Source organism: Oreochromis niloticus, linkage group LG3, assembly GCF_001858045.2.
Source record: "Oreochromis niloticus isolate F11D_XX linkage group LG3, O_niloticus_UMD_NMBU, whole genome shotgun sequence".
Lineage (NCBI taxonomy): Eukaryota > Metazoa > Chordata > Actinopteri > Cichliformes > Cichlidae > Oreochromis > Oreochromis niloticus.
In genome coordinates this window covers 1,440,197-1,512,285 of record NC_031967.2, presented here as the reverse complement: position 1 = coordinate 1,512,285, position 72,089 = coordinate 1,440,197, and the positions used below count along the sequence as shown (strand labels likewise).

General features: G+C 40.9%; 1 protein-coding gene and 1 long non-coding RNA gene across 2 annotated transcripts; both read right to left on the bottom strand.

Moving 5' to 3' along the window:
- Nucleotides 1-34,967: 34,967 nt before the first annotated feature.
- Nucleotides 34,968-42,434, bottom strand: LOC109195259 (ribonuclease inhibitor-like). The gene is made up of 4 exons (XM_019347206.1): nt 42,421-42,434; nt 40,097-40,135; nt 35,389-35,562; nt 34,968-35,205 (listed from the first exon to the last, which is right to left on the bottom strand). Exons 1-4 carry the CDS (start codon nt 42,432-42,434, stop codon nt 34,986-34,988), a joined length of 447 nt encoding a protein of 148 aa, XP_019202751.1. The 3' UTR covers nt 34,968-34,985.
- A 7,255-nt stretch (nt 42,435-49,689) lies between these two features.
- Nucleotides 49,690-60,157, bottom strand: LOC109196383 (uncharacterized). Its single transcript, XR_002057869.2, has 4 exons — nt 60,123-60,157; nt 55,446-55,646; nt 50,517-50,690; nt 49,690-49,841 (listed from the first exon to the last, which is right to left on the bottom strand). It is a non-coding gene; the product is annotated as an uncharacterized LOC109196383 (long non-coding RNA).
- Nucleotides 60,158-72,089: the final 11,932 nt, after the last annotated feature.

Sequence of the window (72,089 nt, the reverse complement as noted above, 5' to 3'; positions counted from 1 at the left end):
CACAAACACCGCCATCACTCCTAAAACTTCCCCTTTCCTGAACAACTAAATGCCATGTTGCCATATCATTTTTTGATTGGTCGACATGGTACATTTTTCCACCAATAGGAAAGGCTGGGGGGGGGGTGTTTGGTTTTATTTTTGCTCACACGCTTTCGAGGTTTTCCTTATAAAACACAGTTCTTACAGTTCCTTTCTAAATATAAACAAAGATAGTATTCAGGAAGAAAATCAAACATTGCAGATATTTTTATCATAACTCTGGTTTTACGTGGCCTATCAACACAATTTAAAAACTCTCTCTCTCTCTCTCCCACACACACACACACACACACACACGCATACACCCGCTTAAGTCCCATTTGGGGTCACATATCTTAACTCCCACCCTTTGGGGACACCACTTTCTGTATGGTTTAGAAGCAAGCCGGCAACTGAGTTTTACTCCTCCAAGACCACAGAAATAAAGAGATTTTCATTTTAAGCAACATTTGTCCAGACAGTATTTTTACCATCCCATTGGGGACTGGGAATGTTTAATGTCCCCTTTGGGGTCTTCAGCGATACACACACACAAGTTATTTTATGTCAGTTTTGGGGACCTTACTGTCATGTGTAGACTGTGTGCAGGCAGGAATGGTAGTAGGAGGACCCAAAGTGCAGACACTTGGAGGCAAAACGTGAACTCAAATACAGCTTTAATGCTAAACTCAAAAAGTAACAAATCAAGGAATACAAAATAAACTTACACTGGCAAACGGACAGAACACACAGCAAGAAGGTGTTATGAGTTCGAAATTGAGGATGAGAGTAAAACAATGATAGTCCAGAAGAGGTCGGTCAAACAATTGATTTTAATGAATGCACGCCGCGTGGAGAGGTGTAAACTGCAAAACATCAGTTGTACATCTCTACCCAAAATACACTCTAGATTGCTTTTATAACATCAGGGTATTGTAACGCCCCTTCTTGCGTTTACAAGTGCATAATTTGCATGTACAGAACATTCATGTATTTTAAGAATTAAATGCAAACACAGAGGTTCCTCCTTGTGGCATACTCTTCCGAATATGGTGATGATCTAAGGCCTTTGAGGTCACCATGGACTGGACCTCTCCTTCTGTCACCTGTAACTAGGCAAACTCAAATGCAACAAGAAGCTGAATACATTCAGGCCTTTGCACAGCTACTATTTTACTGTAACAATATACTCAGCATATGAGTTTTGATATATATATTTAACTCAATCATTTTAAAGTGGTTATAACTGCACCTGTAACAAACATGTTAATATTTGATTATGATAACCCCTGTAATACAAATTATAACATAATGCCAACAGCATTCTCTAGTAGAAATCTTCTCCTGTAAGGGATAGAAAACAAACAGCCTCTCTCTGCTACACCTCACTAACCTACTGTGTTCATCTACGGTTCCTGTCATTATTCAAAGTTGGTTCACAATATCATATCAGGCAAAATGACAAACCCTACTGCCACGTCTGCTTTGTTAAGCTCTTCAGTTAGACTCTGTGCCTGTGTGCCAATGTGTGTGTACATGCGTCTACACGTTTAATGTCTAAATGCACATGTGGATGTATGTGCACTTGTATGTCTATCTGCATCTATCAGTCAGTGGTTTTTCAGATACAAGGCGTTAAGGTTAGAAATGTTTCCTGACTATTAACTCCTGATACAGGAGGGACTTTCCGGGTTGCCCAACCTCTTAGGTTTGGCCTTTTACACTTTTACTAAAGATTTTTAACAGAGCCCAAAGAGATTTTATTTTGCTCCTGCGCTTGACAGGATAAGGGAAGTTGTTTTTTTGTTTTGTTTTGAAATTTCCCCTTCTGTGTGTGTGTGTGTGTGTGTGTGTACATAAGTAAGCATATGAGAATCAAGATAAGAGCCCTGATTTGCAAATGATTTTCTGCCCCCGCTGCAGGGCAACATCCTGCATCATGTGGCGGTGAGTCTATGTTGGCTAGTTTAATGCAGATATGTAACAGTTGCTTGATTGCATGGACCACGGAGAGCTGCGCAGCCTCAATGCATGTGGAGAGCCGAATACACAGTGCTTGGCTAATGAGCGTCCAAAAAATTATGTATTTCTCTAGATTTGGAAACCACTGAGGTGCCATTCAAAATACCCATGAAAACTCCCCATATGCACATATATATATGTATATCAAGCGCATATGTACACTAAGACACACACTCAACCATTTCTCCTTCACTTGTTTAAAATACTCGTCCAGTCTCAGCACACACCAACAGCACATCTCTTAATGAGACCATCTTCAGGTGCATTTTCTAAGTTGGTCCTCCTGACATGAGTTCTTGTTTTTTCTACAGTTTTTCTATGGAAATTAACCCATGTGTTTTCACAGTTTAAACATAGGTTACTCACATTTCTAGCCTGATTATTTCCCAATAAAAGTGAAATCAAACATTGCATTTGATTTCACTTATATATTATCATGTTCTGGGCTCTATCCATTATATTAACTTTATTTAATCTCAATACTCTTTATGTGTGTGAGCAACGCTTTTAGTTTTATTAAACACAACCCGAGTAAAATACACACCATCCCCCTGTCAGCCTAAATCTCCGCTAGAAAGCACACTTCAAAGTTTTCTATCAGGATTTACGCCTCTTTTGGCTTCAAGCATATACATAACATGCAAAAGTTACTGTTAATGCCAGTTAGACAAGTTTCCATTATCTACAACATTTTGTTTCACCCGGCTCACCCTCACACATTTCCTGTTCACTTATTGCATATTTATCTTTAACACCTTTTACCTCAGTAGTTGCTAAGCAGAAACAAAGCAACATGTGGTCCACCTTTACCCTGTAAAATAACTCTATATCATGTTTGTGTCTGTAAGCATATTTTGCATTCATTCATTACACTCCACGCCATTCCTGCAAGTTAGGAGCTGTAAAGTTGAAAGCTACATCAAGTCCAGGCCTTCGGCCTGGCCTATATTTAAATCATGTATGTTTGTAAGCGTGCATGCAATTAACCTGCTATGTTCTCATCCTCCCGCAACATGTATCACCTGGACACTCTCACCAGTGAAGCTTAAAACCCTTTTGGACGGAACATCAACTCTAAACAAGCACAGTTACGCATTGTGTATAAAATGAACTCAACCTGTAAATAGAGACGTCACTGTTATGACAAACATATTCAATACTATTAAAATAATACTATACAACATGTTATTAATGCAGTCATCATAAGGCAGATTATATGATAGCAATAAAAGAATCTCTAAATCCCAACAGGTCCTGCTTTTAAATCTTCCCTGACTTTCCCTTCAAGTTCTGCTTTCTTAGTACAATCATGAGGTTCTCCTAATCCCATTAAATCTGCCATATTGATTCCTTCATGTGTAAATGTCAGATTTGGAGCTTTTTATTTATTTATATCTTGTGACCCCCTACTGAGCAAGCACCTTGGCAACAGTGGGAAGGAAAAACTCCCTTTTAACAGAAATAAACCTCTGACAGAACCACGCTCAGGTACGGACAGCCATCTGCTGCGACCGCTTGGCGTGAGCTAACAGACACTATTTCAAGAGAGACACCTAATATTTAATAATCCACATTTCACTATTTTATTCTTCGGTTCAGATTTGGATTCTGTATTGTTCTTTATTTGTTATTATTTATGTTTAGATTGTTTATTGCTAGTCTTGGTTTGTTGTTGTCTGTTTGGGAGCTGACATAATCTCTATGGATAAGCTTCTTTTGGTGGGGTAGCATCAGGAGAGAAGCTCCAGAGAGGCATTTTCCATGTTAAACGCTAAAATATAACAAAAGAGATCATGCTAAACAAACTAAACCTTTCGATTGGCCAACCCTATCTGTCTCCTCAACGTGTTGTATATTTTCAATGTTTCCTTATTATTTTGTCATAAAATAAATCAAACAAATAACTTAAGCTGTGTGACAGCACCTTGCGTTTACGCCGGGCTGTGAGCTGCCCTGAATCTACTTGCTACACCCCCCTTTCACCCAATTTAATTTCTCAATCTTAATCTAAACTATTCCTGACCTTCCCCTTCTCTCATCTGATCATCTCAAGCACGTCCTGTACCCAATTTGCTTCCTCTTTTCGAGCCCACATTTAATTACAAGCTCTAACACATTTGCCCTATATGGCGGTCTCGACATGTTTCCTGTCAACTTAACAGAGTTATTCTCAGAACTCAGAGCTGAGGTTCCCCTTTCCTAAGTCTGTATGTTCTACAAGAGAGCAAGTCGGTAAACAAGTTTATCATCACAAAAGTTGTTAGGTAAAGGTCACGTAGACATTTGCTTAGTAACCCTAAAAGAGCACATTTCATGTAGCTAATCACATATATACAATTTTCCTTTGACATATCTGTATGTGCACGCCTAAATTATAACCTCTTATTCTAGAAATCAAAAATAAGCTGAAAATAAAACTTTCTGCCTCAGTTTTACCATACCTAAATTATCAAAAAACCCCAAATGTCATCAATTAATCCTAAAACCCCTTTCAAATTAAACCTTAAATCCTGTAACTCCCCCGTTTTTGTGACACATCTCATGTGTTACAAACTCAAAATCCTTCACTCAGGTTAGGGAATTAAACGAAAAGGTTAGTCATATCATATAAGGAATAAAATAAAATTAATCATCATGTCAAATCTTTTCTTGGCTCCATCCACAGCCTGCATCCTTGAAATGTCCTAGAAACAAAAACCTGTGTGTTAACCAGAACTTCACATTTCATACTCACTTTCCCCACTTGATCCAACCTGTGTTATAAAAGAAAAGTTAAAACAGAACAATTATCAGTCATGTGTCCAACCTTAGTCCAGTCTTTTGTCCGTGTCCAGTCGGTCCAACCTATGGCCTGCCTGGACCGTCCATTCGCCTGTCCATTCCCACACATTCACTCACACGCATTAACATCGGGTATTGGTAGACTTCCGCACAAATAATCAGATTTTCCACTTTCAGCAAACTCAGTTTATTTATATAATCATTCATTTTCTTTTTACTTGTTTCTAGGAAAATATTTCTCTGTACTTTTGGACTGGATTGGCTCTCTGCAATCCTTTTAGACAGGGACTCACAATCTGATCAGATCCCCCACGTGGCCTCTTTCCTTCGCCCATTGTAATCTGGAAAAGGTCACCTTATTTTTTGTTTTCCTGAGACTTTTGTCAGCGCCGTTATTCATTCTTTTGCAGGCCTGCTTAGAACAAAAATGAGAAAAAAGAGAGCTGAGTATTAGCTATTAAAACTCCCTCTATTAAAAATAAAACAACAACCTCAAAAATCTTCAACAATCTGAAATTTCACCCGTTCAACACACTGAAAACCTCGTAAAAAGCTGCACCGTTTTGTACACAATATCCCCCTTTAAGCACTTTACCATACTCAGATTCAGCCTAAGATATAAACACGTTATACCAATGTGTCAACACTAATTTATAAACCTCTTAATCAAATTTGCACCTCTGAACAGTCTACTTCTCCTCTAAGGCCTCAATCACCCACACAGCAAGCTCCTCTGTCCTCATTCACACGAGTTCTCGAACTTTTTTGCATACTCAGTCATATCTCAACAATTTAACTTGGCAAGGGAAATACTTTTTTAACCCTCATGCCATTATTCAATTATTTTCATTTTTTTTCTATACTAATCACTTGTTTTGATCACTCAGTGCAAGAGCGCTCCTAAGTCACCCTTTTTAAACTACTTTAATCACTTATCTTTTTTTTTTTTTTTGCATAACTGATTTCCTTGTCATCTAACTTCTTTTGAGTTTTTCCTCAACGTTACTTTATCCAATTGTATTTTATTCAACGTCCACACCATTTTAACACTCCTGAAATTAGCAACCTTATTTAATTACATATGTTTGTATTCTTAGCCAGGTTTTAATCGCATTAATCCTCATGAGCTTATCTTTATAAGGTTAGTGCATTTGCTGTTTGTATGTGTAATTTTATCAATGTTTCTTTGTGATCCTTGTGATCTTGTAAATGTTTCTTTTACAGTGTTTCAGACTCCTCTTGACAGGGTGTGTTTTCTGTCTTTGGCTCATCACTGGTCATTGTTAATGACATTTCCCCTCCGCCTGTGCGCAGCGGCTTTACCTTTTAGTCCCATCTCCTCCAGTGAGTCCAAGCTCACTTAGGGACTTAGGGAGCAGTCGTGACTGTGCCTGCCTTAGGTTGTCCCAGGGTTTCGAGGTGGGATCTTACCCGTCATGGGCTATCCAGCCTTCCATGCTCACCTGATACGGGGGCCAACTGGGCAAGGGTGTTACCAGATCTAGGGGACACACGGGTTCTGTAAATTAAAGGAGTGTAAACTGCTTTCTTTATTTCATGTGTGTATTAACTTTCCAACAATAATTTCACATGTAACAGTTTGTGTACGTGCGTTTTCAATTCATTAATGTAATTATTAGTTCATGTATTTATTTCTCTCGGTATGTCCCTTTTCTAAAACCTGTAATTAATGTCATTTTATTACTTTTACTTAAACATGCATTCGCTTCATCTTCTCAGAATTTAACTCGTCTGTCTATTTAGTTTTACTAAGTCTTGGTCTAAAACAATACACCCTCTTCTCACACACACTTTTAAGTATACTAATTTTTGCATTTGTCAGTTTTTGTTTTTTTTTTTTTACTTCATTCACACAATCCTTTCATAATCGTCTCACACACACTGCCTTTTCTCTCAGACTTCCATTTTTTCACTCATTCTACTATAAATCTCCCTAGTGTTATTATTATTTATTTACTATTTGGTACAAATCACACCTAATCACTCAAATCAAATACTGACAGCGTTCCCCCAGTACAGATCAGTCAAAATACGCTTTCCTAAGAGCATTCTACAGGCATGCTTTAATGAATGAGCAAAATGAGCAAATTTAATAACAACAATTCAACCCTCTAATCATTCTCACAGCACACACATAACTGGAAAACTAAAACCCCACAGCCTTTATTGCTAAAACTCTCTCCTCTCATTGCTGTTCTGTCTCACAAAGTGGTCTAAAGTTCCGACTAGGTACAAACAATCATCCAGGAAGTTGGTAAACTCTAATTCCGTTAGAGTCACTATTCTATCCGACTCAAACTCTGCGTCTTCTGTCTCACAACAAATAAACACCTCCACTTGGACCTGTACTGGCTCGCTGGCAGTTACTTGCGTCAGCATAATAATGAAGGTGAAGCCAGTTACGTCCCTCAAATCCAAACCACAAAATATATCATACACCTCCATTCAATATGCACATTCCTTCAAACCCAGGACAACCCTTAAATCAGTCCAAACTGATATACCCTACCAGCATTATTGGTGAAACCAACCGTCGTTTAACCCGTTCACAGCTTGCTAATTTGCATTTTATTGCTTTCTAATACATTCTAGTCTCTAATTCCTCTGTTTTCATGTGACAGCATCTGTCACCAGCTCACTAGCTGTATTCAAACCTCCCGTTTGACAACTATATACATCACTCACAGTCAACCACAATACCTGAGAAACCCCAAATGTAACTGTATGTATTATCTCATACTGAAACAAAACCCATCTAAAAATCCTAAAACATCTTACTTCGACACCCCAAAACACACATCGCTTACAGACATATTTATTAATTAAATTATCTCAAATTCAATTTCAGTTCTCAGAACCCAGATAACGGTCCTAAGTATCAACAGTTTATGTATCCTATCTCAAAACCCAGCAAAAGTCATACAGTCATGGCAAGAAATAAAACTTTACTTACAATATTGTAATAAACAAAACCAGCGTCTTAAATACAGGCATCAGCAATGTGTAGCAGTCTCTATAAACTTCCTCAAACTCTATGCACCTCTCAGCTGCCTTATTTGCATTTTCACACACACACACAGTCTAAAAATAATACCAGCCTCACTTACAGACTCCTCTCAGACAAGCCTCTTAATATATTACACAGACGTCCTATGATTACAACTGCACAGATTTTAGGCCTCTGTAACAAATCCTACCTAATTTTTAGAAATTTAAGTTAACGGCCCGACCGATAAAGTCCAACTTTTTTGTAATCAATTAAGCAGTATCTGTCCAACAGTTTCTGCCCCGATTTCTAAAATCCCTACATCAATTTAAAAGCGTCCAACGCCCAAGGTCCAACCTTTGCTACCCAAAAAAGTGCAAATACCGTTCCAAACGGTAAACTGATCCAATCAGTAGCTATTTTGGAGCGTCGTTGTTCTCCACACTTGCCAAGTGAACTATCCCTCCCAGAGGAAAATGCCGAGCGTCCCCGACAAGTTGGAAGCGTCACCTTCCGACAATGCACTTCTTAGAACTCCCAGAGTTCCGTTCTACAAAATTTAATTACTTTGAAGACACCCCACAAAACCACAAAACCAACTATATTGGTGTCCAAGCCCGGCTTTATATTCAATTGAGACTTTAATGTCACAAACACTTCACCAATTACCTATCACTAAATTCACGTAACAGTCCAACTGTTTTTAAATTCTCTTAGCAGTCCAACTGCTTTTCTCTTTACTTAGCAGTCCAACTGCTTTTCTTTAATCAGTACTGTCACTTAACGTTTCATTATCATTACTTCAACTTTGATTCTCATGAGATTTTCACCAAAATCAAAACAGACCTTTACCAGTAATTTCAGTGAGTAGACTTTTAATTTTGTCATAACCAATCCAGCACTGTTTGGAAATAATTCAACAGGTAGTGCCTTACCTTTGAATAAGCCGGCTTATGTCAACTCACTTCGACCACTGACTCGTGTCTGCCCGTTTGAGCACCTCGGACCCTCTCGGTCTCAATCTCCAACTTTCTCCCCCTCAACCCCGGCCAATGCACCAAATGTTATGAGTTCGAAATTGAGGATGAGAGTAAAACAATGATAGTCCAGAAGAGGTCGGTCAAACAATTGATTTTAATGAATGCACGCCGCGTGGAGAGGTGTAAACTGCAAAACATCAGTTGTACATCTCTACCCAAAATACACTCTAGATTGCTTTTATAACATCAGGGTATTGTAACGCCCCTTCTTGCGTTTACAAGCGCATAATTTGCATGTACAGAACATTCATGTATTTTAAGAATTAAATGCAAACACAGAGGTTCCTCCTTGTGGCATACTCTTCCGAATATGGTGATGACCTAAGGCCTTTGAGGTCACCATGGACTGGACATCCTTCTGTCACCTGTAACTAGGCAAACTCAAATGCCACAAGAAGCTGAATACATTCAGGCCTTTGCACAGCTACTATTTTACTGTAACAATATACTCAGCATATGAGTTTTGATATATATATTTAACTCAATCATTTTAAAGTGGTTATAACTGCACCTGTAACAAACATGTTAATATTTGATTATGATAACCCCTGTAATACAAATTATAACATAATGCCAACAGCTTCAATAAATGCTTTGATGAAATGATAATTAATGCAATGATAAGGATGATGGTTATATACAGTTCAGCAGTAAACTAATTTCTTTAAATCTTACTCAAGTCCTTCAAAGTACAATGTAAGGTTAACTACCCAATCTAACAATAATCTAAACAATAATTAAGGTCTCTATTTATCTTGAAGAAATCAACACTATGTCCATTGTCTCGGCCATAGAACAATTTAAATTTTTGACTGCATTTATTACTACTGTGTTGTTTTGGCAGTATACATGCACATCATTAATGCAGAGAAACTTGGGGAAAAAATCATCTGTACTAATGAGTGTTTGTTACCAGCAAATTGTAAGGCAAGAACTTTGCTTCCAAATATGTTCACTGGGAAGAAGTCCCTGGTCCCCTGTCTTCACCTTGATCTGTTTTCTTATTCTATTGTGTTTTTGTTGCCTCCATACCTGAAAGAAGACACTCAATCTCATTCCTTGAGGAATCCGGATTTTGCAGATCTTTTTTTTTTTTTTACGGTTCAGGCATTTCTCATGATGCTGTTTCAGCTTGGTTAGCCCCGAGTAGATAAACATAAGTTAAATAGGCAAACATTAGACAGTTAACCTAGCTTTTATATTCTACTTAAATGAAAAAAGAAATTTCTAATTTCAACTATGAATTGTTAACACAGATAATTTGTACACAATTACTAAGGGTTCATTTCATTTGCAGAAACTATCCAAACTTTGAAGCAAACCTATCATAAAAGATTTATTTCTATTATCATTATATTATTAATAAACACACTGCTTTAACCTACATTAGAACCAAAATATCCTTTACCTCAGGAAACAAAAAGTACAGTATTAAAGATCTGTGAGTGATAAGACAAGCTGTACGATTTTAGAATGGATTTCTTAATTTTAGTTTTCACTGATGTTATGAGTAGATTTAACATGAATAACAAATAGACATGAGACAATTGAAAACTGCCAAAAAAGATGACTCTTATGACTTCCGGGGACATTTCTAACAAAAATGCACTGCGTTAACCTGAATGAGGACAATCAAAAGGGTATACATAAATGAAATTGAATTGATATAGTACCAGAGTACAGTGATCATTAACTGATGGTCATTAACGATCAGTGACCATTAACGGTTTTGTCACTGATCTCAAAGGTAGATTAATACTAAATACAGAAATATACCTCCATTTAAATATTGCAAAAACATATCCAACTATAGTTATTGGCACACCTGACTCTTATGACTTTTGGGGACGTTTCTAACACAAATACACTCCGCTTTAATCTAAATGGGGACATTCAATGGGAAACTTTCCTTAGGGAACTGGTAAATACAACAAACTCTGATTATGAAACATATGCATATGTTAAGGTATGTGTAATGATTTGGGGCATGGATTTCTTTCTCTTAGTCCTCCTTCTGATTGGTGTTTGTTCCATATTTCCAAATCTTAGACATAATGAAGGATTTTACAACAATGACCCTTACTTGAGTGGGGTGATCATTGATAAATTGTTTGTTGACTTTATAGGTAGATTTATACTGAAAAAAGGGACATAATACCATTTTTTTAAAAAAATACAAAGCATATCCAACTATAGTCATTAGAATGCCATATACTTATGACTTTTGGGGACGTTTGTAACACAAATACATTCCGCTTTAACCTAAATGGGGACATTCAATGGGAAACTTTCCTTAGGGAACTGGTAAATACAACGAACTCTGATTATGAAACATGCATATGTTAAGGTATGTGTAATGATTTGGGGCATGGATTTCTTTCTCTTAGTCCTCCTTCTGATTGGTATTTGTTCCATATTTCCAAATCTTAGACATAATGAAGGATTTTAAAACAATAACTCTTACTTGAGTGTGGTGATCACTGATAAATTGTTCTCGAACTTCATGTATGGAGTTATACTGAAAAAAGGGACATGACACTATTTTTAAAAACCAATACAAAAACATATCCAACTATAGTCATTATTATGCCATATACTTATGACTTTTTTGGACGTTTCTAACACAAATACACTCCGCTTTAACCTAAATGGGGACATTCAATGGGAAACTTTCCTTAGGGAACTGGTAAATACAATGAACTCGGATTACTTTTCGGATGGATTGCTTTATCTTAGTCCTCATTCTGATTGGTATTTGTTCCGTATTTTTAAGTCTTAGACATAATGAAGGGACAGCAGTGGGGAGGAAAGACCTGCGAAATCTCTCCGTCCCACACCATGGGTGCTGTAGCCACTGAAGGAGCTGCTCAGTGCTGTCAGAGTCTCCTGCATGGGGTGGGAGATGTTGTCCAACAGGGATGACAGCTTAGCCACCATTCTCCTGTCACTCACCACCTCCACTGGGTCCAGAGGGCATCCTAGAACAGAGCTGGCCCTTCGGATCAGCCTGTTCAGTCTCTTCCTGTCCCCAGCAGAGATGCTACCACCCCAGCAGACCACACCATAAAAGATGGCTGAGGCCACCACAGAGTCATAGAAGGTCTTCAGGAGTGGGCCCTCCACTCCAAACGACCTGAGTCTCCGCAGCAGGTACAGCCTGCTCTGCCCTTTCCTGTAGAGGGCATCTGAGTTATGAGTCCAGTCCAGTTTGTTGTTCAGATGAACACCAAGGTACCTGTAGCTGTCCACAACATCAATGTCCATACCTTGGATGTTCAGTGGTTGCAGTGGAGGATGTTTGTGCCTGTGGAAGTCTACCACCAGCTCCTTGGTTTTACTGGCATTGATCTGGAGGTAGTTCAGCTGGCACCAGTCCACAAAGTCCTGAGTCAGTCTTCTGTACTCCTTGTCGTCCCCATCAGTGATGAGGCCGACTATTGCAGAGTCATCAGAGAACTTCTGCAGGAAGCACTGGGTGGAGTTGTGGGAGAAGTCTGCAGTGTAGATGGTGAAGAGGAACAGAGCCAGAACCGTTCCCTGTGGGGCCCCCGTACTGCAGACGACCCTGTCCGACACACAGCCCTGAGTCCTCACATACTGTGGTCGGTCGGTGAGGTAGTCCAAAATCCAGGTAGTGAGGTGATGGTCCACTCCTGAGTTCTCCAGCTTGTCCTTCAGAACCGAGGGAAGAATGGTGTTGAAGGCACTGGAGAAATCAAAGAACATGATTCTCACAGTGCTCCTAGCGGTCTCCAGGTGAGCGAGGGAACGATGTAGGAGGTGAATGACGGCATCATCCGCTCCAATGCCAGGCTGGTAGGCAAACTGAAGTGGGTCCAGTGATGAGCTCACAAGGCGCCGAAGCTGAGCCAGGACCAGCAGCTCCAGGGTCTTCATCAGGTGGGATGTCAGAGCCACCGGCCTGTAGCTGTTGAGGTCCTTGGGGCGTGAAGTCTTTGGCACTGGTACAACACAGGATGTTTTCCAGAGCTGTGGGACTCTTCCCAGCCTCAGGCTCAGGTTGAGGAGGTGCTCTATAAACGATAAACTAGAAAAAGATTTCTGTAACATTCCTGTTAAATCAGAAATAAGATATTTGGAAATTCATCTCACAAAGGACCAAAAAGTAAATCGGTCGCTGAACGTGGAGAAGAAACTAAAAGAATTCAAGACCAAACTGAACTCTGGGCTTTTGTCACGGTTCTGGGTCATTTTGACCCAGCATTTTCAGTTCTTCTATTACTTTGTATTATGGTTTGTATCCCGGTGCTTTTGTTATGTTTTGTTTATTGGTATTCTATGTTTCTGTTATTCTTAGTGAGGGATTAGTTGTTAGGTTGTGTCTCGTGTTTAGTATATGTTCAGTGTCAAGTCTGCGTCTGTTTCTTGTTTCCTGTTTCCTGTTTTATTGTCAAGGGTTGTCTCATGTGTCTACCTTTGCTCCCCTTGTCTCGTTAGCTCAAACCCTCCCAGCTGTGTCTCCCTCCTGTTTCTCTTTCCCTGATTACTTCCCTGTGTATATAGGCCCTGTGTTTTCCTGTGCTCTCTGTCGCGTCGTACCCTCAACTTACTGTGTGTTTGTTATGTCCGGTCCTCAGCGCCTTGTTTTTACGTTGCTTTTTGTGAGTTTTATTTTATGAGGAGTTTGTCCAGCAATAAAGCTGCGTTTTCAGTTTAAATCCCGTCTCCAAGAGTCCTGCATTTTGGATCCACCACTTCTGCCTGCCTGCACACAGCACAACATGACAGCTTTAGAGCAATTTATCAATTTAGGCAGAATTTATCTAACAAAAATGGAAAGTTTACCAAAATGTATCAATCCAACGCACACTAATGTCATTCCAGATAAATTAACAAAAGCTATTAAACTTTAATTTTATCTGGAGAAATAAACCTCACTCCAATACACTAATAATGGACTGAAAGCTGTTGACTTTGACCTCTTTAAAAATAAACTGTGTTATGTACTTAGTAAAATCAGTTTATATTTTTGTGGTACTACTTTCTGTGTAAAGTAGAGAACACCAAGTGTGGTGTTTGTGCACATTGATATGTCTGTGCCTTTCCACAACATGGTTAACAAAGTAAGTTACTAACAACCAAACAGGTGTTACTACGGTGGCCCTGAAGTGCAAACCACAAAAACAAATCACAAAACGCACAACAAATTGAAAAGCGCAAAAACAAATTGAAAAGCGCAAAAACAAATCTCATAACGCAAAAACAAATTGAAAAGCGCAACAACAAATCTCTTAACGCACAAACAAATTGAAAAGCGCAAAAACAAATTCACTTAACGCAAAAACAAATTGAAAAGCACAAAAACAAATTGAAAAGCGCAACAACAAATCACAAAACGCAAAAACAAATTGAAAAGCGCAACAGCAAATCACAAAACGCAAAAACAAATTGAAAAGCGCAAAAACAAATCTCTTAACGCAAAAACAAATTGAAAAGCGCAACAACAAATCACTTAACGCAAAAACAAATTGAAAAGTGCAAAAACAAATTCACTTAACGCAAAAACAAATTGAAAAGCGCAAAAACAAATCACAAAACGCACAACAAATTGAAAAGCGCAACAACAAATCACAAAACGCAAAAACAAAAACCAAACCGGAAGAGGTAGGTACCAATGCTGCAACAACAGGCATCACTGATTGGATGATGGATCCGGTAGCCTTTTGAACCGGAAGTTGTTCTGCCGAACGTGGTTATGAGAAAGAGCAGTCAACGGCTGTATCCCAATTCAGGGTCTGCAGCCTTAAAGTACGCAGCCTCAACGATCCTCAAGGGCCGCGTACTTAAAAACGCTAAGGCCGGAAGTGCGAGGCTTGTGAAATGAGACGGTCCGCGCTCTGCCCAGGTTGCCTAGCAACCATAACACCAACCGCTGGAAACGTTTCATACAGCTTTGACGGAAATGAAGGAGAACATATTTTGTTCGTGTGTTTGTTTCTACACGAGCTTTGTGTGATTTAATACGTATCTGAGGCTGAGACCACAGGACTGTAAAATATGATTGCTGGCCTTCATATCTGTACTGAACAGTCATTTAAGATTAGCTAGTAAATAACAATTAGCTAATGTTGTTCATGAGACTAAAGTCAGTGTAAATATGATATGGCCAATATCATAGTTATTATATTAATCACAAGTTATTACAGCAGTGAGTTTGAACTCTCAAATCAAATCACTTCTATTGTCACATCACATGTGCAGGTACACTGGTACAGCACATGTGAGTGAACTCTGTGTCTAATACTGAGCTTCAGTAAAGATTCAAGTTGCAGTTATTTATGTCCTATCACCTTAAATCTTCACTCAAAGACAAGTATCTCTGACAGTGTATATACAGATGTATTATATATAAGAGACAAATATTGTCCGTGTAATATGTTGGCATTACTAAATTTGGCTCAATGCTTACATATATGTGTAAAAAGAAAATGTACGAGCTGTGATAACTGTCTGATAGAATGAAGAGTAGACTGATATATTAAATATCCCTTTATTGGGTGAGAAAATCAGACCATGTCATAACTGCTTTAAGTCATACAGAATAGATATCAGAGCCTTAAACAGGCTGACTTCTACTAAATGGGTCAAACTGGGCAGAAAGTATACAAACACATAACATCCTTATAGAATATGATGTAACACTATAGATCAACTTACCTCAGAATATATAAAGCATATAAACAATTACAGCAATATGATGCAACAAACACAGCAGTACTACTAATCCAAAATACTCAAAGCTTCATAGAACTGAAACAAACATTTATTTTTAGCTCCATTCTGCTGCTGATACATACTTTAGGTTTCTGAATATTAAACTTGTTGCTGCCTTTCATAGTGTGTAACTTGAAGGCCCTGAGTACTTTCTCCCACACTGAAAACACTGGAATGATCAAATTATCTGAACATTACCTAATAAGACTGATTCAGGACAGACAATTAGTTATTTTAAATGTTTCTAGCAGTCCTTGACAAACAGGGAACAGTCTGTCTATTCTCTCCATCTGTCAGCTGCTGCTGGCTCTTCCTCATCCTCTTCCTCACACACTGCTGAGTTTGTCCTGGTGGATCATCAGGGGTGCAAAGCCTCACAGATGATGTGCAGCAGTGGGTCCCTCAGTCTGTCCTCACTCTGGACACTTTCAGTTGTCACACATGGAAATCAAATGTGTGATAAGCTGCAGGATTCAAACACAAGTGTAACTTATAAATACATGTTCATACTTTTATTCCACAATCAGAGAGAAAGAAACAGAGAGAGAGTGCAGGACAGACAGACAGGTGACAGTCTCAGGTGTATACACTGCTACAAAACAGCACAAGAGAAGGAGGATTCAGTGTTTGTGTTATTACGAGTGCTAAACAAGAAGAGTTCCCAGATGGTACAGTGGACACATGTGTGACTCCTGTGATTAAAGCATCTTTCTTTCAGCTTAACGAGTGAACCGTCAGCTCGTTCAAACACACGTTAAAGTCCGTTTGGCTCGACACCACCGAACAGAGGCAGCAATATAACATAGCTAACATTAACAGTGCAGTGAATCCTGCTTGTGCCGTCATATTCAGGACTGCAAACCGAGCAGCATCACTGACTTTCAGCTTGTTGTGTTTGTGGATATATGACTGACTTTAATTATCCATAAAATCATCACATTCTCTGTAAGATTAAGGTCAACTATTGTATTATTATATTTTAAATGCTTTAAAACAAAGTAAACGCTGAAAGTACAAACATCGCTAATGGCAAATAACTTTGCCGACATGTGGCCAACAGTAGTGTTTTAATGTTCCTCATTATTAAACATTTGCACATAAAAAAGTGACATCATATTCAGTACTTACGTTTAACAGTTTACTCTTCGGCCGCTACGCTTCTGCCGTCTGCGGCAAAATTATCCACAGTGACTGCTGCGCTATAAATTGTGGGATATGTTGGGCCACGAAGTCTACACCGCCACAGCCTTAAAATTCAGGGAAATGAAGGCCGAATTTGAGGGCCGCGTTTCGAGCAGCCTTTGAATTGGGACAGCCTTCGGCGCGCCGCTGTGACGTAATCGGCCTTAAAATGCAGCCTTTAAGGCTGCAGACCCTGAATTGGGATACAGCCAACATGTTTTGTCCAAGTTGTGGAAAAAAGTTGGTAGAGCAGTCACCAAACTTCCGAACAGAACAACTTCCGGTTCAAAAGGCTACCGGATCCATCATCCAATCAGTGATGCCTGTTGTTGCAGCATTGGTACCTACCTCTTCCGGTTTGGTTTTTGTTTTTGTGCTTTTCAATTTGTTTTTGCGTTAAGTGAATTTGTTTTTGCGCTTTTCAATATGTTTTTGCGTTAAGTGATTTGTTGTTGCGCTTTTCAATTTGTTTTTGCGTTAAGAGATTTGTTGTTGCGCTTTTCAATTTGTTTTTGCGTTAAGAGATTTGTTTTTGCGCTTTTCAATTTGTTTTTGCGCTTTTCAATTTGTTGTGCGTTTTGTGATTTGTTTTTGCGCTTTTCAATTTGTTTTTGCGCTTTTCAATTTGTTTTTGCGCTTTTCAATTTGTTGTGCGTTTTGTGATTTGTTTTTGCGCTTTTCAATTTGTTTTTGCGCTTTTCAATTTGTTTTTGCGTTAAGAGATTTGTTTTTGCGCTTTTCAATTTGTTTTTGCGCTTTTCAATTTGTTGTGCGTTTTGTGATTTGTTTTTGCGCTTTTCAATTTGTTTTTGCGCTTTTCAATTTGTTTTTGCGTTAAGAGATTTGTTTTTGCGCTTTTCAATTTGTTTTTGCGCTTTTCAATTTGTTGTGCGTTTTGTGATTTGTTTTTGCGCTTTTCAATTTGTTTTTGCGTTAAGTGAATTTGTTTTTGCGTTAAGTGAATTTGTTTTTGCGCTTTTCAATTTGTTGTGCGTTTTGTGATTTGTTTTTGTGGTTTGCACTTCAGGGCCACCGTATGTTACAGTTAAGTTACAAGAGAGAACATAACAGACTGGTGACGAGGATTAAAACGGATCCCCGATGTGCACTGGACGACAGGAGGGGGAAATCCTTGTGAAAGTGGCCAAAAGACATGAAAAAGGTTACGGCAAAAACAACTAATCATCCGTGTGGATGCTAACTCACTCGCCTGGCTGGTGAGGCAAGAAAATGTACTGAGAAAATGTCAGGAGGTGTTGGACAAATGGACATTTTTGATAATGGCACAGAGGATTGGACAACATATGTGGAGAGAGATGAACAATATTCTCTGGCTAACAAAATAGAGGATTAGAGGAAAGTTGCTGTGTTACTGAGTGTGATGGGAGCGAAAACATACTTGTTGCGGAGCCTCATCACACCGACCAAACCAGCTGACAAAAGTTTCAAGGAGATCACAGAAGTGCTCCAAAAACATTTCTGACCGAAGCCAGTGGTTATAGCGAATGGTTCTGATTTCATAAACAAAATCAACTAAAGAATGAGTCCACATCGGAGTACATCGCGGAACTCCGGCGGCTGTCAGAACACTGTCAGTTCAGGGAGGGGCTGTCAGATGCCCTGAGAGACCATTTTGTCTGAGGTATCCTCAATGAAAGCACACAGAAACGACTCCTCACAGAGGATAACCTCACTTTGCACCGTGTATTAGAGATAGCTATATCAATGGAGACAGCAGCAAAAGATCAGCGCAATAATAAATTGCAGATGTGCTTCAGATGCGGCAAAAAGTCACTTGAAGCTGCTAATTGCTGGTTTAAAGAGAAAGAATGCCTGCAATGTAACAAAAAGGAGCATATACAGAAAATGTGCAAATCAAAGCAGTATGATAAAAAGAAAAACAAAATCTGGAAAAGAGACAGAAAGCTGCATGAAGTACATGAGACAGACTCAAATGATTCTCAGGAGGATTTGGCATGCCTGGAGCTGTACACAATGCAAGAGAAAGATAATGATGCAACATGGCTCACACCAAAAATACAAGAGGTTGAGTTACAGATGGAACTGGACACTGGGTCTGCCCTCTCACTGATCTCATATGAAGATTACAGAGACAAATTCCCCAATCTGAAACTGAAACACACCTCAGTGAAACTGAAAACGTACACATGTGAAAGAATAACTCCTCCGGGAAAACTAAAAGTGAAAGTGGAATATGAGAAAAAGAAATGCAACCTGGAACTTTATGTTCTGAAAGATGGAGGTGTGCCATTATTTGGGTGTGACTGGTTGAAACACATCCACCTCAACTGGAAAAAAATAAAGTCAATATGACTGGAACGAGGCCTGAGTGCACAGTCTGTGGATGAAAGACTGAAACAGATACTTAATAACCATGCCCAGGTGTTCAAAGATGGAATCAGCACCCTGAAAAATATTAAAGCACAGATCATACTGGAGGACAATGCAAAACCAAGATTTCACAAGGAACGTCCTGTACCTTATACTTTACGCCCCAAAGTCGAAGCAGAGCTCCAGCGCTTGGAAGAGCAAGGAATACTCACCAAGGTGGAATGGTCAGATTGGACTACACCAATAGTGTCAGTAAGCAAGAAAGCAAGTGACAGTGTGCAGATCTGTGGTGATTTTAAGGTTTCAGTGAACCCAGTTCTCCGCGTAGATCAGTACCCACTACCACTAACACTTTTCAAAAATTGACCTTGCCCAGGCTTATCTCCAGATGGAAGTAGAAGAGACATCCAGGAAATATCTGGTGATAAACACTCACAAAGGCCTATATCAGTACAACAGACTGGTATTTGGTATCGCCAGTATCCCAGCAGTATGGCAACGTGCCATGGATCAGGTCCTACAAGGCATTCCAGGAACACAGTGTTTTCTGAAAGATATAATCGTCACTGGTGTTGATGAGGAGACTCATCTGGCTAACCTAACAGCAGTCCTGGAAAGGCTAGAAAAATATGGATTAAGAACAAACAAAAACGAGCACTCAAGAGTGCTTTGAGTGTTTTGTTGTATCCAACTTGGATACAACTTGTATCCAAGATGGCCGACTTCTAAATGGCCACCATGGTCACCACCCATCTTGAGGTGTTTGCCCCCTCACATACACTAATGTGCCACAAACAGGACTTTAATATCACCAACCATTCCCATTTTATTGCAGTGTATCCATATAAATGGCCCACCCTGTATATGATCTTACTGTGAATGGTTGGCTGTCCTGTAGTGATACTCAGTTCTCTGCGTACTCCACCCGCAAAGAACGACTATCCGTTTGCCAAGGATGTGTCCTGTGGGGAACTCGTGTTATCCTGCCACCCAAACTACGTACAAAGGTACTGGACTCACTGCACGATGGACATTTGGGTGTTGTTAAGATGAAAAGTCTTGCTAGAAGCTATGTTTTGTGGCCAGGCACTGATTGTGAAATAGAGAATATGGCTAAATCCTGCATTGGTTGCCAGCAGACGCTGCGCAAGCCTCAAACAGCACCTGTACACGCGTGGGAGTGGCCATCCACTCCATGGCAACGCATTCATATAGACTATGCTGGCCCATTTATGGACCAAATGTTCCTGGTTGTGGTTGATGCCCACTCAAAGTGGCCAGAAATCTTCCCCGTAAAGCAAGCAACAGCTGCCAGCACGATCAATAGTCTTTGGTCACAGTTTGCACGCACAGGTCCACTACAACAGCTCGTAAGTGACAATGGTCGTCAGTTTACTGGAGAGGAGTTCCAGTGTTTCCTTGGGAGTAACGGCATACGACATATCACTTCAGCTCCCCATCTTCCTGCAACAAAGCTGAACGGTTCATCCAGTCCTTTAAGCGGTCAATGAAAGCCAGTCGCACAGAGGGGAAGCCGCTACAACAGAAAATTGACAATTTCTTACTGGCTTACAGGAACACCACTCATGCAGAATCAGAATCAGAATACTTTATTGATCCCTAGGGGAAATTATGCAACAACTGGACACACACCTGCAGTGCTCTTCATGGGATGGAATCTGAGATCACGTCTAGATTTGCTGAAACCAGACATTCGCAAGGATGTCCAAGATAAACAGTCTTCCATGGTGGAAGCAACAGGAAACAAAACCAGATTCTTCAATGTTGGACAAAAAGTTCTCGCCAGAGACTACAGAGACCCAAGTCGGAAATGGCAGTCTGGCACGATTCGTTCACAGACCGGACTGATATACACCATAAATGTTGGAGCCAACTTAGTCTGGCGTAGACATAGTGATCAGATTCTAGATGGAGAATGTCACCTCGTTCCAGAGCAACCTGAGAGCACATCTACGCCTCAAGATTCAGAAGAGCTTGCCCTCGCTTCACCACCTGAGGTTGAGGGTTTTCATGAGCTGCATGCCAAAATCATCAATATTAAAACAATGAAAGGCTTGAACTACTTCAGTTGTGTGTAATGAATCTAAAATATAGGAAAGTCTAATGTTTATCAGTATATTACAGGAAATAATGAACTTTATCACAATATGCTAATTTTTTGAGACATATGTGTTTATTTCTCTTCTCTTTTAAGAGGACAGACGCAGTTATTGGGTGCAGTCTACTTCCTCTTTCTGATTCTAAACAGCATGTTTGATAAAAAATACTCTTAGGAAAGCGTATTTTGAGTGATTCTAAGTGTGTGAATGTTGTGAGTACTGGATTTGAGCGATTCTGTGATTTGTACAAAATAATAAATAAGTAATAATAACACTACGCAGGTTCATAGCAGAGTGTGGGAAAAAGAGGAAGTCTGAGAGAAGAGAGTGTGTGCGTGTGAGACGACGAAGTTCAGGGAAGTGTGTAAAATGCTGAGGAAAGTATTGTGTGGATGATGCTACAGAAACTGAGCTGAAAGAATGGTGATATGTGTGGAAAAAACACAAACTGGTAATTGTCTTGATGTCTGAAAGACCTCTGCTAAGCACGCTGAAGATTTTGATGTGAATGCTTGCAAAGGCAAAGAGCTTAGTATATTTAAGTGTGTGGGCGTGTAATAAGGGTGCATTCTTTTTATATCAACATTTAGCAGAATTACAGAGGTTTTATAGACTGCAAATACAAAAAAAGAGTTTGATTAGGCTGTAGAAACAGGAAAGGGAGAAATAGATCAAAATATGAGTGTGTGTGGCTGTATTTAAGCAGGAAGTGGAGCAGGAGACGGTGAGCTTGTTACGTTGCAACATGAAAACAGAGGAATTAGAGACTTGAATGTATTAAGACATAGTAATGAAAATGATATTAAATAAGTGTTTTAGTGTGTTAATACAGGTGACCATGGACTTACTCAACCTCAAAAAATCAGTACAGTGGCAAAATGATAGACTAACAGAATTGGGATGACAGCCTTTGGCGTAAAAATTTGACAGCTTGACCTCTCATTTTGTCTCTATCCTGAGAAGAAGCTTGAAGGACAGTTAATCTCCTGATAACGACAGAAGACAGATAGAACACAGTGGACTTGAAGAGTTAACAGCAGGCAAAAGACAGTGCAACTGACCTAAAACACTGAAGGGTCCAGCAGCATGTAAGAATACGACTGATGGAAAATGAGCTTTGAATGACAAGCTGGAAACTTGACAAGTGACATGACTGTTTGAAGGCACTGGATGTGATATTTGCCATGCTGGGAGTTAACCTACAAGAAAAGACTGAAAAGATCAACAGAGAAGAAACAGAGAAGAAGAAACAGCTGAGTTGGGACTGTGTTTGCTGGAGATTTGAAGGTCACACAGGACACTGTGAGAAGAGGGACAGGGACCAGTGAGAGGTCAAGCCCGGGCGAGTTTGAGTGAGAGAGTACAGGATATAATTGGATTGAAAATGGAGGCTGAACTTGTGGAGGTTTAGAAATGCCCAGAGCATCATAACAAAGAGGTAAAAAAAAGAAAGAAAAAAAGACAGAGATAAATAAATAGATGAACTAACAATTACATGAATGAATAGAAAACACACATACACATATTACATGTGAAATTATCTTTGGAAAGAATCAGAAGTGAGACAGTTTGAATCCACAGCTCAGTGCAAAGAGGCATGAATTACACCTGATTATAAAAATACACATGCAATGAAGAAGCAGCTTACACTCAATTAATATGACCACATAACATAAACGCAATGAAGAACATGCTTACATTCATGAATGAGAATACATGACAGAAATTGGTGTTTCTGGCCGGAGAGAGAGAAGTGTGTTGTTTAAGCAGTGATGATAATAATGAAAATGTGCTAGTGTTGTCACTTTTAGGTGCAAAGCAGACCTGGATCAATTTTCCACATGCAGCAGTCGAAAGAAAGTTATAGGTTAACATCACTGGAAACGTTCAGGCGAAGTTTCTGGGTGAATTGTTTACAGCGCCATGCGTCACTAATCCTGACAAGTGAGCTCTCACTCCTGGCTGAAGACAAGGAATGCTGTTATTTAAGGTGGGAAATCAAAATTTGGGTTAGCAAACCTGGGAAAAAGAAAAATGAATGTTTAAGTGGGAAAATTGTGGAAGAGTCTGAAAGACTGTAAAAAGAAAGATATACAAAATCACACACACAAACAGAAAATGCATTAACCTTACAAATACAAGAGAGCTCATGAAGATTAGACAGCATGTTGAGCGTGTGAGTCTGTGTATCATCTTGTCCAAGTCGCTTAGTGTGTAGTAGTTTTTAGAATAGTGAATTAGAAGTGCTCTTGTACAGATTGATCAAAACAAGTGATTACTGTAGAAATAAATAAAATAATTGAATAAGGTGGTAATGTTTAAACATGTATTTCTCTTGTCACGGCAACTTCTTGAGAGATGACTCAGTATGCAAATTAGTCGGATGACTGGGGAAAGAAAAAGAAAAAAGAGGAATTTAGGTTTTGTCGGATCAGATGAACTGCCCCTGTCATTATATAATTGGCAACTTCCAAAAGAGCATGCTGATCATTGCAATTTGCAGCGGTTAGACTGTAAGTGACATGAGCAAACATATTGGAAGTCTGGGGAAAACCCCTACGTAATGAAAATGATTTTAATCTTTTATACACGATTGCATTTGTGCTTATTAAAGGAGCTGTGGCTCCTGGTCAAGTGAGGGTCAGAAACTCTTATTAGTAAAATATTATGCTGCTATTATTTGCTGCTATTTTTTATGATTATTATTACTATTCAATTAATTATTAATATTGATATTGCATTTAGGTGTTTAAACATATTGGCACCCAATTAAGCTTTATTACAGGTCCAAGAAGAACCACTTTAAACTGTTGAGGTGAATCTATAATTTTAAAGGCTTTTGAATGTTTTTATATTCTTACACTGAAGACTTCAGTGGGTGAGAGACTGAGTTGCAGGCTGACAGGAAACGCCATGCTTTGCAAAAGTGAAACTGAAAGCCGAGTTAGATTGTAAGGTGTTTTGAGCAGGCTGTTTTATTATGCATTAATATCTCTGATTAAGCTGTGATTAAGCTTTAAGTAGTTGTAGTAGATTGAAACATTTGTTTTATATATTTTACATATAAGTCAAGATCAGTACACACAGGATGGCCTTAGCCTGGGTGCCTAAGCTGAGGTCAATTAAAGTGCAGCGTGAGGATCATACATGCACAGACATACACACACATACAGACACATATATAGTTAGAGAGGTCAAATAAGGTGCAGAGCGAGGGCAACACATGCACACACACACACACACAGTAGTAGACTCATTTTAGTAGGTAAGAAGTTAAGATGTGTTTTGCTGTAATTGCAAATTGTGCCGAGACTGTCAGTTTGTTCCAGGAAGACACCAGATGTCATAGAGATAAGAGCGAGCTTGTGGGACGACACCTGGATGGAGACGAGACGCGATGTTCTTTTAAACTGTGTCAAAGTTAACTGAACGTTTGTGGTTTTGGATTGACGTATGCTGTACTGGATCTGCCTGGCAACAGAAGGGGGGCTGTACTATTTCACCCCTATAAAGTCTTTGTTCTGACTATTGTAAGACAGTTCAATACTGAATCTGCACAGTGTTGAACTCCATGCATGTAACCAATAAATCTTCGCTTTGATCATACCTCGTGGACCAGAGTTCTTATTTGCTTGAGAGCCCTCCGTACTCCTTTTCTCCAATTTTTGAATCTTAACAGTTTCCTGTCTGACTGTAGGCGTGAAGCTTGCACTGGAAGAGACACTGTGGCGGTGTGGCTTTTAACAAGACTTTCTGTGTATTTAGCAGGTGAAATTATGTCAGTTGACCTCGGACTCTAAGGATGCTGTGGAATCTGAGGCCAACCACTGAGATATGATGTGGGGAAAATGAACAGAGGGAGTGATTTTAAGTCTGATTTCAGACTATGTAAGTATTATTTAAGCCAAAGAGTAGGGCAAAACCTTTGTGCCCCGAAAGTTCTAATCCCAACAACATATGGATAGATTGATAAGCACAATTTTCTGTGTTTAAGATTTTTGAGGTTGTTGTAGTGATGGGTTGATTCTGTCAGATAGGTTTGGGTGTTCGTCTTATTTTAATAGAGGGAGTTTTATTGAACATGGACATGTATTAGAGGGGCCCATTATTTTTGTAACAGTGCACGTAGAAAAATCTGGCAGGTGATTTTGTTTTGTGCTTTGATGAGCTAATAATCAGATCTCTTTTTTTTTTCAGTTTTGTTCTAAGCAGGCCCGAAAGAGTGATTTAACAGCGCTGTAAAAAATTTCCGGGAGAACAAATATAAGGTGACCTTTTCCAGATTACAACTGGCTGAGGAGAAGGCTACTTGTGCGGACCTGATCAGGTTGTAAGTCCCTGTCTAAAAGGATTGTAGCAACTCGATCCAGTCCAAGAGCATAAAGAACTCTTTTCCTAAAAAACAAAATAAAACAAATGAATGAGCTCATGTTGCTGAGGGTGGAGAATCTGATTATTTGCGCGGGAGTCTCCGCTATCAGCAATACCTGGTGTGAATGCGTGTGAGTGAATGTGGGTAAATGGACGGTGACTGGACGGACAATGTGGACTAAAGGTTGGACCGACTGGGCACTGAGATAAAGACTGGACTAAGGTTAGGATGAATAAATAAGGACAAACAATTTACCATGCCGGCAAGAGAAAAGGGGATGCTTTGCTTTGTTTTGCTATTGGCCAGAGCAGGAGGAGGAGAGAGACAGGAGGGGAGACTGAAGGTTGACATAAGAATATGATATTACATTATATTGTTGGGAAAATGCCAAATGCTAAAGGGGAGAAAAGTTTTGATATAACTCATGTTACCATTAACCGAAGAAACACATGACTGATAACTGTTCTGTTTTAAGTTTTCTTTCTTATAACACAGATTGGATCATAAGTGGGGAAAACTGAGTGTGAAAAATGAAGTTAATGTTAACACACAGGTGTTATTTTTAGGCAGCTCTGAATGGAGCCAGGAGTTTAATCATCACGTTAAATCTTTTAAACTGATTTTAGCCCTTAAACACAGGTTTGCAGGCCCGGAGCAAATATACCCGAGAGGAGGATCGCTGAGGCGTTTGGAGAAATAATATGACTAACCTTTTTCTTTTGATTTCCTAAGCTCTGGCGAAGCATTTTCAGTTTGTGACACCAAAGAGGTGTCAAAAGGGGGAATTTCAGGTTTAATTTGAAATAAGGGGTTTTGGGATCATTTTATGACTTGTTGGGTCATAATTTAGGTACGGGAAAACTTATGCATAAGTGATTGTTTATATGCTTAAGCTTAACTGACTGAAAATCTCTGACTTAGGTTGGATGTATTTTAGTAGAATAAGCGTTTATAATCATTTTATACACACATTGCATATTTTTGCTCATTAAGAGTTGATGCTCAGTATATTAAAGGTTTCAAGCTTTGTTTGGCGCAATGTCCAGACAATCTATTGTGTAAGTGACTTGGAGCATAGAAGGATAAACTGCATACACGCTTACAAACACATGATTTAAACATAGGCCAGACCAAAGGCCTGGAATTCATTTAGCTTTTAACTGCACAGCTTTTAACTTGCAGGGATGGCGTGGAGTGTAGTGAATGAATGCATAACATGCTTACATACACAAACATCACATAGATTTATTTTCTAGGGTAAAGGTGGAACACATCTTGCCTTGTCTTTGCTTAGCAACTAGTTATGCAGAAGGGGCTAAAGATAAGTATGCCATGAATAAGTCAACAGGAAACGTGTGGGGGTGAGACGGTTGAAACAAAAATGTTGCAGATACCGGAAACTTGTCTAACTGTCATTAAGTGTAACTTTTGCATGTCATGTAGCTGGTTGAAATAAAAAGAGGCGTAAATCCTGACAGACAAAAATTTTGGAGTGTGCTTTCTAGCGGAGATTTATGCTGATATGGGTATACATAGTGCTATGCTTTCAGACCTGAGCATGTGTTAGTGGGTACAGGTCTCCGTTTCTGGAAATGTACAATAAAGATCATTTTTTGAACTTGACCACTCTGAGTCGGAAGTCTTCCTCTGTCGCCAAAAGAATTCAAAAGAACGGAATTTAATAGTCACATGGCATCGATTTGTCACATGGCATCAATTTGTCACATGACATCGATTGGTCGCATGGCATCGATTTGTCACATGACATCGATTTGTCACATGACATCGATTGGTCGCATGGCATCGATTTGTCACATGGCATCGATTTGTCACATGACATCGATTTGTCACATGACATCGATTGGTCGCATGGCATCGATTTGTCACATGACATCGATTTGTCACATGACATCGATTGGTCGCATGGCATCGATTTGTCACATGGCATTGATTTGTCACATGACATCGATTTGTCACATGACATCGATTGGTCGCATGGCATCGATTTGTCACATGACATCGATTTGTCACATGACATCGATTGGTCGCATGGCATCGATTTGTCACATGGCATCGATTTGTCACATGACATCGATTGGTCGCATGGCATCGATTTGTCACATGACATCGATTTGTCACATGACATCGATTGGTCGCATGGCATCGATTTGTCACATGACATCGATTTGTCACATGACATCGATTGGTCGCATGGCATCGATTTGTCACATGACATCGATTTGTCACATGACATCGATTGGTCGCATGGCATCGATTTGTCACATGGCATCGATTTGTCACATGACATCGATTTGTCACATGACATCGATTGGTCGCATGGCATCGATTTGTCACATGACATCAATTTGTCACATGGCATCGATTTGTCACATGACATCGATTGGTCGCATGGCATCGATTTGTCACATGACATCGATTGGTCGCATGGCATCGATTTGTCACATGACATCGATTGGTCGCATGGCATCGATTTGTCACATGGCATCGATTTGTCACATGACATCGATTGGTCGCATGGCATCGATTTGTCACATGACATCGATTGGTCGCATGGCATCGATTTGTCACATGACATCGATTGGTCGCATGGCATCGATTTGTCACATGGCATCGATTTGTCACATGACATCGATTGGTCGCATGGCATCGATTTGTCACATGACATCGATTTGTCACATGGCATCGATTTGTCTTACCTGTCTTGGTCTGGTGGAGGTCTCTTCCCATAAGAAGACTGATGACTTTTTCATGAACACTGAAGTGTTTCTTTCTTCTCTCTCCCCTCAAATGACTTCACACTATAACAAGGGCGTAGATTTGGCATGGATGGAAGGGACATGTCCCCACCAATATCCAGTGATTATTGAATCGCTGGATATTGAATTGTAATTTTAAATGGTTTAAAAGCATGTAGAATAGCATATGTAGGCAAGTATATTTGTCCCCTTTTATCAAGAAGCAAAGAAAAAAAGGAAAAAGAAAAGAAAACAGGGCAGGGTTCGGTGGTTGAATCATCCGTCCCCACCAATGCCAAAACCAAATCTACGCCCTTGCACTATAACCAAGGACACCTCATAGGGGATCATCTGATTGTGGCTTCTCTAATAATCTTTCTAATAGTAATATTGTTCACTGTTATGTTACTGAGTGAAGTGAGATTAGTGCTGTAAAACTTCCATAACACTGAACAGATGCCACCACAGATATGTTGAAATCTCAGTCAAAACAAGTCAAAACAAATGAAATCCATGAATCAGAAATGCTGATTGTTGAACAGATAATTCAGTCTGTACATGAGGAGGAAACACTTTAGACTAAACTACATACAGAAACACAGGAACCAGGGCACAGTGTAAATCCAGGAGCTCTGTGTGCAACAGCTGACCTGTATGAACACAAAACATTGACTGAAGTCCACGTTGATGCTTTCTGTCTGTTTAACTTTTACATTTGAAGTAACACATTTTACTTCAAACACACAGATCAGGTAGAAAACTGTGGATTGGAAAACAAATTCATCAAGAAGGTCCTGAAGCAAGAAGTTCATCATTGAGTGTCTACAGGGTGAGATGTGTGGAAGACGGGTAGAAGCTGCTGCCATCAGGCTCAGGGCTCCGGAGCGATGGCCTTTAGATGCATATAGTCTGAACCCGGTCCAGGAGTATAGAGTAAGAAAAAGGACATGAATCATCCCACGGGTCTGTGCAGTCGTTATATTATCATCACCTAAATCATGTCTGCATGCTGTGTGTGTGTGTGTGTGTGTGTGTGTGCGTGTGTGTGTTGCTTTTTTAAAATCTTCTACTTAGACCTCAAATTTGGATAGTGATAAAAACATTGCACTGCTTCATTTAATATTTAATTGAACACATCTGTGGTTGAGTTTGAATCTTAAATGCTTTGATTTCAAAGATGTGGTTCTGATATGAAGGAACAGGAAGTAAATTGTTGCCATGGATACAGTGAGACAGAAGCCTCAGACCCTTATTTTTTATTTCTTTTACTTTTTATTTTATTGATTCATTTCTTTACATTTGAAAAAGTGTATTTGTGAACTAATCCCCATTTTCCATGCTTTGTGTCACTGGTCATACTGGGAACAGCCACAGAAAATGTTTGTAAAGAAGAAATCTTAAACATGAGCAGATTCTCAGGCGATTTCTGTTTCCTAACCATTGCTTCAGTGCACACGTCCTATCACTACATGTGTGTTCAAGATTTCTTTGGGATCAAAATCATCCACTGACAGTTATCAGTACAAACAGAATGCAAAAATCCAAAGTTCAGACTTCAGAGTTACTAAAACAGAGATCTGAGGAAAACTGGTTATTCACACGACTTTTCATGTGTGAACAGTAGAGCTGGTTTCATTTTCAAATGTAGGTATTGCAGTGAGGATTGCAGGGAGACATTTGCTGAATAGCTGCAGCTCTGCTGTAGACGGCCTCTGAATGTGTGTGTGCTAATAAAGTCACTTTAATTAAATGTCACCTGTCAGGGAAAACTTTGTGTTAACTGTAGAAAGTTCACTTCTCTTTCATTGCAGCTCCACTCTTATTTTTGATGTATTTGTTTAATAAATGATTTCAATGATTTTGCCACACCTCTGCATTGTCAGGTCGGAGCATGTGTGCTTTTGATGAACTGCTGATATGATGACGCTTGATTGGGGAAAGATTTCCACAGGTGGTGTTGTTGGTCTCCTTCTTCCAGTTTTCTTGTTGCTGCCTCTCTCCTCGCCTCAGCTGCTGCAGCTGTATCATGTATGTTGTTATGTTACATACAAAGAGGAACAGGAATGTGTGACATTAAAGAGTAAAGATTCTTCTAATTGTTTTCCATCTCATCTCCTACTGCTTTAGTCTGCGTGGACAATATATGAGTAAATCATTACCAAGCCAGATTATATTTGGAATATTTCAAACAGAGGACATTACAGTGAAATCTGCTTTCAATGTGACATTTGATCCTTTAAGACACAGTTTATACATCAAACTGTTTGTAGAGCGATTAAATGTTTAATATTGTTGTTAAAGTTCTACAGATGAGCGTTAATCACCAACAGCTTCATTAATGTGGATGAACTGGACGCTTCCAGGGAAACTATCAGGATCACATGCCTCCAGTGGTCACTGTGAGTAACTACAACTCTGCACATACAATAATTAAGATGAAGATATGTTTTTATTGTAGAAAGATGAACCAAATTTAGTTTGACTGTGACAAACGATGGCAAGATAAAAGGAGTTTGTTAAAAGAGACACAAAAATGGTAACAATGAAAACAAATACAAACAACAGCATATCCTGATATGAGGCTCACAGATCAGGATCAATACAATACGTAGCGACCGACATTGATGTTGCCATGGTGACCACTGCCATATATAGCATTTCTGTTACCTCACTTGTCTTAAACATCAATGCTGACTGTTTTTCATTTTACTAATGAGTCCACTCTCTTCCCTCACTTTCGTCTCCTCCTCGTGTTTGAGCTCCTCTCAGAGAGGATTTAAGAAAGAGCTTTGATGATGCTGTAGCTCAGGAGATAGAGCAAGGCATCTAATGATCAGAAGGTTGGAGGTTCAATCCCTGACTGCTCCAGCTGGCACACAAAGTGTCCTTGAGCAAGACACTAACCCTCTCCGATGCATCCATCAGAGTATGAACGTGTTAAACAAGAATCAGTCCATCACCATGGAAATATCAAAGTAGAAAGTGATGTCAGTTATGATTGGCTGCACAGCTGGATCACATGACCAGGTGAGTGGTACAAATAACAGGAAGCTTCTCTTGTGGCTTTAATGATCATTTGAATTGATAACTTATGATCTACAGACTGTTCTTTATCTTTTCATTGTCGTCTGAAACACAGAAAAATATCAATGTTGGAAAATATGACAGTGTGATGGCCATACCCGTGGCCACACTCTAAAGTCAGTAACTCTTGTATTTTCATTTGAACATAGTAACACACTTTAGTTTCCAATAACTTTATTGATTGGTTTGGATACATTTGTTCTATTTGTAAGCGTGCACATTTAGTTTACTTATGTATTCATACCACGTCATTGCTTTGATTTTTGACTAACCTTTGTCTTTTTATTTCTTACCTGCTATCATCCCTGGGAGTTGCTGGACGAAAGATGGTAGCCAGGGTTTGAAACCATTAAGTACAAAGAGGGCTAATTGGACCACACCACCACTTCCTACTGAATGGGAGAATGTGTGTTTTCTTTACTTCAAAAACAAAGTATTTGAATTTAATTAAATATTTGGGTTTAATGGGGTTTTGATTTTCTTCTTTAGTGTTTAGTTTATTAACAAACTAGATTGTACTGCATTGTTCTGTGATTTATGATTGTGTTTGTTTGTTACCCCTCATGTGTCACAATGGTCTGATCAGCCATTATATATACCCTTGTATGTCATTTCATGTGTAGGTCAGTTATCTTTGTTTGGGCAGTCATTTGGTTTGTTAAGTTTGTACTCTTTGCTGAGTTTGATTTTGTTTCTTTGACCTCTTTTATGAGCGCAACATTTATTGCTTTTGTAAATATAGTTTTGGGGTTAAATAAATGGCAACCCTATTTTTCAAATAATTCCTGTGACTCCTCTTGTTTTTCAACTCGGTCCATCACAGACATTTATATCTAGTTTCTAAAGGATGGTTTAATTCTCCAAAGGCCACCACAGACATGACAAAGTTATTTCATCATTATAATGCACAAAAACAAAAATCAGGATGAGCCCTGCTGCTCACCAAACTTGTGTCGAATAATAATTTGTGAATCATTTAGTTTAAAACATCAACTGACTGAATCCATGAATCTCATCATGTGTTTCAGAGTGAAAGACACAGACATGTACAGACTGACCTGTTTCTCTAACAGGTAAGACTAACTACACAGAGTCACTGACCCAGAACGAAAGAATAGTTTATCAATACTGAAACCCATTATCAAACCATCCGATGGATCCCAGAACCCAAATCCAGGATAAAGAGGTTCAGTGAATGTGGTGTTGAAGGTGTGGAGGTGGATCAGAGTGTCAGAGGAGACTCTGTAGAAGGACAGAGTGCCAGCAGGACAGTCCACATACACTGCTACTCTGTTAGAGACAGAGGAGGAGGAGGAGGAGATGGATGTTTGTCTGTTATTGTGCCGCACAGAGGAATAATGATCAGAACACAAAAGACTCCAGGACTGATCACTCCTTCCTTTCCTTTTGATTCCTCTGTAACTCACTGATATCCAAGCCCTCCTCGTCCACTCGACCTCCCAGTAACAGCGAACATCAAATCTGTCTGGATGATCAGGATATGACTGAACCTCCTCCACACGTGTCACCTTCCTGTTGTTGTCAGACAGTTGGAGCTTTGTGTTCACTGTGTTTGTGTGGATTGTGAGTTGACAGGAATCTGATGGAGAGAACAAACACAATCCAGCTGCAGTTATTGATCCATCATCTGTTCATTGATTGACACTTTGATGATGACTCCTGACATGATGAAGATGGTTGAATGTGTGCTGCTTTGTTTTCATGAATCCCATTAAAAACACATTTACACTTCCTCAGACCTGGTCTCAACCATCGGACTCCAGCAGGCTCCACCCTGAAAGGAGGAGGGGTCAGAGCAGTCAGCATGCACACATGGACATTACATGGCTCTCACACACACACTGTTACACACTGATAAAGGAACAGTCCAACATTTTGACACATAAATGTTTAAACTTCAAAAGAGCAAAACTCATAATCACATTTAATCTCCTTTATTAAGCACGATGTCCAGGGAGCATTGACATGTGCCACAGTCAAGGTTCAACACACTGTGACATCCATGCTGTCAGGGAGTGGGTGCATATTACATGTAAAGACTGGGACTGGGTACAAAAACTGATCCAGTACAGGTAGAGTGCAGCAGCCAGTGCATCACATATTTTGAGCTAATGCAGCGGTCATCACACCACATACTGCTTTCTATGTAAAGGAGCCTTCATTCTCAGATTAGGGCTGTTTGTGACCATAAAGTCTGTCTCACAAGGGCAGCCACTGGTCCAGGCCAGGATGCCTCCACAGTGGGATGTCTGAGGGTGCAGACATGCGTGAAGTTAGGACCAGGTGCCAGTGGACCTGTGCACCTCTGGAGATAGGAGTTATTGTTTCACTCCACCAAAAGCAGGAGAGAAAGATGTTTATTAATAATCCTTCTTATTATTAAATGCTCTGTAGAGCAAATTTGTTTTAGGTAAACAAACATAAATGATGGAAACAGCATCAACCAATCACAATGCTGCACTCTTGCAGGAGGAGGTTGTGATTTGATGCATGTGATGAAGATATTTATTTCTTATTCTCCTAACAGGAAAATTATCTTTTAGTTTTGTATATTTATACTAACATAAGTGCATTTAAAGGCTCGTCATCTTGATTTATTTATTCAGAAATGATATCAATAACAATAATACAGGGAAACCCTGAATTAAAGGACACAATTCTTGATCATTGATGGTTACAGCTAACAGTGTCTCTGGGAGCACTTTTGACAGCATTTGACTGAAGTGCTGGTTGCTGCAGGGCCACCATGAAGGCTCTTTCTGGAGCTCTCAGTGCTGCAGCACATATCCTGCAGTGCAGGCTGCAGGGTAACAGGACCAGTGGTTGTTAATGCTACATCCACTTTACAGTCAAAAACACCCACTAGTCTGGGCCTAACACCCAACCGGTGAGCCGCTTTCCTCCACCAGCTCCATCCCTTTGTTTCTTAATCTTTGCTTTCTGTTGGAATGATTATTTCTTATTATAATTATAATTTCAAGGTTGATCAACCAAAGTTAATTCACTTTGACTGCATTCTATTTTTCTGTTGTTTTCTACTAACTATCATCACAAAGTCCAGAAGATCAAATTGATATTTTAGCACAAACAAGTTTCAGTAGTAAACGCTCAGAAGCAGCAAACTAGCAGTGCAAAATAGCCCATTTTAGTAGGCGGCCAGTTAAGTTGAGTGACCTAGTAATCCATTTACTTTTACTAATATTTTTTCTAAGCTGGGGAAACAACTTCCCCTTAATTCTAGTTCATGCTGGGCCAGGCTAAACATGTCCTGGACATGGTCTCTGCTCACAGATAAAACTTAAAATAAATAAAGAGTGAAAATGTCAGTTCCTTTCCAGAGATCAGTTAAACAGGCTGCACCGTTGTTGCTGACAGAGATTTTTGTCCTATGAGACCCCATACAGACATCTACTGTTTATGTTAGATCTGAATGGGAAAAATTTTCCTATATGTGTGATTGTTCAAATAACACTGGTTTCCAGCATTAAGTAATCAGACAGAGCCAGTTTCCTCATCTATCAGACGCTGTTTGTGGCTGTAAGGGCCATCTACATACCTCAGAGTGTCCAGTTTTAGCTGCTCAAGCATCTTCACTCCTGCCTCTCCTGGGTTATTGTAGCTCAGGTCCAGCTCTTTCAGATGGGAAGAACTGGAGCTAAAAGCTGAGACCAGAGACTTGCAACCTTCTTCTGTGATCAGGCAGCCTGACAGCCTGCAGGCATGACAAATACTCTTAGAGAATAGCTAAATAGCTAAATGCAAACAGGAAATTGCAGCCAAAAATCATTAAGAAATAGCAAGACTGAAACAGGAGTTAAAAATAGCCATTAGTCAATCTAAACCTTAGATTGCAAACCTCTAAACCTAATCTACTGAACATTTCAAGAACGCTGACCTGAGTGTTTCCAGTTCACAATATGGACTTTTCAGTCCAGAAGACAAAACTTTCACTCCAGAGTCCTTCAGGTCATTGTTACTCAGGTCAAGCTCTCTCAAACTAGAGGGCTGGGAGCTGAGTAGTGAAGACAGAGTTTCACAGCTTCTCTCTGAGAGATTACAGGCACTCAACCTGAAGAGACAATTAAGAAAAATAATAATGTTAAACTTTCTGGTCTGAACCTTTGAAAAATACATGGTCTAGATAAAATATCATCTCTATAAATCTCTATACATCTCTAATAAAATATATTTAATTAATCAGTTATTGACACATTTAATTATATATTTAAGAATCTATTTATTTAATTCATTTGGGTCCTTCTAGCCCTGCAGCTGTGCATGTGTTTACATATCCACTGGTATGTATCCTACATGTATTCTCACAGCAGTGCTGCTGAACATTAAATGACCAGCAGATGTCAGTTCTTCATAATAAGCAGTTAAACGAGGCTTTGTGTGATCTGCCTTTGGGCGAAGCAACTGGCTGGAAAATTGGACACATTCACAGAGCTTTACCACACCATCACTAGACAACAATGGAATTATTTTAACTAAAAACAAATAATCAGAAAGTCTTCTGCCTGGTCTCGTACCTCTGTGTTTCTGTAACATGAATAATGAGCTGAAACTTTCCTCACGACACCACCGATCAGCTCGAAGGGCCCTCGAGTTTACCTGCGTGCATCCTGTTCACCTGTCAGCTGTTTAACAACTGCTGCTTATTCAGGAAACACGCCCACATTACCTGGTGACAGTCACAGTTTAATGTGGGCCGCTGTTTGTCAATATAAAATAATTTAGTTCCAATATTGTGCACATTGGTATTGCAAATGCACCGTATTTTATGGACCATAAGGCTCACTGGACTATAAGGCACATCAAGCAAAACTTAATAAGTCAAACTTTACTCAGCTCATTCTTCTTGCTTCCTCCACTTCTGTACCTTTGATTCATTAATGTTTAATTCTCTCACAGCTGCTTTATTCCCATGTTGGGAAGGGTGATGGACACTAAGATAACTACAGAATACTTTATAAGTGAACCTGATGCTTTAATAAGGATTTGTGCTATTTGCATTTAAATTGAATAGATTTATTGACAGACATCAATTAAATAAGTAAACTTGTACCTCAGTAATATAGTTCTGCCACTTATCTGCTCAAATGACTGGAAATCTGATATCCAGTCACCAGCACAGCTCACTCACTTACAGTCACTTCACTGTTTTTGCTCCTGAGCAAATCAGTTTGTTTTAGATTAAAGTTGTTTCATAACTGCATAATTTTACTGAAGTTTAATGTCTCAGCGGAGCACATGTGGAACTGAACCATTCGCTTGTCTTAATTATCTGATGTTTACATGTGTTACACTTTTTTAATCTTTAATTTTAAATTGAAACTAACATTTAAAAACATTTGGTACAATGTGGAAAGAGGAAGAGTATTTCCACCAGGAGCAGAAACGTCTGACTCAGCATGACGATGCTGTTGGTGGATACTGAAGAGCTCAGCCTGTCAAGACAGGATCAGGTTATCGTTTTTAAAAATGTTTATTCAATTATATTCTGAGGCCAGTTATCTGGTATAATGTTTGGAAGTCTATTAAAATAAAAATAAAATCAGATGTGTGGTCTTTTGGTTGTTTTTGTTCAATAAGCAGATGTTGGTGTTTCAGCAGTGCAGTAACTTAAGTTTAAAAGGCTTGTTAGAAACTATGAAACACATCATACAGACTTCTGGACAATAGAAGACAACTAATAATCATCATGAATAAGACTAAAGGCAGGAAGGTGTCCTTTCTAACTAATAATATTAATAGTGGTTGGCACCTCCAAATTTATATCATAGTCTGTCTGCAGCTGAGACAATACAAACTCAAACTGTGGGGAGAAGATTATATCACTTCAGTTTAAATTGACCTGTGTTACGACTGTTGTCGTAATTATAATACGTAAATTTGAGTGTGCAGGTGCTCCTCCATGATTGGTGCATCCAGGGTGGATGGATCGTACCGATTGGCGAACGACCGGGAGGCAGCGCATAAGAAGACACCGCCAGGGACTGCCAGGTCATTCATCCTCGGCCCAACCCAGCCGGCAGACCGTGTGTTCACTGGTTCACTATGTTGGTTTAATATAGGAGCATGTATGGGTGAACCGCCTTGTTGTTTGATTAGTTTTCTCCTGTTTTTGTTAGGTAGGGAGAAAAGTAATGGTCGTTTGGTTTAGTTCTTTTGACTAGGTTAGTTGTATTTACTCCTGAGAGAAGCTACCTTTTGTTTGTTGTTTTGGCCTTGGGTTCACCCCGAAATTATAATTCGCTCCCTTCCTTTGTTTAAATTCACTCATTGTGAATAAATCACTGTCACAAAGTATTAATTGTGTGACGTGCCGCTTGGGGTTGGACGCGGATGGATCACCCTTTATGTTGTGGTCTGGCCCTGCCTAGACAGGCCATAACACCTGGAAGCGCCACATTTTCACAGACTTCTTTATTTATAGCATTTTTACGTGCTGTATAGATTATACAGTTAGGTCCATAAATATCTGGACAGAGAGAACTTAATTTCTCATTTTGGTTCAGTACATACACTAAAAACAATTTCAAATGAAACAACTCAGATGTGTTTGAAGTGCAGACTTTCAGCTTTAATTCAGGGGGTTGAACAAAGAGACTGCAGAAAGATGTGAGGAACTAAAGCATGTTTAACACAATCCCTTCATGTCAGGGGAAATGTGAGGAAAATGAGAAAAATGAAATAACTTAATTAAATTAATTCAATAATAAGATTGTCAGCTGATAACCAGCTTCATGCGACTGCTTATCCTGGTCCCAGTGTTAGGGTCAGTGAATCCAGCTAACAGAAAGATATCCTGGATATACTTGACTGACTTTTTAGACTCAAGATTATTAATCATAATAAAAAATATAGTCTAACATCCAGAAATCTGCACGATGTGTTTCATTATGTCTAACAAGCCTTGTACAGTTAAAGCTAACAGTTACTACATGACTGAAACACCAACATTATCTATTTTATTAAAACATGCATATAGACGGGTCATACTGCTTATTGAACCCCCCAAAGATCAGATCTGAATCAGACAGGTTTTTGTTTTTTGTTTTCAAAGTTTAGACTTTGCTTCTATTGGACTTTTTATCAGGAACACGTGCTCACTTTTTGCAGGAACAGTTGAAACTAACATAAATAACTCCAGAGGTGATAGTCATCAGGGGGTTTACAAGTTGTGTGCCGCGTTGTCGGCGGTATAAACTCGACCACTTGCAAGGTGAGCTGGCAGACATCACTGAATTCATCAGAGATGATTAGGTTCATTTTGACAAAGTGAGCAGATATTTAACCTCCTTGGACCTGGCGTCCACATATGTGGACATCACATTTTGGGTTGTTTAGACGAAAATACTAAATTTTGCTCTACAAGGGCCTGATATCCACTTACGAGGATGTTATACTGCCACTGTGCTATTGAAATTTAAGACCAATGTCCTCACATGTGGCTCTCATTCTTCTCAGAAACAAAATTTTGGTTAAAAAAAAATCTGGTAACTGTTTGTTTTTACATTCATCAGGTCCCAATCAGCCCAAATATCAAAGAGAAATTAAAAATGAATGCCACGGAGGAGTTCGGGTCTTAGGAGGTTAAAGATGATGCCACTACATTCTTGTCTAGAAGATATTAAAGTGTATTTGGTGACACACAAAAAAGGGTAAAGTTTAAGTATAGTTTGGGTCCACACATGTCCAAACCCTGGTGTGTGGGCCTAGTTTTGAGAAATTGTCATGGGACCGGGGTCAGGGTGACCCAGGGCCTGTAAGGAGTTATAGACATGTGTATTTTTGTTGCTGCTATCTCCTGTTTCCATGTTTTTGTATCTACGTTTGTGTGTGTCAGCCAGGAGCCTGGCCACACCTGCGGAGGAGAATTACTCACACCTGCAGCTGATTGTCTTTATTTAATACAACCATAAAATTATTGCTAGTTTACGTGAAATCAATTTAAGACATCAATATGAATGAACACATGCAACTATAACTGATGACATAAAAATGAGGATTTCTTAAGCTAAAGCCAAAGTGCTGACTCATTTTACATGTTACTCTCAAATGTTTTCCCGAATAACATTAACATAATTACACTTTAGCCACAAGAGGGCAGCAGCATTAATATAAGTCACATGTATGTAAAGGTACAGTGATTATATTACAGTGATTTTGACAAAAACAAAACAGAAGTTGATGGCAGTGTGTTTTTCCATGACAGAATAATTACACACATCCACTTTGCAGTTATTTATTTGTAAAAAATGTTTGGAATCATGTCTGATTTTCGTTCCACTTCTCACGTGTACACCACTTTGTGTTGGTCTTTCACCTGGAATTCCAATAGCATTGATTCATGTTTGTGGCTGTAATGTGACAAAATGTGGGAAAGTTCAAAGGGGCGAATACTTTTGCAGCCACTGTAAAGTTCACTATCAGTAACATCACAGCACCCACCCAGCTGTATAGAAACTCCGTCATGCTAGCTAGTACGCAGTACGAGTTATTGTTACTGACTGTAAAAAGTCAGCACAAGGAAAATAAACTCCACCTAAACTTGGTTTATATCTGACCCGGATAGACTGCAGGTCATAACTTCTTACCTGAAGTTCAGTTCACCTGACACTCGGACCGGCGGCTGCCTCGGGTCTCTCCTCCTCCTGCCTCCCCTTTCCCTCATCCACCTGCTGCCTCTGTGGAAGCTCCGCCATAGCCACCACCAAACAACTGAGTTATTTTTACACATCGACCAGCATCCGGCCAATCCACCACCTGTCAATGTTTATATCGTAACAAAAAATAAAAAACCATCATCAGCCTATAAAAACTAAAAATCACCATCGGTATGCCCGATGACCAGTCCAGCTATGGTCGTGCCATCAGTTAACCCTTCACGTGCCAGCTGTGACACGCGTGCCCAGGGTTGCCGACCCCTGCTCTAAAGCATCTGATTTGGATTCCTGAGATCAAATATATTTTCCTTTGGCTTTGTTTTCTTCCCATTTGTGGCTTTAATGTAGTGTTACATCCTGTTTGTTTGCTTCCATCTGTATACATGTCCAGATCCACTGTTATGTTTCTATTCTTACATTGCTGTGTGATCACTGTTCCCTCTGCTGACTGATGTGACCTTTTGTATCTTACACTGATACTTGTCATATTTGTATCTGCGCCTAAAAGATAAAAAGTTTTCCATGCTAAAACACAGCTCCACCTCCTGCAGTTCTCCCTCTGAACCACTAGATGTCTCTGTTATCTAAATGAAGACGTGCAGCACAGCAACCACAGCAGCGCTCAGATCACACGTGTCCTGTTCTTATGTATAAAAGCATGAAACAGGTGAGACAGGTGGGATCAATATTAATGTTGTGGAAATATATGAAAAAGCAACAGAAGAGTGAAAACATTTGGTGTTTCTAGAAAGATCTTTCAGCTCATAGCTGCTCACAGACTGTATTTACAAGTGACAAACTGCAACTCTACAGTACATCTACAGTATATATCAAATATATTCTGTATTCAAATCTATTGAGTGATGTTTGAAAGTCTTTCCAGGTGAGTTTGATCCAGGAGGGTCTGAAGCCAGAATCAGACAGAGACTATACAGAGACTGTAGAAGGACAGAGCAGCAGTAGAGCAGTCCAGATACACTGATGATCCTCTGTCAGATCCAGAGGGACACACAGGGATGATGCTGGACTCTACATTGTAATGGTAAATGGCCTGTATTTATATAGCGCTTTTCTGGTCCCTAAGGACCCCAAAGCGCTTTACATATCCAGTCATTCACCCATTCACACACTGATGGTGATGGCAAGCAACGTTGTAGCCACAGCCACCCTGGGCGCACTGACAGAGGCGAGGACACTGGCGCCACCGGGCCCTCTGACCACCACCAGTAGGCAACGGGTGAAGTGTCTTGCCCAAGGACACAACGACCGACACTGTCCGAACCGGTAACCTTTTGTTAGGGTTCATTGTTGAGAGAGGAATCCATAAATAACCACAGATCCAGGCGTGTGCAATTTAGATGGCATTTTAATGAACACATGTGTGAGTTCAACAACCCAATCAGTATTGAACTGTCTTTACCATATTCAGACAACAGTTTTATAGGGTTAAGATAGTACAGCCCCCTTTTCTGTTGGTAGGCAGATTTAATACAGCATACGTCAGCCTAAACCACAAAATGTTCCGTGAACTTTAACATAGTTTAAAGTACATTGTCTTCGGGTCGGTGCTTCCCCTCAGCTCGTCTTCGCTGTCGCTTATCTCCTATGGGAGATCTGTTGCACTTCCTCTAAGTACGTCGGCACAATTCTGCATTTGCAGCAAAAATACATCTTCACTTCTGCCCTACCAAAATAGATCTATTATGGTGTGTATGTGTGCACGTGCGGGGCGCGTGCATGCTGTGTACTGTGTACGTGTCATGACCTCTCACTATTTGTGTCTGTATGTGTGTCTCGCCCTTAAATGCTCTCACATCTCACCCGTTACACTTCTGACCTTCACGTGACCAGGAGCCACAGCTCTTTAATATGCTCAAATGCAATCATGTATAAAAGATTAAAATCATTTTCATAACACAGGCTTCTCCTTCTCAGCTCTGCCAATATGTTTGCTCGTCTCTATTACAGTTTGATCATTGAAAATTACACTGATCAGCATACTATGTGGAAGCTACAGATTACATAATGGCAAAAGCATTTTGTCGGACCCCTCATTCCCCCTTTTGACCTCTGGCTGACCAGAGGTCACCATACTTTCAGGTGCATCACTCCTCGTCCCATTCAGCTGCTTCCCTGTCCACCCCTGACGTCGTGGACTTTAGGATCACTGACCCTCTCTTGGCATCCTGTGACTTAGCAAACCAGACAACCCCATGTCATCTAGGTGGTCTTAATAATAAAATGCCAGCTCCCACTTGAGAACACTCATGCTTGAGGTTAATCACACCAAAGTATCAGTGAGCCTAAAGTTGATCAGGGGCAGGAGAGAATAAGAGTGCGAGCAGAGCTCAATCAGCACTCCTCCCTCACCCCTGAACCCAATCATACCCGGTGAGAGACCCCTTACACTTGTGAATCTCTAGTGGTCTGTCCCTTTTCTGGGTCCTTCTCTTGTGGAAATCTTCTCCTGTAAAGGATAGAAAACACCTTCTCCCTACTACGGCTCTAACTTACTCTGTTCCTCAAGTGCTCTCTTTATTCAAACTTGATTCAACCTAATATTACACAAAACATGAACCTAATTTCGTATTTGGTTTTTGACTTTTATTCCTATATAATCTTAAACATCACTCATCTCAATCTACAGCATTTTAACAGTCTTACAGCACTGCTGCCATATGTTTCCTGTTGTTCCTTATCTGATCACCCACATCCTGTGCACAAAACTGTCGCTGCTGCAAGGGCCTACCTCTCATCTAAAGTCACCTATCACAAGAAAACTACTTATTCTACTAAAGGATCAAAGAAAAAACAACCACTTTAATCATTACGTGTAAACACATAGTTAATTGCTCCTAGATAAACTTCATCATAGCTAAAAGCTGAACTCTAACAGCATTTCAGAACCCACGTTTCCCGTGTTATACCCTGTTTTAATATATCATTTTATTTCCTTTTTGCTGCTCTTAATGTAATGACTCATTCTAATTTATACTTTATCAGACTTAACCAAAATATATAAGCTTTTTCCCTTTGCTTCTGATTTAAACAACAACTTAGTCACTTCAACAAGTATTTGTTATTCTGTAACTGCATTTTATATAAGAGGACTAATTTAGAGCTGCATATGTTATCTCAATATTTTACCTATCACACAGTTTAGTCACAAACAAACTCCTATTTAGTTCCTCTTGTCTGTCACTTGTTACAGGGCCAACTCAAATTCAGTTAAAAGCTAAAGGAATTTCAGGCCCTAGGCCTCAAATCTATACTGTCCAATATTATTCATTTGAGTCAGCGAGACTTTTAACATCCTCATCAAAAGCTCTCCTCTACCCTAGAAATAAATCTATTTACTATCTGTTTCTAAAGCCTACAATATAACAGCTTATCCTAAAAATCAAAAAGAAATCACACATTTTCTACTCATAAAGTCTTCCCCATTATTATTATTCCCACAGTTTCCCTTTAAGTTTTATATACCACTTCTTATTAACACCAGCAATTCATCTTCTAAACCTAATTCAGTTCATTTTAATCCTCTCTTTAAAGAATTTAAAGAATTTTACCATCTCTAAATTATCAAAAAACCCAATCGTTATAAAATCATACTAAAACCCATTTCAAATTAAACAAATTAAATCTTAAATCCCTCTCTTTTTTGACACATCTCATGTGGCAAAAAACTCAACATGCTTCACCCAAGCTTAACAAATTAACAAGGGAAAAAAGGTTAGTCATATCATATCATTTCTCAGAACACTTCAGCCATCCTCCTCTCCGGTATTTTGCTCCAGCCCTGAAAACCTGTGTTTAAGGAATAAAATCAATTAAATTATCCTGACAAATCTTCTCAAACTCCTGCTCCATCGAACTCTGGATCCTTGGAATTTCCTGAAAACAAAACCTGTACTTTACATTTCATACTCTCCCTCTATGATCCAGTCTGTGTCATGACAAAATAGACTTAAACAGAACAGTTATTAATCATGAGTTACCTCAGTTAATGGTAACTTGAGTTACTTCAACCAATGTTTCCCTTTTAGCATTTGGCATTCTATAATGTAATAACATGATCCAACCCCAGTAAATAATTACCTCAAAGCACACATCAATATCCCAAAATCAGCATCCCCAGATTTAAGTCTCCCACTCCTCCTGTTTGTCAACCTTTTATTTATTTCCCCTCTTGGTCCCATCACTCGCATTCACTCACATGCATTCACACATGATATTTTTTGCTGATACTGCAGCCTTCTGCGCACGTCATCAGATGCTCCACATCAGCAAAATGAGCTCAATCATTTGTTTTATTTCGTTTTCCTTTTTAGGAAAATAGTTCTCTATACTTTTGACTGGATTGAATCGATCAATCCATTTTTAGACAGAGACTTGCCGCCAATCAGTCTCTGATTGTAATCAATTATAATTCTGTAATGCCCACCTGATTTTCGTACTTGGTAATTTTGTCAGCGCCGTCCGTTCACTCTCTTCCAGGCCTGCTTAAAACAAAAATGAAAAAAAGAGAGCTGATTATTAGCTCATCAAAGTACCAAACAAAATCACCTGACAGGTTTTCCCGAGTGCACTACTACAAAAATTTTTGGGGCCCCTCTCAGACATATCCATGTCTTAATCAAACACCCTCTCTGGAAATAAAACAACAGCCTCCAAAATCAGAAACAATCTCAAAGTTCACCCTTTCAACACACCGAAAACCTCGTCAAACGATCAAAGACCGTTTGCACAACGTCTCCCTTCCTCACTTTGCCATGTGTTCATTCAGCACAAGATAAAAACCAATTTCAACAACGTATCATCCTTAAATTATAAATTTCCTGTCCAAATCTGCCCCTCTGAGCAGACCTGACCACCGTAATCAAATATCCTGATACTTTATTTGACGAAATATATAATGGTAATCTTCAACAGCCACCGCTCTCTCTTGAACTGAAAGCCTCCGACACACACGCACACAGGAAGTGTTAAGAAAAACTGAGTGACAGAGAGGAAGTGTCTCTGCTCATAGACTCACAGCTCAACTGCCAACTTGACAAGAAAAATACATGTTTACACCTTATCACATTATTGAATTATTTTCATTTTCTTTCTATAATAATCACTTGCTTTAATCACTCAGTACGAGAGCACTCCTAAGTCACTTTTTTTTTTAAAAACTGCTTTAGTCCCTTTTCTTCTGTTAATTCCCATAGCTCCTTTGAGTCAACTTCAACTTCAAGCTTTAAGTCTATTTTATTAAACATTCACACCATTCTATCACTCATACAAGTAGCAAGCTGATCTTCATTGCATATGCTTGTGTTCTTAGCCAGGTTTTAATCAATGTCTCTATGCATTAAGATTCAGGAGCTTGTCTTGGTGAGGTTAATGCATTCTCTGTTTGTATGCGTATGTGTGTGTGTTATTTTTGCATCTATGGCTTCACAGTCTCCCAGACTCCTTCCCAATTCTCCAGTTAAGCAGTCAGTTTTCTTTTCCCCGAATTACTAACCCAAACTTTAATTTCCCACCTTGAATAAAAGCACTCCTGGTCTTCAGCCAGGTGTTAGGGCTTACTTTTCAGGTTCCTGGACACATCATGCTGTGAACAATTCAACCAGAAACTTGCCTTAACTTATCCATTGATGTTAACCTCTAACTTTCTTACGACTGCTGGATCTGGAGAGTTGGTCCAAGTCTGCTTTACTCCTGAAAACAACAAACTAAGACATTTTCATTATTATCACAAGTGCTTAAATGACCCATTTCTCTGTCTCTGGTCAGAAATACCAATTATGCCAGGCATGTAAGCATGTTCTTCCTTGCATTTTATGTATTCATGTTAATGTACTCTACGTGTAAGCTGTTTCTTCATTGCATCTTAAATTATAATCAGTTTTACTTCATGCATTTTTCACTGAGGTTGAGATTCAAACTATCTCACTTCTGATTCATTTCAAAAATAATCTCACATGTAACAATTTGTATGTGTTTTCTATTCACTAAGGTAATGTCAATTATTTTCTTTCATTATTCTTACCTTTTCTAATGTTTACCTCTTTGTTATGCGGTGGTGGACATCCCTAAACAATTCATGAGTTCAGGTTTCAATTTTCAATCCAAACATATCCTGTATTCTCGCAATTAAACTCGTCCAGCTTCATCTCTCACCGGTCTCTTTTTCATTCACAGTGTCCTGTTCGTGCTTCAAAGCTCCAGCAAACACAGTCTCAACTCAGCTGTTGTCTTCTTCTCTGTTTCTTTACAGTCTTTCTTTTAAGTTAAGTCCCAGCATGGCAAAATATCACTCAATGTCCAGTGCTCTTCCACAATTCTTTATCCCACTGTTCAACTGCCCAGCCTGTATTTTCACAGTACATGTTGCATTAATCTTACATGCCGCTGCTGGTCCTCAGTCGTCATCAGTGTTAATGGATCAGTGGCACTGCCGTTTGCCTGCTGTATTCAAGTCCACGATGTTCTGTCGGTCTTCATCAGGCGATTGACTGGCCTTTAAGCTTCTTCTCAGGGTCAAAGACAAAGTGAGAGATCAAGCTGCACAATTTCGAGCCAAAGACTGGCTTATTTTCTCCCAATTCTATTAATCTATTGTTCTGGTGCTGCACTCAAGGTTCCAAAGTTGAGAGACGTCCACCTGTATTGACACACTAAAGCATACAATTAGTATCATATTCATTTTTCATCTTAAGACCTCCATTTTGCTTCATCTCCCTCGAATTTGACTCGTCTGTCTCTCTGTGGTCTTTCTTTACACACTCAGTTCCTTTTATGGGCATGCAAAGTTCCTGTTCACTATTTCCTGTTCTCTACAGAGTCTGTCTCTCTTTGTATTTATAGTCTAAAAACCCTCTTTAATTCTACTAAATCTTGATCTAAAAAACAATACACCGTCATTTCACTCACACTTTTAAATAGAGCTCTTTCAAACATAAAAATAAACTCAACCTCTCATACCATCACTCATGCATTTCTTGAATTAAAAGCACTTGCAAACTTTAAACATCCTATTTTACATCACAAAAGAAATATATTTCACACTCCTTTATTTCATACACCCCTTTTAAATGCTCTAACCTCTTTCAGACGCCATAAATCGTCTCACACGCACTGCCTTTTCTCTCTCAAACTTCCATTTTCCACTCACTCAGACAAATCATGCAGAGTCACTTAAATCAAATACTGACAGCATTCACACGGTTAAAATCACTCGAAATACGCTTTCATACGAGTATTTTGGACATGCCTTCCATGATCAGAAAGAGCAAGTCAAAAGAAAAAAGAAAAAGAAAACTGAAACCTCTCACCGTCTCACACACCGCTTCTCACCACACACACATAACTGAAAAAATAAAACACACCACCATTTATTACTCAAGATATATACATCTATCAAAATTCAGTCACTTACTATACATCCACACTAGTATATTCGAACTGTATTTATACAATTCTAATGAACAAAACCAGCATCTTACTTACAGGCATTTAGCAATATCAGATAAAGCTCAATACTATCGAAACTGAAAGCAACACTCTGCATGCGCGTCACCGCTCCTCATTTACATTTACACACACCATCTAAAAATAGAAGTCAGCAGGCAGTGCTTCTGATACAGAGACTCCCTTCAGCCGAGGATTTATTATTATTATATTATTATATTACACAGACGTCCTTATTTTTACAACTGCACAGATTTTTTAGGCCTCTTAGTTCCTATAAATTTCGAAAAATATAACATAACGGCTCCAACCGATAAGTCCCAGACTTTTTGTGCCCAATTCACCAGGGCGGTCCCAGACTGTCCTGTCCAGATTTCTAAACCTAACTTAATTTGCCAGCATACCCAATAAGCGCAAAAATAGAGGACTTGAACCTCTAGCAATTTTGGAGGTTCCCCAGTTCTCCCCGGTTTGTCGTACCGTACTATCCCATTAGTCGCCGCTAGGTCAAGGATAAACGTCTTTATCCAGGAGGGAGCGTTACCTCCGAGAAAATGCGCTTCTTAACAGACGCCGCTGTCGTCCTAGAAAAATTTATAATAATTTGAAACAACAATCTTTACCCAAAACAGGATTAAGATTAAGGACAACCCTCAACAGTTTTGGAGATTCCCAAGTCCTCCTCGAATGTTGCCCGAAACTATCCCTAGTCGCCGCTAGGTGAAGGATAGATTTCTCTATCCAGCAGGGAGCGTCACCTCCGAGAAACTTCTTAAGGGTTGCATAACCAATGGGACTTGAACCCACACAATGACCAAATTCCCTTTCATTCTAAGAGTTCACTTAGCAGTCCAACTGCTTTCTCTTTTCATTCCTTTATTCTCATTACTCAGTACTGTCACTTATACTTCATTATCATTACTTCAACCGGTAAACTTCATAAAAATTTCAGCAAAATTAAAAAACAGACATTCACCAGTAATTTTCAGTGAGTAGACTTTAATTTGACATGTCCAATCTAGCACATTTTGGAAAATTCAACAGGTATGTGCCTTACCTTTGTTTAAGCTGGCTTGTCTCTCACTTCAAACCACTGACTCGTATCTGCCCATCCAATCACCACGGACCCTGGATCTCTCCATCTACACCAAAATTCCCTCTCTCTCACCGGAACGAGCCCCCAAATGTTAGGGTTCATTGTTGAGAGAGGAATCCATAAATAACCACAGATCCAGGCGTGTGCAATTTAGATGGCATTTTAATGAACACATGTGTGAGTTCAACAACCCAATCAGTATTGAACTGTCTTTACCATATTCAGACAACAGTTTTATAGGGTTAAGATAGTACAGCCCCCTTTTCTGTTGGTAGGCAGATTTAATACAGCATACGTCAGCCTAAACCACAAAATGTTCCGTGAACTTTAACATAGTTTAAAGTACATTGTCTTCGGGTCGGTGCTTCCCCTCAGCTCGTCTTCGCTGTCGCTTATCTCCTGTGGGAGATCTGTTGCACTTCCTCTAAGTACGTCGGCACAATTCTGCATTTGCAGCAAAAATACATCTTCACTTCTGCCCTACCAAAATAGATCTATTATGGTGTGTATGTGTGCACGTGCGGGGCGCGTGCGTGCTGTGTACTGTGTACGTGTCATGACCTCTCACTATTTGTGTCTGTATGTGTGTCTCGCCCTTAAATGCTCTCACATCTCACCCGTTACACTTCTGACCTTCACGTGACCAGGAGCCACAGCTCTTTAATATGCTCAAATGCAATCATGTATAAAAGATTAAAATCATTTTCATAACACAGGCTTCTCCTTCTCAGCTCTGCCAATATGTTTGCTCGTCTCTATTACAGTTTGATCATTGAAAATTACACTGATCAGCATACTATGTGGAAGCTACAGATTACATAATGGCAAAAGCATTTTGTCGGACCCCTCACTTTCGATTACAAGGCAAACTCTCAACTCTTGAGCCACGATCGCCCCGTCTGACAGAGCGGTTCACTCTGCAGCACTGACAGTCATCTGCACTTCATTCCTCTGTCAGTCACTGCTGGATGAAGCTCTCCTCTCCACCTCCCAGTAACATGGCCCAGTCGGAGCGTCTCTACACACAAGCTGCTGCTGCTTCAACCTCTCTGGATCATCAGGACACAGCTCCTCCTCTCTCAGCACACACACCGTCCTGTTCACCATCCCCAGCTCCACCTGCAGAGAGAAGAAGGAAGAGCAGAGGAGATAAACGAGTGTTTCCAGAGACTCTTCATCAGCTGTCAGTCAGTGATGCAGCACATCCAGTATAAAGAGCAGCAGGGACTTCAGTGCTGGGACTGTACTAGGACTCATTGTTGCTTCACTTTTTCTAATCTTTGGATTTTTATTGAAGTTGATGAAAATGTTTTTCCCTCCTAGTTTGAGTTTGGACTTTCATTCATTAGAAGAAGCTTGGTGTGTCCACTCTGAGCTCTGTAGGAACCCCAACAACAAGCCCAACAATCCAGATGGACGGTTCCAGCTGTTAACTGGAGGAATTCCATCCAAACATCTGCTCTCACTAAATTCTTCCTCACCTACAGACTGTGTTCTTCACTGCTTTAAACTTGGAAATGAATGCAGTCATTGGTCTGTGTGCTGCTTTGTTCAGAGAGCTGATTGGCTGTTGACAGCGTTTGATCAGAGCGTGTCAGCCGTTACTATGGTGACCATAAAGGTGAGAAACAGGAAGTGTTTGTGTCCAATCCTGAAGCCTGTCACCATTCTCCTCTCACAGCTTCACTGAGAAGCTGCAGCTTTACAGGAAACACTGGATCTTTGTTTCATACTGACTGTGTTTAGTACAATACTGCTGACAGCACCACCCACTCACTCCATCACTATACTGACCCCAGTTTCTCCAGTCTGTAGTTTGAACTCTGCTGAAGATCAGACAGCTGCTTCACATCTGGATCCTGCAGCTTGTTTCCCCACAGGTCTAGCTCTCTCAGATGGGAGGGGTTGGACTTCAGTGCAGCTGCCAGATAATCACAGCTGATCTTTGACAAACCACAGTACCTCAATCTGTATAAAGAATGAAAGATGTAAGTTTATTAGACAAAGTGTGAGCTTGAAATCATTCAGTGTTTCATCATCTGTTCAGAGCTGAAGAAGGTTCAGAATGTAGAAGTTTAGAAAATGGAAACTCCAAACAGCTGAAGCCAACAGGAAGCAGCTTCAAACAGGAAACTGTGCAGAGTTTCAGACTATATGTCCTGATGCAGCCAGTTGGATTTTGAAGATTTGAATCTCTGTTCTGTGACTAAGTCCTTGAATCATTTCTTCCAGTTGGTCCAACAAGACAGACTAAGTATTGGACATGTGTTGTGGCTCCATTAGGGGAGCTTCTAAATGTGATGTGATGGCCCCTCTGGGTCTGTCAGGTCACAGGACTGAAGAGAGCTCAAACTGGGCACACAGTGGTTCCAGTCTGGACCAAAGACTCTATACTGGGACTGAGGGACTGCTTTGACTGCACCCACTGGGACTTTTTAAAGGCTCATGTTCTCACTTAGATCATCGATTTCTACTGACATTTCTTTCTGGGAAAAATGGGGATTACTTTGAAAACAGGAAGTATTTTCCCCAATAAGCAGCCCTGGATTAGTAAATCACTCCAACATGTTCTCAGGCAGAAGAAGCTGTCTTGTTATGAGGGAGAGAAGAAAAAGACTGAGGCACAGAAACTTGTTGAAAGAGAGATAAAGCAGCTAAAATCAGGTGTAAAAGTAAAGCAGAGGATGAGCTGAATAAAGGACACTCAAGGCTGGCTTGGAAAGGAATGAAGTCCATGGTGGGGATGCAGAACAAGGAGCAAAGATGAATGTGATGCTGAATCAGCAGAAGACTTGGACTCATTGGATTCCAGCTTTGATATCATTGATTTCAATGAAGAGCTTTGTGATTGTAGCAAAGGGCTGGTAGCTCTGAGAGTCCCACTGATGAGGTGTCTGTGTGGAAATCTCTTAGTGGGACCAAAGAGAGAAAAAGCCCTGGTCCTGATGCTGTGGGAGGGAAATGATTGAAGTGTGCTGTGAGGAACTGACTGGGAGATTTTCACACATTTTCCAGTCCTCCTTAGAACAACAGGAAGTTCCCACCATATGGAAACAAAGGTTAAGTGTCCTATGGCACTCAGTGATGATGGTGCTGTGGCCCCACCACCTCCACCTCTTTGTAAAGGAACTAACTGTAATCTGAAGCTTCAAATGGAACTAAGACTTCCTCCACTAGGTGGCAGTGTCTGATGAGAAAGTGTTAGTGGAGCTGGCCTGGAGTCAGAAACAGGAAGATGCAGGATTTGGGCTGAAAGTGGGAAAAGTGGTTCGCACTAGTGCCTTAAAGCAAGAAGGTTGTAGGTTGAAGCTTGTTGGCCTTTCTGTGGAGGTTGGATGTTCTCCCACAGTCCAATGAAATGCTGCTTAGGTTCATTGGTGCTTCTAAATTGGCTTTAGGTGTGGATGTGAGAGAGTGCTTCTCTGTCTCTGGCTGTATCCCAATTCAGGGTCTGCAGCCTTAAAGGCTGCATTTTAAGGCCGATTACGTCACAGCGGCGCGCCAAAGGCTGTCCCAATTCAAAGGCTGCTCGAAATGCAGCCCTCAAATGCGTCCTTCATTTCCCTGAATTTTAAGGCTGTGGTTGTGTAGAGTCCGTGGCCCAACATATCCCACAATTCATCCACAGTCACTGTGGATAATTTTGCCGCAGACGGCAGAAGCAGAGCGGCCGAAGAGTAAACTGTTAAACGTAAGTACTGAATATGATGTCACTTATTTATTAGCAAATGTTTAATAATGAGGAACATTAAAACATTACTGTTGGCCACATGTCGGCAAACTTATTTGCCATTAGCGATGTTTGTACTTTCAGCGTTAACTTTGTTTTAAAGCCTTTACTTTATACGCCGTTCAATAGTTGACCTTAATCTTACAGAGAATGTGATGATTTTATGGATAATTAAAGTCAGTCATATATCCACAAACACAACAAGCTGAAAGTCAGTGATGCTGCTCGGTTTGCAGTCCTGAATATGACGGCACAAGCAGGATTCACTGCACTGTTAATGTTAGCTATGTTATATTGCTGCCTCTGTTCGGTGGTGTCGAGCCAAACGGACTTTAACGTGTGTTTGAACGAGCTGACGGTTCACTCGTTAAGCTGAAAGAAAGATGCTTTAATCACAGGAGTCACACATGTGTCCACTGGACCATCTGGGAACTCTTCTTGTTTAGCACTCGTAATAACACAAACACTAAATCCTCCTTCTCTTGTGCTGTTTTGTAGCAGTGTGTACACCTGAGACTGTCACCTGTCTGTCTGTCCTGCACTCTCTCTCTGTTTCTGTCTCTCTGATTGTGGAATAAAAGTATGAACATGTATTTATAAGTTACACTTGTGTTTGAATCCTGCAGCTTATCACACATTTGATTTCCATGTGTGACAACTGCAAGTGTCCAGAGTGAGGACAGACTGAGGGACCCACTGCTGCACATCATCTGTGAGGCTTTGCACCCCTGATGATCCACCAGGACAAACTCAGCAGTGTGTGAGGAAGAGGAGGAGGAAGAGCCAGCAGCAGCTGACAGATGGAGAGAATAGACAGACTGTTCCCTGTTTGTGAAGGACTGCTAGAAAAGTTTAACATAACTAATTGTCTGTCCTGAATCAGTCTTATTAGGTAATGTTCAAATAATGTTATCATTCCAGTGTTTCAGTGTGGGAGAAAGTACTCAGGGCCTTCAAGCTACACACTATGAAAGGCAGCAACAAGTTTAATATTCAGAAACCTAAAGTATGTATCAGCAGCAGAATGGAGCTAAAAATAAATGTTTGTTTCAGTTCTATGAAGCTTTGAGTATTTTGGATTAGTAGCACTGCTGTGTTTGTTGCATCATATTGCTGTAATTGTTTATATGCTTTATATATTCTGAGGTAAGTTGATCTATAGTGTTACATCATATTCTATAAGGATGTTATGTGTTTGTATACTTTCTGCCCAGTTTGACCCATTTAGCAGAAGTCAGCCTGTTTAAGGCTCTGATATCTATTCTGTATGACTTAAAGCAGTTATGACATGGTCTGATTTTCTCACCCAATAAAGGAATATTTCATATATCAGTCTGATCTTCATTCTATCAGAAACAGTTATCACAGCTCGTACATTTTCTTTTTACACATATATGTAAGCATTGAGCCAAATTTAGTAATGCCAACATATTAAAAGAACAACATTTGTCTCTTATATATAATACATCTGTATATACACTGTCAAAGATATTTGTCTTTGAGTGAAGATTTAAGGTGATAGGAAATATAAATAACTGCAACTTGAATCTTTACTGAAGCTCAGTATTTGACACGGAGTTCACTCACATGTGCTGTACCTGCACATGTGATGTGACAAAACAAGTGATTTGATTTGAGAGTTCAAACTCACTGCTGTAATAACTTATAATGATTAATATAATAACTATAATATTGGCCATATCATATTTACGCTGACTTTAGTCTCATAAACAACATTACCTAATTGTTATTTACTAGCTAATCTTAAATGACTGTTCAGTACAGATATGAAGGCCAACAATCGTGTTTTACAGTCCTGTGGTCTCAGCCTCAGATACTTATTAAATCACACAAAGCTTGTGTAGAAACAAACACACGAACAAAATATGTTCTCCTTCATTTCTGTCAAACAAAGCTGTATGAAACGTTTCCAGCGGTTGGTGTTATGGTTGTTAGGCAACCTGGGCAGGGCGACGGAGGCTAGACCGTCCCATTTCACAAGGCCTTAGCGGTCTTTGAGCGGCCCTTGGGGATCGTTGAGGCTGCGTACTTTAAGGCTGCAGACCCTGAATTGGTATACAGCCTCTCTCTGTTGGCCCTGTGATGGACTGCTCACCTGTGCAGGTGGACCACGCCTCTTGCCCTATGACAGCTAGGGCACAGGCTGCAGCCCTGTGAGCCTAAGCTGAATAAACAGTTAGCAAAAATGATCCATAGATGGCCTGAAATCCCCCAGTTAGCAGTTTGGTAGATAGCTATAACATGCTAATCCCATCCAGCAGCTGTATTCTACCTGTAAGCTGATCCCTGCTGAGCCAAAGCACTTTTTCATATACAAATTACAACCTTTAATAGAAACCTATTGGTCAGCATCTCATTAGCCTGCTGTTAGCTTCATTCCACAGAAAACTGAGAGAAACTAACAGAGTTGATAAAGAATAAAGAGAAATGTGCTGATTTAAAGCCTTTGAAGTGCTTCAGATGATCTGTGTCCACTTCTGTCCACTCATTCATTCATGTAAGCTTCTAATGCAGCTTTGATCTTCACAGTCTGCTTCATGAAACTCATTCTAACCCTGAATGTCAGAGTCTTCCTCCTTCTCTTTCCCATCATTCATGCTGGCAGTGGAGGAGATTTGGATGTTGGACTGTGTTTTGGATGATGTGTGTATGTTTGTGTTGGACTGCGTCTGTAAAGAAAACGCACATTTTGCTTTGGATTTCAGTGTCAGACAGACTTTAAGGTGGAATGAAGAGTTGGAGAGTTTCACAGTGAATTATCCAGTGGAGGCTTTTTCTTCTTCTTTGAAGGTTTGAAATGTGAACATTGTTCTGCTGCAGTCAATGGACTAAACCAGAGAAGAAGAAAACAGACTTTACCATGAAGATCCTCAGTGTGGATCAGTATAATATCAGCCTGATGTCTGCAGTTCAGTGTCAGCACAACTTTCACATCATATTCATCTCAGCACAACTAAAACATGCTGACTGACCTCAGAGTTTCAAGTCCACATCCTGGACTCTCCAGGAAACCACACAGATGCTTCACTCCTGAATCCTGCAGGTTGTTCTTGCTGGTCAACAACAAGCAGTAGTAACTACTCAGGTCCAGCTCTCTCAGATGGGAGGGGTTGGACTTCAGTGCTGCTGCCAGATAATCACAGCTGATCTCTGACAAACTACAGTCGCTCAATCTGTATAAAGAATTAAAGATGTAAGTTTATTAGACAAAGTGTGAGCTTGAAATCATTCAGTGTTTCATCATCTGTTCAGAGCTGAAGAAGGTTCAGAATGTAGAAGTTTAGAAAATGGAAACTCCAAACAGCTGAAGCCAACAGGAAGCAGCTTCAAACAAACACAACAAGAGAAAAAACTCTGAATGTTTCACATTAAAGTCGTACATTTCTCATAAAAACAGGACAAAGACTTGAAAAAGTCGTGTTTCTCCTTCCAGGAACCACAAGGCTTCACTTTTAAAGGTGAAGTGTGAAAGAAACGGACATATTTGAAGTCCAACACCTTTTTCCAGTCACATGATTAAAGCAGACAAACTACAAGCTCATTTTCATTCCAACAAGTCATCTTCTGACCTGGACTAACAACACTGGTCTCTATGTGCAGCTGGCTGTGAGACCAGTGCTCAGGGAGCGTCTACAAAGTGCAACACTGAAAGAACATCACACACTCATTTGCTTCCAGCACTTTCACACAAACATCTACTGTCATTATTGTCACCAAACTCTGTGGATCCTTTATTGCAAATTCAAATGGGATCAAATGGTCAGACAAAAGAGGGTTATGAGGAAATATGATGAAATGTTGTGTATTAGCAGCAAGTTATTGAATCATTTTGCTCAGAAACCAAACAAAATGATTGACAAACATGTTTTTACAAACTCAGTGTTGGACTTGGATCAGCAGGATAAGCTGATGTTTAAAGGCATTTGAGTCTCGCTGTATGAGAGTCCAGTTATTCCTCAATATTTATGGATGATGTTCTTTCAGTGTTGCACTTTGTAGACGCTCCCTGAGCCTCACAGCCAGCTGCACATGGACCAGCTGACATTACCCAGCATTAGAGGCAGCTGTAAAAAAATGGATTTTCCTATTTAAATGGTTTTAATTTGAATAAAGCGATGTTGATTCATTCAATCCTGAATGGATTTTTAATATAAATGTATTTTGCCAGAATCTCAGGTTAAAGCTCCCAAAAGTATTTCAACAACAAGCAAACAGATAAAACAGTAAATGAGAGCAGCTAAACACACAAAGATGGAAACACAGAGCGTGGATCGTTCACTCGATGGCACGTACACGGACACGCCGTCGGGGCTGAAAGTGGACAGCTCACAGATCCTGAAGCTGCAGGTTTCATCTGTCTCCAACCAAAACTGAGTGAACCAGCAGCAAAAGAAGATCCAAACTACGCTTTACGTTTGATGAACATCGTCATGAATTCTCTCTGACTTTGACCTTTACTTCCTGCACAGCTCTCTCTCTCTCAGTGTACTTCAAGAACAGTTTACCTTCAAAGATCTGTTTTCTGCATTATTCACTGCTTATTACGCACCAGTCTGCTGTTGTGTTCACTGCTGTCGGCCTCTGAAAACAAAGCCTCATTTCTGCTGTTCAATACTGAAGAAATTGAAACCTTTTAAAATGATGACAGATTACAAACTCTCAGCTGTGTCTGTAATCAAACCTCTGTAACTTTGCTTCACTTCAGCAGCATCAGCTCATGTTCACATGTTGATTCATGGTGTAACAACCCTTTTGGGTTATAGCACCACTAAGGGGGGGTGCCCTACTATTGTAGTAGTTGTGGGAGTCTCCTAGTGTGTGTGTGTTGTTAGCGGCATCCATTTTCATGCTGCTCATGTTCCTTCTCTCTAAAAACCTTACTGTTGTGACCAACTGGCGACGGCGACTACCGATCCCCGCACATGTATGTACGGACAGAGTAGAGCCGTGGAGACCTGGCTTGTATGGTCTTATGTTGCTGACGGCAAATAAAGGTCTGTTATTGGATTTAACCGACTGGCTTCGGGTATTTCAGCTAACCTCCACACCACATGCCTGCTGGACCTGCTAGCCGCTCCCGCCTCGCCAGACTGCTGTTACAAAGTGGCGCCCGAACATTGTTCTCTGGATCTTCATCGTCATCCGGACCGACAGATGGTGGGCTCGGATATTTTTCCTGTGTTTTTCAACGATCAACACTTCGGCTGAGGTGGCGTGTTTTTTTTCTCTTCGTCTGGCTGCATTGGCCGGGCCGATAGGACGCCGTGAAGGAGCCGACTCCCCGCGGTTTCAACTATTTACAGGCACGGAACAGCACCGACTCATCGCTTGACACGCTCGCCCGCTGAAGGAGTGTACTCCGTGAGTAACTGTACGGTCCGTCGGACCACCAACGCAGTGCTATTGGACCGTTACGACATCGGCGGTGCTAAAGCTAAGGCTAACGCTACAGTGACCTTGACTCAGTGTTCATTCAGAGGGACGTGTTGTCTTGTGTGAAACATTGAAGCATCAGAGTGTGCATGGACGCTCTCTGTCTGACTGATATTAACGCTTAGGTACTGTGTGTGAACGCTCTTTCACTTCGCTATAACTTTTGTGAGAGAGAGTTGTTTCCACACTTAAAATGGCGTCCCGCGCAGACACGGGGAGTGAGGAAGATGGCTGTGACCCGGATGCTGAGGCGCCTGGCCTGACGAAGTACATCTTCCCTCACTCTACGCCTCTTGACCTCAACCTTGAAGTGGGAAACTTGGAAGAAGAGGTCGGGAAGCCACGAATTTGCTTATGGGATTCACTGGAGCTACAAAGGAGCCTGATGGAGCGTTTGGATCATGGAGCTAGGGGAGAGCCGGGAGAGTGGCCATCTTCCCAACAAACCCCGCCGGTGCCCCGTAATGACCGCTGGTTGGACGGGTACCAGGTGGACTAACCGTTATCATGCGGTCAGACTCAATGTTGACTGAGGGTTGGTTTCATACATGTACATGCTGTAATTATTCTGTTTATAAGGGATGATTACTTGTTCTGTTCCACTGAACCCTCATCACCGCGGCCCGTGGAAGGCTTTTGGTTTGGTTTTCTATTGTACTGATTTAAGCGACGGGATGTGTTGTATTTTTGTCTGTTTTTCCCTTGCCTAGGACCATCTCCAGAGGATGACTAGCCAGTAACACTGCATGTTCTGTATTGTTTGCTTCAATCACTCATTTTGTTTATTGACTGTACCGAGGCTGGAAGGGTGTTTAACACTTCCTCCATAGCCTGCTTACTACCTAAAGTAGCTTTGTAGAGTGAAAGGGGGTAGCGGGAGGAGGGTCACGTGGGGTCCGGCTGAGGACAGCCTTCTAATTGCCGGCGAGCACTAATTTTGTTTATTGATTGTATTGTCTGTATCAATGCTGTAAGGCCAGGGTGTATAACACTTCCTCCATAGCCTGCTTACTACCTAAAGTAGCTTTGTAGAGTGAAAAGGGGTAGCGGGAGGAGGGTCACCTGAGGTCCGGCTGAGGACAGCCTTCTAATTGTCGGCGAGCACTAATTTTGTTTATTGATTGTGTTGACTGTACCGATGCTGTATAACAATTCCTCCACAGCCTGCTTACTACCTTAAGTAGCTATGTATAGTGAAAGGGGGTAGCGGGAGGAGGGTTGCCTGGGTCCGGCTGAGGACAGCCTTCTAATTGCCGGGGGGGTGATGTAACAACCCTTTTGGGTTATAGCACCACTAGGGGGGGGTGCCCTACTATTGTAGTAGTTGTGGGAGTCTCCTAGTGTGTGTGTGTTGTTAGCGGCATCCATTTTCATGCTGCTCATGTTCCTTCTCTCTAAAAACCTTACTGTTGTGACCAACTGGCGACGGCGACTACCGATCCCCGCACATGTATGTACGGACAGAGTAGAGCCGTGGAGACCTGGCTTGTATGGTCTTATGTTGCTGACGGCAAATAAAGGTCTGTTATTGGATTTAACCGACTGGCTTCGGGTATTTCAGCTAACCTCCACACCACATGCCTGCTGGACCTGCTAGCCGCTCCCGCCTCGCCAGACTGCTGTTACAATGGTTTGCTTCAGTTTTTGATTGACTGCAGAATATTTTGAAGGTTATCTGCTATAAAAAGCCAGAAGAGGAAAATCTGCTTCATGTGTTTCTGTTTGATCCTCAGTGACTTTGACACAAAGGCCTCTGCTGTGATGATCACACCTCTGATCAAGTCTCACAGTGTTTGTTTTTATACATATGGATATGTGCTGATAAATGATCAGAATTAGAATATTTCCCACTCTCTGCTGTCTGCCGTGACCTTTGACCTGCTAAAGACAGTCAGCTGTGGATTATTCATTGTTGTGTCTGATACTTAGAACTGTGAGGAAGAACACTACACAGTTAATCAGGGTCCCCTCTCTCTGAATCAGGAAAGGTGGGCAGGCCGCGTGTGGGCCGCGGGCCATACGTTGAGTCTCAATGTTTGAAATGTGAACATTGTTCTGCTGCAGTCAATGGACTAAACCAGAGAAGAAGAAAACAGACTTTACCATGAAGATCCTCAGTGTGGATCAGTATAATATCAGCCTGATGTCTGCAGTTTAGTGTCAGCACAACTTTCACATCATATTCATCTCAGCACAACTAAAACATGCTGACTGACCTCAGAGTTTCAAGTCCACATCCTGGACTCTCCAGGAAACCACACAGATGCTTCACTCCTGAATCCTGCAGCTTGTTGTTACTCAGGTCTAGCTCTCTCAGATGGGAGGGGTTGGACTTCAGCGCTGCTGCCAGATAATCACAGCTGATCTCGGACAAATCACAGTCCTCCAATCTGTATAAAGAATGAAAGATGCAAGTTTACTAGACAAAGTGTGAGCTTGAAATCATTCAGTGTTTCATCATCTGTTCAGAGCTGAAGAAGGTTCAGAATGTAGAAGTTTAGAAAATGGAAACTCCAAACAGCTGAAGCCAACAGGAAGCAGCTTCAAACAGGAAACTGTGCAGAGTTTCAGACTATATGTCCTGATGCAGCCAGTTGGATTTTGGAGATTTGAATCTCTGTTCTGTGACTAAGTCCTTGAATCATTTCTTCCAGTTGGTCCAACAAGACAGACTAAGTATTGGACATGTGTTGTGGCTCCATTAGGGGAGCTTCTACATGTGATGGCCCCTCTGGGTCTGTCAGGTCACAGGACTGAAGAGAGCTCAAACTGGGCACACAGTTGTTCCAGTCTGGACAAAATACTCTATACTGGGACTGAGGGACTGCTTTGACTGCACCCACTGGGACGTTTTAAAGGCTCATGTTCTCACTTAGATCATCGATTTCTACTTACATTTCTTTGATTGATTGATTGATCATACTTTACTCATCCCGAGCGAAATTGGGTTAAGGTTGCCAGCCGTGCCAGCGCCGTCTTACCCTTCCGACCATACATACATTACACAAACATCACATGGGAAAGACAGGTCAGAGGGGTAGAACATGGAAAAGCACCACATGAGGAAAGATAAGGAGAAAAAACATATCTATCCCCAGACTGAGCTCCAACAGGGAGATCAGTTTGAGAACAAAAAAAAAAATGCACATAGCACATGAAAAAAAGTCTTAATACACCAAAGAAACACATGACAAGCAACAGGGATGGGTAAAGGGTGAGACACAGCCAATGTAGACAGTACATCCGGGCCTGCAGCCTATGCGCTGGTCTCCATGATCCACCGTCAGCATCGGATGGGAATAAGCGTCGAAGGCGTTTGGAGGGGGATGAGTGTATATCTGCATGTGTATATATGTCTGTGTGCGTGAGTGTGTGTGTGTCCAGAGTTCAGCTGAGACAGTGTCCTTCGCCCTGCCAGGCTCAGTAAACAGTCGTCCAGCAAACCCTGGTGGCCTTGCATAGAATGGGAAGAACAGTCTAAACACAGTTGTTATCAGGGTGTTGTTGTTCAGCCTTGAGACCGCAGCTGGCGCCGAAGGGGTATCTGCATGAAGTGATGGTGGTTTTTACTTTAGTGCGAACAACTCATATGAATTTCAAAGCTGTTCTAACAGTCCGACACTGGTCTCTCAATCTCCCGTTGGAGAGCCGCGAGCTTCTCCATGATGTTATCAAACTTACGCTCGTGATGTTGTCATTCTTGTGCTCAAAGAGCCGCTTTCTTAATTCTTCGATAAGCCAGGGCCAAGCCAGCTCTGATCAGCAAGAACCCTGTTATCACGGTTCGGAATAGGTAGATATCTTCAGCACTCAGGCTCACCCGAGCCCAGACTTCTCGTTGAGAAAAGGGTGTCAATTGCATTCAGGGACCAGTTGATCAAATCAATATTTCCTCTTTTAGGTTTTAGAGAACAGACTGTGAGAGAGTGTTCCAGGGAAAAGTAATACAAAAAACACGAGACTAGACAAGGACACAAGAGGCTAAGCAGGGAAGCTAAGGGAGAGGAGAAAAGTGCGACCGCCTTCGTTCCCGCCTTTCTGGGAAAAATGGGGATTACTTTGGAAACAGGGAGTATTTTCCCCAATAAGCAGCCCTGGATTAGTAAATCACTCCAACATGTTCTCAGGCAGAAGAAGCTGTCTTGTTATGAGGGAGAGAAGAAAAAGATTGAGGCACAGAAACTCAGGTGTAAAAGTAAAGCAGAAGATAAGCTGAATAAAGGACACTCAAGACCAGTGATGGGAATAATGGCGTTACAAGTGTCATCCAGGGAAGGATCGACTTTATTTTGAAGTTGTTTTGCTTTGCATGTCTGCTGTGTTTTACTGTGTTCCAATGTGCAGTGTTTTTACGGGGCAACCGTGACTCAGGGGGTTGGGAAAGGCACCTGTAACCGGAAGGTCACCGGTCTCTCTGTCCTGGTCGTTGTGTCCTTGGGCAAGACACTTTACCCTACCGCCTACTGGTGTTGGCCAGAGGGGCCGATGGCGCGATATGGCAGCCTCGCTTCTGTCAGTCTGCCCCAGGGCAGCTGTGGCTACAACTGTAGCTGCCTCCACCAGTGTGTGAATGTGAGAGCGAATGAATAATGGCATTGTAAAGCGCTTTGGGTGCCTTGAAAAGCGCTATATAAATCCAATGCATTATTATTATTTGTATTTTTTTGTATTGCATGTTTTGGTATTTTTTTTGTGGAGTGTTTTATTTATATCGCATGTTTTTATGGTATTTATTGGTGACTTGTCCGGAAAGACTCTGCCCCTCCCCAATTATGAACCTGCTACACCTGTGAGGTCCCATAGGCCAATAAGAGGGCCTACCAGACTACTGAGAGGGGGCAAAATAGTGGCAGGTGATGGCCGCAAGTGGCGGTGGCGCTAGAGTTGGCGTTGGTGAGAGTGCTCAGAGATGCAAGAGGGCTGGTGGAGGCTGACGTCCAGGGGTGAACGACGGTACAGGGCCAGCGAGCAGAGAAGTGGAGCGAGCGGTCCGGCTGCTGGAGTAACAGGAGGCTAGATCACGCTTCTGCGGGGAACTAGAGGCGGCGAGACAGTGCTCTACCCCCCGCAGCGAAACGGGCCGGTGCCAATTGGCATGTTACAAGGAAGAGGCGGGCAGAGTTAAGAGCTCTGCCCGCCCGGGGTAAGTCTTCTGACTTATCCCACTCTAATAAACGGTAGCCGCTAAAAGAGTAGTGACTGTCGCTGCCTTTTTTTATTTTAGCGCACCGGAGCAGAGAACGCAGACAGGAAGACGAGGATGCCGCCGGGTTTCCCTTCTGCACCGCTTCCCTGGATTTTTAATTTTTGGTGACTTTTATACCGTGGCGGATGCCACTGGATTTTTTATGTTGTGTTTTATTGATTTTTATTGTGTTATTCCCTGGTCAGGGTTGTTTTAATTCATTTTACATTTTTAACTGTTTAAATATAATAAATTATATTTTAGTCATACAGTATTTTAATCAAGTCTATTCCCTTGGCTGCTCACTGCTCCACCAATTTTTGGGGAGGGTTTCCCTCCGCTCAGTTACACCTGTGTTAATTCTTAAATCGCTCAGTAACACCTGTGTTAATTCACAATCACCTTCACATCCGTTACACAAGTAACGGTGTTACTATTTTCAGTAACGAGTAATCTAACTAATTACTATTCCTATCGTTACAACGCCGTTACAGTTACTAACAAGGAAACGCGGTCCGTTACTATTTTTCAACAAACAGATGGTTGAAGCTGTGTTCAGTTTACCGCATCTTATATCAGCTGCAGGAAGTAGCTGTAAGTAATCTGGACGCTACAGCTTTAAGCAGCTGCGCGCTCCCGCGGACGGCAATCACGAGCACTGTCCAGCACAACACCTGGAGCTCAGGGGGCAAAACAATTGCATGAGTGCTGCTGTTTGACTGAGGAAGAATAAAGTAGTCGTGGTAAGCCAATCACATGACCACTTAAAGACAAAGCAACAAGGTGATATATACCAGATTGTAAATTGTGTTGATAGGCCACGTGGTTCTGTGAACAGCACAAATGACAGGTGACTGTGAAATAACTAACAGCACTTTTTCCACAAGTGAAGCCAGTAACTTACAATCCTAACAGATTAGCTCTAGTTGCTTGTGCTTTACCTCCATGCGTGAGATCAGTGCAGCAGCTTAAGCTGTACAATGTTTCAGGAAATAGTTCAGTTCACCTTTTTGACACTGTTAGTTCCACACGAGGTAGATGTCTACTACTGCAGACTAAAATTACATTTCTGTCACTTACAAGATACTTGTCTTTAATGTTACTGTTACTCTCACAACCACACATATTACCATAAAGTGGTGCACAATTCTGAATCCATCAACCCTTTTTGCCAACGAAGGAGTGTAAGCCGAGGGATGACTTAATAGCTGTGCCACTTGTTGAGTGAAAGGTTTGGTTTGTTGATGGTTTGAGCTTTAAAACAGCAGAGGGACAGACTAAAACAGGTTTTACTGTAGTAGATAGTGAGGAAGTTATCTGTGCAGGACAACTAGCATGTTTCATATTTGTTTAAGCAGCAGAGATAGTAGCTTTAACGGAAGTGTGTAAGCTGCAGAGAGACAATATACACTGATAGCCAGTATGCATTTGCTACATTATATTTCTTTGTAGTGCAGTGGTTGAGACGAGGTGAGACAACCTCGACAGGGAAACCTGTAGAACACGCCAAACTCTTGCAAAATCTGCTGGAGGCAGTGTTATTACCCAGTAGAATTGTGGTTTGTAAATGTGCAGCACACATGTGAGGGAAAGATCCAGTTGCATTAAGGAATGTTTTTGCAGATAACATCGCAAAAGAGGCAGCTTTGGGTCAACATGGTGTTAACATTTTAGCAGTACAACATCAGCAGACATGCAGGCCCACTCACCTACTGCAGGAAAACAGTTGTGACTTACAGAAGGAGCGAACTTGCAGGATGGCGTTATTATCTATGTGATAAACCAATACTGCCCAAGAATTTGTATAAGACTGCTGCTATTTTGAGCCATGGGCCATGCCATGTCGCAACAGGAGGGAGAGAGATGATGGCAGCAGTAATTTATTCTCTAGGATTAAATACCTTTTAAAAACATTTTGCAGGTCATGTATAATATGTTGCAAGCACAATTCTCGGGGTAATTTGAGACCTAAGAGAGGGAAATTCCCCAGACCCAGTCACCCATTTCAAGTTATTCACATGAACTTTATAGAGCTGTCCAACTGTAATAACTATGAGTACTGTTTAGTAGGGATGGGTATCGTTTAGGTTTTATCTGATACCGGTGCCAAATCGGTACTTTTGAAACGGTGCCGGTGCTTAAACGGTGCTCGAACCAGTGCTTAAAGAATGGAGAACACAAACTTCGTCTAAAAGCCTCTCATGTTTTGATTTTTAGCAGTCTCTTTTTTTCTGCAAAATGATAAGAACCGTAGCAACATATAAACATCATCTGTGCAAAGATTTATGTTTTTAAAGTGAAACAGTGGAAAATTTAAAGTGCTGTCAATACATGAATATCCAGACATTGTACAAAAATGTCCAATTCTTGCACACAATTGGACACCATGCCAGTTGATTTTTTAGGTATTTAAGAGCAGTCATTAATTAATTTTACTAACATGCCTAAAAATGCTTTTTTTTTTTAAAAATGCGTTTTTGAAGAATTAACCACACATTTACATGGTAATGGGCCTTTTCTGCCATGGAGCGCTTAATTGGCCTCTGGCCCTTTAAACTCTGAGGGGCTGTAACTTTGGTTTCTTTTGGTCACTTTGCATGATTGACACCTCTTTTTTAATTGTTTGAGCCAATAAAGTGACAGTAACGATGTCACGTTCACCTTACATCAACCAATCAGACGTTGTAATGCCAAAACCCACGTGGGCCCAGATTTACTGCATGTGACGTCTGTCCAGTCACGTGTCTATAGGTGGGTCTAAAATGGAGGTTGTTGATGAAAACGGCTCTGATGCGGCTAGGTAGGAATGGTAACTACCGGCAATCACGTGGTTAGCGGCTACCGGCGAAAATAACGGAGGAAATCTGGACGGTAAGCCAATTTCTGTCTTAGCGCATTTGCGCCACTGTGTGTTTTTATGGTCTTCTTTTGCGGCTCACTCAGTGAATTTTGGTCAGAGTGTGGTGAAACTTGGTGTTTGGAATTGGTGATAGCTCTGGAAGATAACCAGCCTTTCTTTAGCCGGTTACATGAAGTCTGGAGAATTTCTGGTTCGCCTTGTTTGTTTAGCGGACTTGTGCGTATTTACATAACTGCTCGTTGAGTTTGGTGGTTGTAGAAATGGTTTATATGACAGTTTAGCTGAGATTCAGAGGTTTCTGTGGATACCACACTTCTGGACTTATATTTCTCACCCTGTGTTATAACCGATTAAACGTGATCTCCTCCTTTTTGCTCGTGGTACCGGGGGCGTGGGGCTTAAAGCACTTGTTGAAGGCTGCTAAATTTGCATCTTTTGTTGTGAAGTACAGCCAGACTTTTGACCGCTTCACCTTGGGCATTTTTAATCTGTAGCTCTGCTCTAAAAGAACGTACGTACCTGGGCCCGCCTACTATCCTTGTAAAGGTAAAATGATTGGCTAGAATCCAAAGCCTATGACATCTCAAGAAAAAAAAAAGCACCGAAATAAAGCACCGAAATAAAGCACCGAAATGTGCGCTGCTTTTCGGTCTGGTTACTACCGTTTATGTCAGAACCGGTGCCATCACGGCACCGGAAACCGGTACCCATCCCTACTGTTTAGTGATAGTGTGTCCTTTTTTCAAAGTGGGTAGAAATCGTCCCAACTAGGGAATTAGATGCCATTTCGGTTGCCAAAGCAATATGTAAGAATATCATCCGGGAACATGGGATTCCAGAGACCATTTATAGTGATAATGGTCCACATTTTGTAAATGAAGTGATTGGATTAATGGCACAGCATCTAGGGATAACACTAAAACATCACTGTTCATATCACCCACAAAGTGGGTGTCAGTAGCACTGACTTTAATTGTGATGAAGTGTTTTGAAAGACTGATGAGAGATCACATCACTTATTCACTTACTGCCACCATCGACTCACTTCAGTTTACTTACCGGACTAATCGTTCCACAGACGATGCCATATCTCACCTGCTCCACACATCCCTGAGTCACCTGGACACTGTCAGAGCGAATTATGTTAGGATGCTGTTCGTGGACTACAGTTCAGCATTCAACACAATAATTCCCTCTAAGCTTTTCACCAAGTTGAAGGATCTAGGACTCAGCTCAGTCAATGGATCTTGAACTTCCTCACAGACAGACCCCAATCAGTGAGGGTGGGAAAACAAGCCTTCCCCTCCATCTCACTCAGCACTGGAGTGCCTCAGGGCTGTGTTTTAAGCCCCCTGCTGTACTCACTGTACACTTATGACTGTGTAGCCACATCAGACACCACCTCCATTGTCAAGTTTGCTGACGACACTGTTGTTGTAGGCCTGATCTCGGACAACATCGAGACGGCCTACCTGGAGGAGATTAGGTACCTGGAGAACTGGTGCCAGGAGAATAACCTCCTCCTAAACGTCAGCAAGACTAAGGAGCTGATCGTGGACTTCACTACAAAGCAGGCGAGGAATTACAAACCCCTCATCATCAGTGGCACGCCAGTGGAGAGAGTGGACAGTTTCCGATACCTGGGTGTCCACATCACTCAGGACCTGTCATGGTCCTGTCACATCAACACCCTGGTTAAGAAAGCCCGTCAGCGTCTCTTCTTCCTCAGAAGACTTAGAGACTTCCATCTGCTACTGAAGGTGCTCAAGAACTTTTACTCCTGCACCATCGAGAGCATCCTGACGGGAAATATCTGCACCTGGTTTGGGAACAGCACCAAGCAGGACAGACGAGATCTGCAAAGAGTGGTGCGCTCGGCCGAACGCATCATTCAATCAGAGCTCCCTGACCTGCTGTCCATCTACACCAAGCGGTGCAAGTCCAAAGCTAGGAAGATTATGATGGACCTCTCCCATCTCAACAATGGAGTCTTCTCACTGTTGAGGTCTGGGAAGCGCTTCCGCTCCCTTAAAGCCAAAACAGAGAGAATGAGGTGGAGCTTCTTGCCCCGGGCTATTTGGGCCCTGAACCAGGTGTAGGACTGGACTCTCCCACACATCACATTAACACACGCACCACCACACATTTCCTATAATTTATAATCTTTATAATCTGTTTCTGCTATTTGCTCATTTTTTACTGTAAATTTCTAAGTTAATTAACTTAGAAAGGATCAAAGCCATTCCTTTGATCCTGACAACCTCTCCAACCACTCTGTGCTGGGGGAGGTTTTATTGTAGATACATCCTATCTGAAAGATCTGTTTCTTGTGTTGTTTCTTGCTTTTATGACCTTGTTGGTCAGCAGGTCACACAAACGCACCCCCATGAGACACACACACACACACACACACACACACTCACACGCACACACACACACACACACACACACACTCTTACTGAAGTTCACACATATACATACAATGCCTTGTCTTAGAACCATGTGGGCGTTGCTTTGCTGTGATGTGTTTTGTGTGAACTGTTTCTCAATAAAAGGCAGCGAGAGGAGGTCAGATTTGGGGTCATTTTTGTGGTGGACACAAACGAGGCCTCCCTTGCGCAAGTAATCGATCGACTGTCTTGTTTTCTTTCTTGATGAATAAGTCTCTAGAACTAGTGGGGCTTGTGGAAACACAGACCCAACAGTTTGCAAAACTTGTGCATATAATTTTAAAATTGACAATTTATATTTACATTTAATGTCATGAAATATGATTCACTAAACATGTTTTTGGTTGTTACAGTAAAAAATATAACTTTTTCTACTATGATTTTATGTTTTTTGTCTGATTTTAGATCAATTGTGTTAATACAGTATGTCAAAATTAAAAGATGACTGTAAATTCAGGCACGTGAGGTTGTGCTGAAAAGGATGATACCAAACAAGGCAAAGTAAATACAGGTCCTTCTCAAAAAATTAGCATATTGTGATGAAGTTCATTATTTTCTGCAATGTACTGATAAACATTAGACTTTCATATATTTTAGATTCATTACACACAACTGAAGTAGTTCAAGCCTTTCATTGTTTTAATATTGATGATTTTGGCATACAGCTCATGAAAACCCAAAATTCCTATCTCAAAGAATTAGTATATTACTTTCGACCAATAAAAGAAAAGTGTTTTGAATACAAAAAAAAGTCAACCTTCAAATAATTATGTTCAGTTATGCACTCAATGTCACGGTCCTGGGTCGGTGACCCAGTGTTTTGAGTTTCTTGTGTCTCTGAGTTTTGTATTGTGATTTTAGTTCCCTTTGTTCCCCCAGTTTATTCTTTAGTCCAGTGTCTTAGTTTGGCTTTCTTGTATTCTCTTTGGTTCTCTGAGTATTTAATAACTGCCCTCTGTGTCTCTTTGTTGTTGTTCTTTCTGTTTCTTAGTTGCTCTGTCTCCCCTAGTCTAGTTTGCGTCTGTGCTACTTCCTGTTTTACTTTGAAGGTCCATGTCTCTTGTGATTGTATTCTACTTTGCTCCCTCGTCTTGTCAGTTCTGATTTCTCCCAGCTGTGCTCCTCTTCTGTGTCTCATTCCCCTCGTTACTTCCCAGTGTATTTTAGCCCTGTGTTTCCCTGTGTCAGTGTCGCGTTCTCCCTCATTCATGGCCGTGAGTTTCTCCGTGTACCAGTATATTGTTTCCTAGTTTAGTTTCTTGTCAGTTTGTTTCTCCGTTTTCCTGTCCAGCAATAAAGCTGTTTTGAGTTTATTCCTGCCTCCGTGAGCTTGCGTTTGGGTCCACTTCCTGCCTGCCACACACATCATGACACTCAATACTTGGTCGGGAATCCTTTTGCAGAAATGACTGCTTCAATGCGGCGTGGCATGGAGGCAATCAGCCTGTGGCACTGCTGAGGTGTTATGGAGGCCCAGGATGCTTCGTTAGCGGCCTTAAGCTCATCCAGAGTGTTGGGCCTTGCATCTCAACTTTCTCTTCACAATATCCCACAGATTCTCTATGGGGTTCAGGTCAGGAGAGTTGGCAGGCCAATTGAGCACAGTAATACCATGGTCAGTAAACCATTTACCAGTGGTTTTGGCACTGTGAGCAGGTGCCAGGTCGTGCTGAAAAATGAAATCTTCATCTCCATAAAGCTGTTCAGCAGATGGAAGCATGAAGTGCTCCAAAATCTCCTGATAGCTAGCTGCATTGACCCTGCCCTTGATAAAACACAGTGGACCAACACCAGCAGCTGACATGGCACCCCAGACCATCACTGACTGTGGGTACTTGACACTGGACTTCAGGCATTTTGGCATTTCCCTCTCCCCAGTCTTCCTCCAGACTCTGGCACCTTGATTTCCGAATGACATGCAAAAGTTGCTTTCATCCGAAAAAAGTACTTTGGACCACTGAGCAACAGTCCAGTGCTGCTTCTCTGTAGCCCAGGTCAGGCGCTTCTGCCTCTGTTTCTGGTTCAAAAGTGGCTTGACCTGGGGAATGTGGCACCTGTAGCCCATTTCCTGCACACGCCTGTACACGGTGGCTCTGGATGTTTCTACTCCAGACTCAGTCCACTGCTTCCGCAGGTCCCCCAAGGTCTAGAATCGGTTCTTCTCCACAATCTTCCTCAGGGTCCGGTCACCTCTTCTCGTTGTGCAGCGTTTTCTGCCACACTTTTTCCTTCCCACAGACTTCCCACTGAGGTGCCTTGATACAGCACTCTGGGAACAGCCAATCCGTTCAGAATTTTTTTCTGTGTCTTACCCTCTTGCTTGAGGGTGTCAATGATGGCCTTCTGGACAGCAGTCAGGTCGGCAGTCTTACCCATGATTGCGGCTTTGAGTAATGAACCAGGCTGGGAGTTTGTAAAAGCCTCAGGAATCTTTTGCAGGTGTTTAGAGTTAATTCGTTGATTCAGATGATTAGGTTAATAGCTCGTTTAGAGAACCTTTTCATGATATGCTAATTTTTTGGGATAGGAATTTTGGGTTTTCATGAGCTGTATGCCAAAATCATCAATATTGAAACAACAAAAGGCTTGAACTACTTCAGTTGTGTGTAATGAATCTAAAACATAGGAAAGTCTAATGTTTATCAGTACATTACAGGAAATAATGAACTTTATCACAATATGCTAATTTTTTGAGAAGGACCTGTAGTTTTAAAAGGTAAAATGTGGAGAGAAAATCGAAAATAGTAAAACATGGCTAACCATGTTAGCCATGTTAGAACAAGGACCAAAGATGAATGTGATGCTGAATCTGAAGCTTCAAATGGAACTAAGACTTCCTCCACTAGGTGGCAGTGTCTGATGAGACACTTTCCCATCATTCATGCTGGCAGTGGAGGAGATTTGGATGTTGGACTGTGTTTCGGATGATGTGTGTATGTTTGTGTTGGACTGCTGTCTGTAAAGCAAACGCACATTTTGCTTTGGATTTCAGTGTCAGACAGACTTTAAGGTGGAATAATATCATATAATAATATCATATAATATCAGCCTGATGTCTGCAGTTTAGTGTCAGCACAACTTTCACATCATATTCATCTCAGCACAACTAAAACATGCTGACTGACCCCAGAGTTTCAAGTCCACATCCTGGACTCTCCAGAAAACCACACAGATGCTTCACTCCTGAATCCTGCAGATTGTTGATGTGCAGGTCCAGCTGTCTCAGATGGGAGGGGTTGGACTTCAGTGCTGCTGCCAGATAATCACAGCTGATCTCTAACAAACCACAGCTCACCAATCTGTATAAAGAATGAAAGATGTAAGTTTATTAGACAAAGTGCTTGAAATCATTCAGTGTTTCATCATCTGTTCAGAGCTGAAGAAGGTTCAGAATGTAGAAGTTTAGAAAATGGAAACTCCAAACAGCTGAAGCCAACAGGAAGCAGCTTCAAACAAACACAACAAGAGAAAAAACTCTGAATGTTTCACATTAAAGTCGTACATTTATCATAAAAACAGGACAAAGACTTGAAAAAGTCGTGTTTTTCCTTCCAGGAACCACAAGGCTTCACTTTTAAAGGTGAAGTGTGAAAGAAATGGACATATTTGAAGTCCAACACCTTTTTCCAGTCACATGATTAAAGCAGACAAACTACAAGCTCATTTTCATTCCAACAAGTCATCTTCT

Coding starts and splice junctions, on each gene's coding strand:
- LOC109195259 (XM_019347206.1), bottom strand. Junction 35,563..40,096: donor TCAGGTGAACTGAACTTCAG/GTAAGAAGTTAT, acceptor TTGTCTCTTCAG/GTTGAGTGCCTGTAATCTCT. Junction 35,206..35,388: donor TGTGAACTGGAAACACTCAG/GTCAGCGTTCTT, acceptor TCATGCCTGCAG/GCTGTCAGGCTGCCTGATCA.